This window comes from Phasianus colchicus, chromosome 6 (assembly GCF_987193195.1).
Source record: "Phasianus colchicus chromosome 6, bPhaCol1.hap1.1, whole genome shotgun sequence".
NCBI classification, from domain to species: domain Eukaryota; kingdom Metazoa; phylum Chordata; class Aves; order Galliformes; family Phasianidae; genus Phasianus; species Phasianus colchicus.
In genome coordinates this window covers 43,849,175-43,921,263 of record NC_143441.1, presented here as the reverse complement: position 1 = coordinate 43,921,263, position 72,089 = coordinate 43,849,175, and the positions used below count along the sequence as shown (strand labels likewise).

Genomic DNA, 72,089 nt, shown 5'->3' with positions numbered 1-72,089 from the left:
GTGGAGTTATGGGCCTGAGAAAACAAACAAATTATTTATTCATCTTCTTGCTCTGTCTCCAAGCCATAATTCTGGACAGCCCACTCCAACATGGCTGAAATGTTCACCTCCTGCCCTTGGTACAGCAGGAGTGTCCCTCACCCCATGTTTTGTCTGGACTGCCAAAGACCTATAAGGCCAAGAACAAAAGGTCTTCTATCTGTTCAATTTTCTGTGAGTGTATTTTATTCACTAGTTTCAAATCTCTACATTTTTTATAAACATTAACTGGATTTATTGCCTATGACTTCATACTTCTTCCAGGAATTAACTTTTTGAAGTGCTTTTCCACAGAATATTGCAACTAAGATATGTCTGTTCCAGTGTCAACTTACTAGCACTAATCTGTCTTTTCACACAGATAACATGACTTTTTCCCAGGCTGCTGGAATTTAGATTAGATTTAGTATGTACCAGATCAATATAGGGAATAGGTATCCCTCACCTCTTCCTATGCTTTGAAGCCTCCACAGTCAAAGGTTTCTAGAAGAGAATGTGTCAAGATAGTGTCTGCTCTAAACCCAGTGACTTGTTCCAGTCACTGGCTGTTCTATCCAACTGAGGATGTCATTGCTTAAGAACATGTTGGTCCTCAGTGTAGAAGAACCTAGTAGAACTGCATAATGGAGTAGTCCACTGATAAACACAGAATTTCTTTGAAGATCTGTATTCTACGAGAAAAAAGATGGGTCCATCTGTTTTCACGAGGACAACAAAAAAGAAACAGTACTAGTCATAATATTCTTGTCATTTGTGTCCCTGGTCAACTACAAAAGGAGCAGCAACTATGCATGTTATGGACCTATTTTGTATAATACTTGTGTTCATTATTTAGTCAATTCATTATACATATATACATAAACATTATCAGTCTCTTGCTTAAAAGTTAACCCAGACTACATTTTCAGGCAACCTTTCTGTCTTCCTAGTGAAGTTGAGCCAGTAGACTGAAATGGAAAGGCAGAATCAGTGTTCCTTATTGATGAATAACCTCTCAAAGGACCTTGGGACATGGTGACTATCAACCACCTAGTCAATTGTCATCAGAATGAAAAATGAGCAGTAGTGGGAACTGGAGCCCTGATAACTTCTAAGATAGTGATCTCCATCTTATTTTATTTATTAGCCTTTAGCCTTGAAAAATGAAATGATAAAATTCCTTTGTAGAGAGTGAGAAAAGGCAATTCTACCTGTCTCTAGTTGGCTCTTTGAAAGCAGTTGCTCAGAAGATGATTCTCAGTCTGTAATTTAGGTTAAGGCATGGGTGTCCAACTTTTTGACTTGCCTGGGCTGCACTCAATGAAGAGGAATTCTCTAGGGGATGCATTTACAAAGGTTGCTCTGAAAGTAATCCCTCCTAGTTATTTCTGTAGCCTCCATAAATGTTCAGCAAATACTGATGAATGTCACTGTGTGCAATGTTTTCTACATGGAGGAATTCAGTACCATATCTTTGCTTCAAATGCATTTCCATGACCATTGCCCCTGTGCTGCCATCTGTCACATGGCCACAAAGTGTAATGGAATATTAGTGGGAAGGTTCAACCCCTAATGCTGTACCACCAACATCCAGTTGTAAGTAATGGGCCAACATCATAAAACAGGAGGCATTACTTTCAGAGCAGCTCTCATAACATATAGTTAATAATATATAAGTAACAAAACTTATTTTATTCTTACATACACATAACCCCTTACCAACAATACACCAAACATTTTCAAATCGGCCATTAAACAAAACTTGGAGGAAATGAGCTTCTTATATATATATATAGGTCAGTGCTGCATTACCACAGACACTAAATGGCACAACTTCATCTCTACTGTCAAAAACCTCAAACATAAAAGCAGTGAGATGAGCAGACAAACAAAATCAATTTAGTTCAGTAGTGTAAGTGTGTGGGTTGCATTTCTTACCAAGATTAAAAACAGACAATTAAATGACTGCTGTGTGTGAAATGGCTTGGTTTGTTTCACGTGTATTCAGTATTGTGTTAGCAGTATATCCCTTATGAGGAGCAACAGAGGAAATAACTCTTGCATTTGTTGTTTAATTGTGGTAGGAGCATGATAGCACATTTACTGCTAGCAAAAAGCTCTAGATGTCACTCTGAAACTCTCTGATTCTTTTTCCATTTTGGGCTCCCCTGAGGTGACATTTTAAAACATCTTTGACCTTGAGTCATGTCAGCTATGCAAGTGGCTATTTGCTTATGTAAACTGTGCACTAGCATACACAAGCATGTACTGCAGCTATGAGTTGACTTTGTCTGCTTAAAAATTCCAGTTTGAGTGAAATATACACTGAACATTTCTGCCCAGAGAGCCCTTCACACAGTTCTTTAGTACTGCTCTTAGCATCATACCACGATCACAAAGAAGTAGAAAACATAATGAATAGAAGACAATATTTTTAACACTAGAATATATCACAGCACCAGGAAGTAATTAACACAATAACACTTAACCTTGCAAAGTGTTGTATGCCCTCCCTTCATTCTGTTGAATAATGTAGTGCTTGTAAAATAAAATAAAATTTCAGGATCAGTTAAGAGAGGGTTGTATAGAACTACAACACTGCAAACTGGGACTTGATCCAAAGTCCATTTAAATCTCATGAGAAGCAGGTGATGACTGGTCAAACTGCATCTCAGGAACATGCTTCATCTGTATGGGATTCTTAATTGAATATAAATGTTTTGCCAGAGAAGCAGGCAAAAGAGTGATTTGCTTAGTCAAGGTCTTTGAAAAAAAAAAAAGATTATCCTGTCAGCACAGAATGGTAAATATCATATGTGGTTTGGTTTCTAAGGTACTTCCTTGTAACTTAAACTAGTTTAATGCCAATTCACTGAGCTATAGATTAATATTAAATAGCTTTGTATCAAGCCAACAGCAATTCAGCTGGCATTGCATAGACTTGTCATCTTCAGATAGCACTGGTGGCCCTGCAGACTGGAATGTTTCACTTGGACTTTTATTTATGAGGATGCATCAGTTTGACATACTGAATATGAGATTAATAATCTAAATGTTTTCCTCAGGCATCTAATTAAATAATTTTGAAAAATTAATTACAGTTTTTCTTCCATTAATGTTTGAACTCACAGTAATCTTATTAATGCAGAGATACAATACAATCATAAAACTAGGCTTTGTTTGAAACTCACTGGGCAAATTTTGAGGCTCTTGAAGAAGTAATTAGATTACCTGCTCTACAAATGGTGCATGCATGCCAAGTAAATGAGAGACTGCAAGACACTGGACAAATGCAGGCTTTGTGTAAAAACTGTGTGAGCAGGCAGATTTGGATTTATCTGAATGGATTTATTTACTGTGACGATTTATGCCTGGACTCACTGAAGTACTTAGCAGATGAGGCATTTCATAGGTTTAGGAATAACCATGCACTAATGTCCATAGACAGACCTCTGCTGAGAAAAAGTTCCCAAGCTTGTTGCTTTTTGATAGAAACTTTCATCGAGCAAACATGCATGGGAACTCTGTGCATAATGAATGATTAGCAGGCAAGAAGAATGGACCTTGAATACTGTGAGTGGTTCTTAATGAATAAAGCTACAAATAATTGATATTAGGAAGGAAATTTATTATCTGACATCGTTCAAGAATAATCCTTCCTAAATCCTGTAAAACCAGGCTGTCATGGCCCTGAGGGCATCCTCATGCTGATGGTTTGACTGCTGCAGCCTGGTGCTGTGGAGGCCCTAACCCTGGTCTGATAACAGAACCCATTCCTGTCCCATCCTCAGGTAAGTGCTTGATGCTTGGGCTGAGGCTGCTCTTGGTGCCCCACAGTTGCCCTGCAGGCTGCCTCACAGCCTAGAGCCCTGCCAAGGGAGCTGCCATTCTGCAGTGCCCAGCACGGAGCACGGGCCTGCAGGAGCAGGTGGGAGCAGTATTTTTCAGTGAGGTTCTTCAAGTTTAAGGATCTTTTTTTAAGAACTAGACATAAATAAGACTGTTGAGATTGACAGAGATATTCTAGACCATCACATTTTATCTACAAAATCTGTACAATCAGATTTGTTTCTCAAATAACCACTGCTAAATCCCACAGAAATGGAAAGTCAAGTAACCAAAGGAGAAATTAAATCTGCCATTTGCTTTGAGGACTTTCTGTCACACTGGCAAAAGCAGAATAATGTCATCTAGGATAGAGAGATCAGAACTCTGCTTCATGTATAGCAGCCAGCTGCCTTGTGGGTGTTTACGTCCAGCTCAAGTTATTGTTGAGCTTTACCACTCATTAGCAATACAACAGCCTTCTTTATCCTACAGATTTCCACGAAAGTGGTGTGATATAATGTTAGATCCTTCTGGAAGGGCACGGAAAATGCACTGGCTGTGAGAGGTGCTGGCCTAAGTGCCATGCATATTGCTTTTAAGAAGCATATGAACTCTTTACTATACGTCATTTGTTTAATAAAAGTTTTATCCTGATTTCAGTCTTCCTCATAAGAAGCCATTACAAGCTGGTGAAGACACAGTAGAAATAGAGCAATGCAGCTGCTCACAATGCAGAGCAAATAACTTCTTCCCTCTCAAATTTGGGTAAATGTTTGACAAGCAAGGAATGCACTGAGTTAAAGATCTGAATTATAATGAAACTTGTAGAACAGATTAGACTGGGGAATGTGCATACGAAGCTTTTTTCTTAACGCTGGCAGGAAGACAAGATCTGTGAATGTACAGCATCTTACATGAATATGGCCTGGAGAATACTCTAGAGAAAAATAAACCATTATCTCCTTAAAATGTGGCTTTTGTAAGAAATATTTACTGTAGAAACACAGAAGATGGAATAGAATGTTTTATATTAAAGAATCTAGTCATTTCAGTATATGGTATTAAAATCCTGTCTTGTTAATGGTTGGATTGTCCTAGATGCAATGGCAAAATAAAGAGCAAAAATTTAAAGACAAGTGAAAAAAGGATGGAAATGCCTCCAAATATAATTCTATGAACAGTTAAACCAACTATATAGAAAGTGAAATTAACATTTGTATTCCCTCTCTCTTCAGTGCTACTGCAGAAAAATATGATTTCCATCCTTCCAGGTTTCTTTTTCATGAGTTCTGAAATTATGAAGTATCATGATTAGATGCATATAGCAAAAAAAAAGCCAAATTCAGAATAGCTAAATGAAGTGCATATTGAAATGACCATCAAATCAGTATTAGATATAGGGGGGAAAAAAAAAAAGGAAAGAATAACATGTAACATGGAAGAAAGGGCAAAAACAGTCTTCATAGAAACAGAATGGAAAGAGTAACTTTTCTATATGAAAGCAAACTTGGGGAGGACTTGGCAAGATGGATACTGGCTAGCAAAAATCTTGCTTGAAGAGATGTCTTCTTACTCACATCAGTGCAGTTCAGTGGCTCTGAAGGATACCCCAGAACTTGAAAGAGAAAGAAAGCAACCACACATGAGCTATAATATTTTGAAAGCTGAGCATGATAAGCTAAAATGGAGAAACCTTGACTGAGGCTCTCAGATCTTCCTGAAGATAAGGGAGATGTTAGCCTTGTATTGCTACCTATTGCTAATAATCAAATATTTGTAACGAGGAAAGTAGCAGTGCTTCTGTTAGGTTTTAAATACCTAAGCATTTATCTGCGTCCAGTCAGCAAATTCTTTCATTAGATTATTTTTAGTCATCTAATTTAATTTAATTCCATGATGTTATTTGCCTTTTCATTTTTTCTCATTTAAATAAGATTTTTGGTCAGTGCATGATAAACTAACAAGGAATTGCTTTTAAGTGAAATTCCTCTCAACGCCTCTCAACCATTTCTGTCTGATACTGATGGTGAAAAGAACGTATGGCTCATATTTAAGACTTTGTTTCTGTATGTTTTTATTTCTTAAGAGGAAAAACATTTCTATTGAACAAAGAAGCATTCTGTTACGAGCTTTTCAAATACAGCCATACCACAGATCTGTAGCCGAGGTAACTCTCAGTTACTGAGTTTCTTTTTTTTCCATTTCCCTAGGAATTAAATTAGGCTAATTAAAGGCTGCACTGATTTTCCTTGAGTGTAATTGTAGTATTTCTTAAGACAGGGTAAAATCATGCAGGAAAAAAAAGTGAGAAGCTTATCTTGGGATGAATGTGAGGAGAAATGGATATTCTGTTTCTTTATGTTCTCCTTTCCACTGATTACAAATTACTTTTCAATCAACTCAAAATATGCCTGTATTGCCATATGTGGAAAAGAGAGACTAAAAATTACAGGAAAGAAGGATCAGATTCGTGTCCAGCAATTTTTTTTTTTTTTCCTGTAATATTTCATGTAAAATCATAGGACTTCTGTGATAGGAAGCTTTCCCAGTAGAGCGTTCTGAAAAGAAGAAACTGAATACATTATGGATGGGATTCAGAAATTTCTTATGTATTCTTTTATGAGCTTCATTTTGTTTGAAGGCAGTTTTATTCAGGAAAGTTATTTTTGTCAGCTATGTCTGACAAAAGAATGCAGATGGGGGATAAAACCCCCACACGTGGCTGTCGCCACGTATAAGAATTATTTATAGCCTCTCAGGAAAGGCCCTTATATAGCTTTCTGGAAATGTTGGCTTGGTGCTCAAAGATGATCAAAAGTCAAAGACAATATTAAGTAAGGATCTTTAATTAAGGTCCACTTGTATGCATTTTTTAACAAATAGCACATTTGTAGAAATCAATGGTGCAGCTGTGTGTAGCAAAGAGAGGAGATAAAAAGAGAAGAAAAATGCAGTCAGAGGGGCAGAATATCTTTCCCATTAGGACAGATGAAATAGCCTAGCACATTCTGGTTTAGAAGATGTCTGTGGAGAGTTACCACAAAATTGACTCACAAGTTGAGCAACAGGGGAAATATTATTCACAATTTCTCAAACTTAGGGGACTCTGAATTAAATTACTAGGTTACAATAAGTAAATTATGAGGTTAAAATAAAACAAAATAAAAATTTCAGATATATAAAGAAATTTAGAACTCTGAGGATGCTGTGGAGATCAAAAGGGAATAATTTGGCTGAATCCAATTCATGGACAACAAATGTACCAATTAATATTCAGTTATGGCTCAGGAGATTCCCAGGCTATGAATGGCTGCAAACTGGGAGAACACAAGCAAGAGAGATTTTTTTTTTATCTATAGTTTTTTCCTACTACTTTTCCTTCTGCATCCACCAAAAATTCCTGCCAGAAACAGATTAATCAGCCAGGCTTATCTCTGGATTGAGAGAGTATGGCATTTATGTTCTTATTCTCAGAAAAGTTATTTCCAGATGAACACAGGCTAAGGCTGAGGAGATGAAAATCCCTGGGCCTGACATGAGCAGGTATGGCTGCAGCTACTTCTGAACATTGTGCTCCAGGATACTGGGAGGGATAGTTTACATTGCACATACATAACACCTTTCTGAATAAATTAAATGTATCTTTAAAAACAAAGCTCCTATGAGATGTGAATCAGGCAGTGCCACCTTGACAAACAAATACTTAAAAGAACAGGAAAAAAATTCTCAACTCTGTCCACACATTTATGTCAGCAGTAAATAGAATTTATGGGTGGATTTTGTCATAGTCTATACTTACAATCAGTTTGCCGTTTGCTGCAATTGCCAGGGCAAAACATCTCTGTAAGAACATAAAGATAATGGCACAGTTAAATTTAGTTGACTATTTTAATCTTAAAATTCAGCCTCTAAACACACGCAATTGATAATATGTCTATGAGTCACGGAAACTTGCTTTTTATGAAGAAAATTACTAATGTTTGGTTCTGACTTTTCTCATTACTTTTTATATCTCCAGTTTCCTTCCAGGATGCAGTGTAGTTATTATTGATCCATAACATTTATAGGAATTTAAATGTACTTCAGATGCTGGGTAGCCTGGCTCCTGCTATTTGAAACTGCTTGTGACTTTTCAAGCTCTTCTACTTTCTTTCTTTATGAATTGGTCATTATTGACCAAATATTTAATGATGAACTCCCACTTTCCCTAGGCTGTAAGGCATTGCTATCACAAACAGTCAAGTCTTCTGTGCTGTGCTTCCAGTGCAGCACGACTGGGAAGGTCAGCTGTGAGCAACAGTAAAAATGTACCAAGTCCAGAAGGATGAAGGAGGTTCATACTATCTGACATTGGGCTGTCCTGAAGTCATCCTGCAAAACATTTGAAAGTGCTTCCATATGAAAGAAAGCCCTATTGAACTGCCAGGAGGGCTGGTAGATAAATTGAGTGGCTTATGGATGGAAATGAACCTGCTGCAGCCAATAGGACTCAACCCGATGAGAGCATACAGACATACAGGTTTCTCAGAAACACGTTTGAACAACTGAATTAAATCAGTTGCCCAGTAGGCTTTCTTTCATATGTCTGGAGAGCAGTGGGGGTAGCAATTGTATATATGGAAGGAAAAGTAGCAGCTACAAGAGTAGTATAACATAAACAGGATGATAAGCTTTAAAACACTTAAAAATATTTCTATTTTATTTTAGTAAAAGAGAATGAAAGAGTGTACTAAACAGATAATACCAGGAAATCAAACATGGATTTGCCACAGTTAACTTTGTTGGAAAATCTCTTATCCTTGTTTGATAAGAGCTGATCTCCCAGGCAATCAGAGTGCTAGATATTCTTCAAATAGCGCAACACATTTGATGCATGACCCTCTAAAAATGTTAGTTAGGCGAGAAAAAGAGAAGGTGGGGATTAGTGTAAGCAGCGTAGAAAACATGCCAATTTCAGGAAATTCTGTTTGGAGTAGAGATAAATATCAGAGGAATTCACAGGAATCAGTCTTGAGACTGATCTTATTTAGCAGTAGCCATGCAAAAGTTTCATTAGAACTTGTTCCAAAATTACAGCTTTTTACTACTAAAAACTGCTGATGAGGTTACAGTTGCCCCTGCTGTACACACCTGTCACCTCTCTGCAGGAAATGTTGTAAGGTGTTCCTCTTCAGGAGCATGAAACACAAAAGCAAGGCTCTGTAGCAGATAAATGAATGCAACAAGGCATTCCAGCTTGAGTGGGCAAAGGAGGAGAAAATTGCTGCAGTGTTTTGTCCTTACAGATGGACAAAAGCAAGGGAAGGCATGAAGCAGGTGGTGCCTTGAATAGAAAGAGCAAGAAAAACTTATTAACATAATATGTTTTATTCCATTTTTGTTGAATGTGGGATGAAGGAAGCTAAGGAATGTTTTTATTATCGAATAACACCTACTTAAATGTAGATGTGAAGCTAGAAATTTGAATGGGTCTCAGATTAAGATCATTTGCAGGAATGAGGCATAAATCCCTTGCTGGTACCATACCATCACCTGTATGGCTCCAGCAAGTACAACAGAGCAGTTGTTCAAAATTTGAGCATTTAGAGTCCTAAAGCTTTATGGTAGGCAAATAACCAGATGCTTCTTGCTGGGTTGTTTTTTCTTTTTTTTTTTCTTTCATTCATTTATTTTCCCACAGAGAACTCCTAGGATATCAGAACATCTGTGTGTCTTACTTGTGGAAGGGATGAACATGAAGCATAGGTCTTTCTCAGACTGTGGTGAACCCACCCCTGCTGAGGCTTCTGCCCTGGGAAGGCTGTTTGTTGCCAAAGGATATGAAGAATAGATTAAATAAGACATAGTTGAGGATGGAGTAGGCAGTAAGTCACCTTGCAGGAATTTGACTCTGCCTATCTGAAATTCATGGCCCTAAAGAGGCAGAGAAGAAACTGAGCTGTTTTAGTAAAGAAACAACACTTTAACTATTCAAGAGTAAAAAAAATTATAGGGCAAATTAATGAGTTGTCATAGAATCTGGCATTTTGCTTAGCTGGTTTTGAGCAGTAGCCTGCTGACTACCAAAACTGTACCATTAGTGAACCACTTGCAACTAAACAGGTACAAACTGGAGTATCCTGAAAAAGCAAAGCCAAGATTATTGCTTTTTAGACTGGGAGGATGGTTAAAGTCATTGAAGGTCCAGACAAAACAAAACTCTTACGCAGTGGAAAGACCTCAAGCCACATGAAAGTCTTCAGAATTTTATTTTTTCATGAGTGATTTTGGCTTCAGAGTCAAATTGATTGTGATGAATGACAAGCTAGCCTGGGATCGGCCAGGCTTAAATTAGTAGGATTGGTAGCCATGGGGCTCATGTTCTTATGGTTCCATTCCAGTAGGTAACTTCTGTCAGAAAGTCTTTATGTTAGCCAAATTGACTGTAGGTGGGACTCACAGAAAACATAATCCTTCAGCTGCCATAGTTATGTCACAGTGTTTATGTTAGGTGATAAGACCAAGAGTTTATATGATATGCCTTCCAACTATCTTATCTTGTCTGATAATTGCTGTAAAAATGCTTTCTTGGTCTGCTGATGTGAAAGGCTTTTGCCTTTTTTATCTTAGTGTTCCCCAACTTCATTCTTCACTCAGAAAAGATCTTATTTCCTCATATGCAGAGAGCCAAAAAATGGCCTGTGCTAAAACATGTAACATTTCAATTTTGAAGGAGAGAAATACAGATGATCAGTTTATAGGTGGATTGTGCCTAAAAATCTGAACTATTCGGCCTGTATAACTCACTGTAAACTTGAGCAAAACTGTTCAGATTCTATATGCAGTGTACATTTGTGACAGTTTAGCTCCCAATTTAGCTTCATGCCATGTGCATGTGGAAAGTGCTCATTCAGAGTTCCACATGAAGATTGGCCCCAACACCGACTGACTCAAATGGCCTCTTCAGCAAAGCTAGCACACCCCTCTTTTTCCCACTTCCTGCTACATGTGATCCCCCAAACCAGCCTTCCCTTAGCTCTTCCATTTTCCTACCATAAAATCTTATTGCCTTAGGCCCTAGCTTTGAACCCATATATTCCCTAAATTCACATCCTTTTTTTCCTCCAAACTCTCAAAAATCATTCTGTATGTTTTTCCTGTAATTTACTGTTTTGAGTTGATCTGAATTTAAGAAAAATGCACTAAGGCAGTCAACTGTAAGTCAGTAAGGAATGTCAGAAGCCACTTTCCACCCTGTGAGCCAACCAAACACTTGAGTATCCAGATTATCCAAATAAATCACTATTTTTTTAAACCCGATGACACATTTATTGCATGAGGAAAGTTAAAAACCACTCAAAACTATTGCCAAATGGTGAGATGAATAATTATTAGTCAGATGAAACAAATCATTCATCAAAGACATTCTGGGGACATATATAGAAGTAGAATTGTATTATTCATGTACCAGTATATGAAAAGGTAATTGGAAGAATTTTTCTAGGCTAGTGTTGAATATAGAGCACAACAAAGGAGGAAGATAGCTAAGCTAACACTAAAGATCTCTTTATAGGACTTAAATTTTCTCCCATAGTATTTATGCTGCAAGTACTGTCTGTTCATTCAGGCACGATGGAGCCACATCAGACTGAATCTACAGCTGAAACAAGTGTCTGAAACAGCATTAATAGAGTACCTTGTAACAATTGGCAAAGTATCAAAATTCAAGGATTTTTGTGATTCACTTATGTTTAAAATTCTGATTTGGAAAAGTTTGTAAGTTTCTTCTAATCCCCACCATCCCCCCCCCAAAAAAAACCATCAGACACAATAATGCAGTTAAGATCGTGTAGTCACATAGGAGTGCAGAGATATGCAAGGGCCATGAGGTCTAATGCCCTGGTGTTTTAGACTTATACCGTATTACTTCCTCTAAGTCATATAAAGACGTTTTTTTTTTTAAGATGCCATTGGGCTTTTTCAAAACTTCAGTCCTCTGCTGAAATATCCTTCTAGTTTCCAGCCTCAATTCATGACATGCCAACCAATACCTGACTTTTCTGTGGGAATTGTTAAATACCTTGCTACCATATGTCACAGGATTGGAACCAAGTAGTAATTATTTAGTTTAAATTAAGTCACAGATAATGTGTGAGAAATATTGACTATAGATATGCTCAGGTTAAGGGGCAGTGGCACTGCAGGCCTTGCTGACCCAGCACAGGGACGTGGCCTTTCTTGCTGCAGCCCTTTCAGATCCCTAGTGCCCTGGCACAGGATGGGCTTTCCCAGAAGCAGCATCCCTGCTCAGGCTGGATTTCTGGCTTTGTAATCAGCCCAAAATGGGATTTATAAATAGGAGGCTTAACTGAGATGTTTAAAATTAGATAAAAGAAAATTGGGCCTGCATAATAAAGTCAGTATTGCCTTTGTCTTTCAAGATGGGGTCATCTCATCTTCAGGGCATCGGGCAAATAACCAGAGCTACAGACCGTGCCAGGTACATGCTGGGCTTTTAAAGGATTGTTTTAAACTCAGTAACAATATATTAATTCCACACGTTACAAGTCAAAATGGTCCTTCCAAGTATCTAGACTTATTAATTTCTGTCCTGTGGTCACAGGGCAAGGTATTATGGTTTTTATAGGCATAATCATTAAAATGATTCTTCAAAGATGATGTGTATGTGAGGGAAGCATTCTGTGCTTTCATCATGTTCTTATTGTGGAGTAAGGCCAAGTTAAGTGCTCTCCAGCAGAGGCAATATGGTTGGGATACTTCTCTGAATGACAGAAGCTAGAATCAGCAAGAATGAATTAATTGTTTAGTTCACCAACTGCTTAATATACAATCACTCTTTACAACACAATTTTCTATTTAGATTATTTTTCAATAATCTATTATTTAGTATTACATTTAGTATAATATAATTATTTAGTATAATATAATTAGATTATATTATACTAATTATAGTATTTAGATTATATTTCAATTTTCTTCTCATGAAAACAGTTCTGCATAACAAAATATTTCCCTGTAGTCAGGATCCATTATTAATTACATTGTTATAAACTTGCCTATTGATTCGTTCATTATTGCAAAGCATTTTTCGTATCCTACAGAGAAGCACCTTGGGCTTTTTCTGCCTAATTAGGAGCAGGTGAAGAATGTAAGTAGGAAACCAGGGATGAGCTGTGGCCGGTGGGCATTGCTAAATGAAGCCTTTCAGAACAGAGAATCTCACAGCTCAATAGGCTTGTATTGAAAAGCAGTCCCAATTACGAAGGCACTAGCTTAGAAATGAAGAACTTCAACATAGAGCTTGGCTCTTCGATTTCATTTTCCAAAGCTAATATTAATATTTAATTACATAACCCAGGACACTGACTGTATTTTGTAGCATATATCTAGAAAAATCTTTATTTTGACTGTTCAAAATATATGACTAGTTTGATTCAATATATATTTACTTATTAAATGCTTGGATACAGTATTTCAACCCAAACTTCATGTCAAATTGATCACTATTTATCCCAGCCTATGTTATTAGGAAAAGATGAAAATATTCAAATGCAGTCAGTTATAAATACTATTATGTTCTATTATTTATACTAAGAATTTTTATTTTCTTTGGTTGGACACGTGGGAACCTTCCCATTAACACCATAGCATGTGCAGCACAAGTTCACCCTGAAAGCCAGGATTTCCCTATTAAGTTACTGCCCAAACTCTACTAAAATTACAGCATTGTGGGGAGGCTGTACACAGACTCTGCCTTTACACAGCAACCTGCAGCTTTGGACTCAGGCTGCTGCCTTTCCTGAGCAAAAGTTGGGCTTGATTCCTCCCCAGTGTAGTTGAATGCAAATGGGTTCAGACTGATATGCTGACCACAGAGCTGGGAGAGGATGAGAGCTCAGCTGTCTCAAGGGTAAGAAGACCCTTCCCAGTGACGTTAACTGCTGTGATGCCACAGATAAGCAGACTCCCTGGACCATGAGGGATGGCAAAACAGCTCTCTATCATTTGTCCCTGTGGGATGTTGTTGCCTGCTGAGGACCATGCTTTGTTGGGGTGGCTGTTGTGCAAGCTCACCTCTTTCGCTGGCATCGAGTCCTGCTCCCATTTGTCCCTCTCCATGAGTCACTGCCATGGCAGGGGCAGCCTTGGTTTTTCCTGTGCAGTCAGGTTCAGTTTCAATCCTATTGCTGTGGAACTTCCAGCTGCCAAGGCCAGAGAACTATTCCTAGTTCTAACATCTAGTTTCTGAGTGCACTTGGTTTTCTAAAGAATACACACTGTAGATGTATGAATACATATGCATTTCTTCCCTTAAAGAGATAAGATATATAGTATTCCCTCTACATAATCTTTATTTTTGTTCTAGGTCCGTTATGTGGTGCTTCTCAAAGACACATAGACAACACAATTAAGCAAGACGTAGTAATTTGGAAAATAGCTGCCAGCCACACAGGTATTGACATATAGAAGTTCTGTGCAAAATCTTTAAAATTTTTATTCTGACTCCTCTTCAGTTCATCATGGTGTTATTAATTACTGTTATCACTGATAGCATAAAGATGTAAACGCTTGTTTGTTCACAGCTTTATATACAACATCACAGAGAAGGCTGTTAGGTATGTGACACTAAAACAAAAAAGAAGAGTAAAACCAGAGCAAATGTATAGTGAATTAAAGTATGAAAAGGAAATCTATTTACATGCATTAATCTATACATCATCATATTCTGTACATTTTGTAAAAAATAATCACATTCATTTACATCATCTTTAATTATTACTGTACTCAACAGATAAAAAGTTATAAAGACAACAAAAGAGAATTTCAAAACAATACCCATAATAATGCTCCAGGAAGGGGGAGGGAGGAAAGCTGCAGAAATTTACTACAGTGCTCTGGAGAATAAAGGATCTGGGGACATTTCAGCCACTGCTTTAGCTAGCAGTGGAAATGGTATGAACATACTGTCATCATTGGGCAGAACCAGATTAAAGAATGGTTAAATCATATCAAAAAATGCTTTTTTAAATAGCTGACATACTGGTTTACTGATATGTGTTGATATACTCTTATTACATAGATGTCAGAAATTAGAGTTTCAATACTCTTGAGCAGAATAGTACTGCTCAATACTACCTGCTGCTATTTGGTTACATCAAGGTGGCAGTACTGGTGGCCCACAGCTTATCTAGGCACTCATGGTAATGTGAAGGAACTTTTGCTTGTAAAAGTATTTCCTGTATTACTTTGCACACACAGCAATTGCTCAGACAACAACCCTAACACACAAAGTAGCTTTCTCTACAGGCTACTTTCTGGTTGTACTTTTTATCAGACATATTTAATGTTTAATTTTCATTAAAATTGCCTAAATAAAGAACTGCAGAAATGAGTTTGGACTTTAGGCACAATCACTTTGCTGAAATGGACAAATTCAGTGTCAACAGGATAAGTTTTTTACCACTCACAAGAATGGGAAACAAATAATGGCAATGACTCATCTCAGCCCTCATGCTTGGTGTGTGAGGTATGTGCACTTGGCAATGAATTGTTTCACACACCATCAGACAGACTGCAGTTTGCTGAGGCACTCAGCTTTCCCCCTTCATCATGTTAAAGGCAGAGGGAAACCTCTGTCTGGGGTGTGTCAGGATGTGAAGTGCTACACAGTGGGGCAAGCTGCCTCTGACTTGACTCTAGAAAGCTTTTTAAACTGTCACTTTTTGTGGCTAGCAAGTTATTAACGCTACGGTACAGTCCCAACATACGCTTAAACTGGGAAGTTCCTCAGCTGCTACTGCATCACCACTTTGTTTGATGCAGTCTGTTGGGCTCTAGTGCACTCCAGCATGGTATACATGGAGAAGCTACTTAAACACTTATCAATCACAGCATTTCATGGAAACCAGCACTGCTCTCAGTGGCTTAAAGGATGCCTTAATGCACCTGAGCCAGACACCAAGATCAACGTACTTTAACAATGTCACTAATTTACACGTTGAAAAATCAGCCAGTAGTATTAATCAGCTCCTGGTCAGCAGTTGAAATGACTGCACAAGTAATGGTATGTCCATGTCAACTCTTAGTGGGAGTGAGAAATGTGGTCAGTGTTGTACGCCTTCCTGAAGGGATATACTGCAATGTTCCATTTTCTGTGGATGAAAATATTCTAAATTTGAATGAGGCACAGAAGACAAACAGGAAAAATCATCTGAGTAAGTGTCTGACATGTTTAGTTTCTCAGGAAATTAAGATGGTTTTAAGTGTTAAGATTCTAAAGATTTCACTTAAAGAAAATTTCTCGTAGACACGAGCACTTTGTTTTATTGTATGACACATCTACAAAAGACAAAAAGGCAAACACCTAAAAAAAACAACTCCTGAAAGTTGAACCCAGGCAAATCAATACAGGTTGTAAGGCCATTGGGTTTATCATGGAGGACAGTCAACCACAGGGACATCCCATTGAATGGACTAAGTAGGGTTCCTTCATTACCTTCATGTTAACGTTTATGGGAGGATAAGTTTGGTCAATCAGCTTACGTGGCTTAAAAGAGAGTATTTAGTTATCTGTTAGCAACACAACTGAACAGACTCTTCTGGAGAGGCCTAATTGCAGACATAGGGTGAGTTTCTGTTCATTTCAGTTCTATTCTATTCTAGTTGACTCTAGTTGATTTCAGTTCTATTCTATTCTATACATTCTAGTTGAGGGGAATCAACTCTTTGGAAGGGTTGATAACTGCAGGACGAGGGGAAATGGTTTTAAGTTGAGGGAGGAAAGATTTAGATTTGGAGTCAGGGAGAAGTTCTTTACAGAGAAAGTGCTGAGGTACTGGAACAGGCTGCCCAGAGAGGCTGTGGATGCCCCGTCCCTAAAGGTGTTCAAGGCCAGGTTGGAGGCACTGGGCAGCCTGGTCTAATGGTCAGCATCAAATGGGGAGGTTGATGGCCCTGCATGTGGCAGGGGGATTGGAGATTCATGATCCTCGAGTCCCTTCCAACCCTGGCCATTCTGTGATTCTGTGAAAAAACCATGATTCAACTTATGTGCCCTGGATGCACAGCAGAACATGGGATGAATCATCTACAACAAGCACCTACTTCTTTCTGACTAATATGGAAGGCACTTAAAATGAGTCTTTAGCTCAGAAACAGGCATTTGGCTTTTTAGGGCATAAATTAGGGTAGATAAATTTCATCTAAATTTATCAAGCACCTAGCTAAAATCATCATCTCTGAAGGGGAAAATTTAAGTTAACTTTATAAATTTAGATATTCTGATCACCATCAGCAACTAGAAAGTAATCTGTCCATGTGTCCCTCAGGCAGTCTTGGGACATTCCTGTCTTTGATGTGACAGAACTATGTATCACTCCAGGGTAATCCCATTACACTAAATTGTGTTCAACCAATAAATAGCTAAATTAAATCAGAACAAGAGGTGTACAGACACTCTGATGACTGCCAACAGTATTCCCACTAATATTTTCAGGAGTGTACATGAAAGCCTGCCAAGACATGCCCTTGCCACTACTCTTCCCTTTCCCTGGCAATATTACCGACCTTGTTTTCTGCTGGCTTCATATGATCTATCATCTGAGATATCATGGCAATTGCTGTTATCAGTCAACAATGCTCATGCAAAACTTGTCATTTACAGTGGACGTGGTTAAACATAACATGAGAAATAAGCATCACTGGGTTTATTTCTTTTAAGACTGCAAATGTTCTATGTGTTTTTATAAGAACTTGTCAGTTCCATGTCTTTTTTTTACAAAGTGGCTGCACAGGAGGCTTGGAGTTGCTGAGAATTCCTTCCTTTATGCCTTTTATGGTCATTTTTAGGGATTGCGGTTTTTTGTTTTTTTTTTTTGGAATCGTGGCCACGACTGAATTTTAAATCATCTCAGATAGACACAGAATAGAATCAAACTAAGAGAACTTACATTATTTCTTAAATGGGAGTTCTAACATTATTGCAATATTTCTTGTTTCAGCTGCCAAGTATGTAGTTCTAGAGATATAATTCAATGAAAATATTAAATAAAAATGATATTTTCAATGGGTAATGCTCTCCAAGGCTGTTTATCTTATGATAGACTGCTCTAGCAATAAAGCACCTCTTCAGAAAATTGTTTAATAAAAGATCAACACAAATCTCTTTGATTTTAAACAGAAGAGTACAACTGGTGATTAGAACAGCACTACTGGCAAATGCTGATGTTTTAATCAAAACAATTACAATAGCCTTGGACTGCAAAGGCAGTCCTATGTTCTGCACCAAAACATAAAAAAACCTACACTTTCAAAGAGGACAACAGAATAGGAATCAAACTGTAGAAATTAGCCCCTGCAATTCATATGATTAGCTAATAAGCCTTACTTTTTTTTTTTTTTCCTCTCCGTGAAAAGTTAATGATTTCCTGGATTAGCACACTTAGCTCCCAGTGTGGTTAATTATAGCCTCAAATTCCTTTATTTTTGCTTTCTTTTCCATAATTAGGAAAGAATTTCCTAATCCTTAAGGAAAGAAGTATTACCTATAAATATAGTTTAAGAAATTTTCCTGCTTCCTGTCATAACCTTTTCATCAGGTAACAAAGCAGCCTACATTGAATAGGATCCCACACATCTGTTTCACAGACAGGCTGGGGGCAAGAGGGACCTTCATAAATGAGTAGATGAATTTTTGAATAGTTATGGCTAATCCATGGCAAGAGACCATAAAAACTAGCATGAATGTCACTAAAGAAAAGAACAGAAAGCATCCATGAGGCAGGTGTCTTTGTTATTACCTGCTTGACTGCACAAATCCATTTCCCAAGTACCAACATATAGAAAAGCCAAGCAATAAACTGTACATTTTAAAAAATACCACATCAAGCTGCATATAACAAATGTATCCCACAGTTTTTGCATGTTTTGGGAACCTAACTGATTTATATCATAGTGGTCTCTGTCTGCATGAATGACTGAGCCCTTGAATTCCGATGGAGCTGAGAAACACTTTCTGATCCATTTCGAGAGATCGAGCTGTGCAGTCTGTAGTCTCTGCCTGCTGTCTGCTTCCAGCATAAACTCCGCCATTTTCTTTTCAGCTCTCCTTGTACCTGCGTTAAAAAGAAAATGCACAAAATGAAAACATTCTTTTTACCTGAGAAACTTTTCCACATTTACTGGCTACTAAATGTGGACTTCTGGGAACAAATTCTAACCAGTTTTTACAAAGCTGAGGTGAAAACTGCACCTACAGTGTTTGTGAAGAGAAATCCCAAGGCCTCTTTTAAATTCAGATTTGTATCACTTGTATTGCCACGAGTGGCTTTTATTAAAATAGTTGCTAGCTATTAATCACTTGTACTTTGTGAAGTGATTAGCCTCAAATCAATCATCTTTGGAATATCAAAGACCAGTACAATAGTAGACAAGGATGTCAGTTCCCATTGCAAGCAGCTGTCTTCTTCAGACAGATTCTTCCTGACACACAGAATGCTATTTAACACGTATCATACCTTAAAAAGTAGCTGGTGTGCCAACATCATACCCTAAATATTTACTAAATTCTGTTCCAAGTTTTGCATGAATTGCTAAGCTTGTTGCACCTCACTTGGACAGTTCACAGAACTTCTACCAGGGTCAGAATCGGATCACATTAAGTAAAGATGCACTGCCATTTGCAAGGAATTAGATTTCAAAAGGCTCTTAACTCTTCACCCAAATACACTGATTTATCCTGCTGCACAGAAATGTGTATATTCTATCAGCAGGAATGCAAACATTTTCTAAAACAGCTACATGTTACACAGAGTGAAATTATAGCGGCACTTATTTATACATTTACTGAAAACAGCAATTAATATCCTCGATACAAAAACAAGACTTACCTCACTGTTCAAAAAACAATATAGGACTGCAACAATCAATCCCTAGAAACAGAAAATATTCATTACTTGGTATGCAGCACTAACCTAAGTCAATAAAACTTGAATGAAAACTTGAAAATTTACCTGAAAAGATCCCAAACACAACTCAAAAATTATTTTGTAATTGTTGGAACTGCGGTCAGGAAACAGAGCAAACACTGTGTAGTGAACTCCAAATAATGGAATAAGCAACAATGTGGATTTTGCAAGTCTCCTGGATAGACGAAGCAGAAAAAGCCAAAGTTTAATGATAAGCTCTCGCTTTACTAAGGTAAGAACCTAATGCAATTTCATTTAGATAAATGAATATGAACCCTTATATGACTTGCATTTTATGAAGAGTTAAAGGAGACATTTAATAAAAACTGTTTTCCTTTCAAGTTTGCTGTAAGATTATCCACACAATAACCTTTATAAATTAATGTGTGCAGCTCTACTTGATCTGGCTGACCCTCTGCTCTTCCAAAATCTGATGAAGGCTCCAGGGTCTTTCTAAATCAAAAGACATTTTTTCCATTGACCTCTGGACAACAGTAGGGCGTCGGACCTGTCCTCTGCTGTGCCTCTTTGACATACAACAAGTTCCCAGCCTGTCTCACAAGAGGCTATCAGGGCATTCAGGACATTTTTTACATTGCATGAATCGTAGAATCACTCAGGTTTGAAAAGACCGTAAAGATCATCAAGGCCAACCACAACCTAACCATACTACCCTAACTCTAACAACTAAATCATGTCCCCGAGCACCACCATGAATTGTTGAGAATGGGGAGGAATACTGACTTCCTGCAAAATTTTACAGTTCTTGTGTAAAGGTGAATTCTATGTCTTAAATTAGTATTTTCAGGTTTCTTTCTTTTAAATTGCCACCTGTAAGGATGCTCGTATAATTTATACGCAAAGTAGGCAAGGAAATGCAATCCAGAATAAACTCAGCTGTGATATTTAAATCAGAAATTTCAGATTTACCCCCAAATTCACTACTGTAGTGACAGTATGAAATATATACCCATGAAAAAATTTTAATGTTATAAATTACGTAATGCAATTTATCATGAGACACTACTGAAGTTAAGAATGTCAACTTTTCATTATTAAGCAGGACAGTTTTGACAAACTGCCCCTGAAACCAGTGAAATGATGAATTGCTAATTATCCCTCATCTGTCACCCATTTCACTCTAATGACATCACTTTTATGTATTATGGAGGACCAGTCATGCATGATTATGGATGTCTGGTATCAGATAATATTCAAAAAGCTGTAATGTTGAGTACCATAATTCATCACTCTCTTGGTGAATCTAACTGGATCCAACAATGAAAGGATGCTGCTGTGATTTCCCTACTTTATTAGAATAGTCAAGGTATTAAAAGCAGTTTTATTTTTTCTGTGTCAGTCTTCAAGGCCTTCCTTCACTCATAGTGTCCCAGAGGCTACATCTGTTTATGTGGAAATAATCAGTTCTGACAGCAAAATTTCTCGAGAATAGTAAAAAACCTCATATTTAAAAGTGATATCAGTAAGTGGTAGCAACAGGGTTTCTCTGGCAGAAGAAATTCATTTACAACTGAAGGAGATGATGAGGGCAGCAAATTTCCTGGTTTCTCAAGTGAAGTGGAAAACTGATTTTATTTCAACTTAACTTTTCCTACTGCAAAAGTAAAATGAGCATCAAAAAGGATGGAACCAGGTAAAGACACAAATGGGACAGAGGAAGGGAAAAAAAATGATGATTTGAAATGGGTAGTACTTGTTTTATACTTTCACTTCATTCCTGTAGCAATATTTTGTCCAGCTGATAGCACTTTCTGTTTTAGCGAAGGAAAGACACAGAAAAAAATAGCCTTATTCTTCATTGTATTTTAGAAAGCGCATTTGCATTTTGAAAAATGAGCCTTCCAGACCTTTAATTTGATCTGTAGAAACAGTATTTCTTGAGAAGGTTAATCTGCTGTTCCCATGAGTATCTGCTAAAGACTACCCAATCCAAACTTAATCAGGCAATCAATTGCTAAAAGCAAAGAATTCATATGGCTGAACAATGAAGGACAAGGTTGCTGTTACAGAACTAATAAGACTGCAGTAAACTATGGAAAATGATGGGAGAGACAGGAAGGGAATGCTTCGTTTTCACAAAATACATAAATACCACAGGGAAACAAAATTTTCTCTCTCAAGAAATAAACGTGCAGATTTCCTGCCTGTATAAATATATATGTATATATACATATAGATTTCCTGCCATATATACTTATGCATTTCAATGTGCTAGATAATACTATGGTGACTGTGTAATTTCATCTAGGTTGATTTAGTTCTCTCACATATTCAATTAATTCAATAACACAAAAACAAAAAGGAACTGAGTAGGTCTATGAAGCACATTATATTTCCTTTTAACAACTTATGGGAACAACTTCCTCTTAAAATATATTAAAATATTAAAACAAAAAGTGTTTTGTAAATGAAAAAAGAAGTTTTCAAACAGGTTGAAGCCATACACTTTGGTATTTCAATAACTTTTATGTCAAAATGAAATACCTATACATTAAAAGAAAAATACTATTTCTCATATTTTTTTGCATAAGCATATTCTTTCATGGAATTAAACTCAAATTCAAGAGTAGTTTGTTGGTCTTTATGAAATTGCCTGCTTTTTGTTGAATTTGGTGTGTGAAAAAACTATGTTAATCTCTATTTAAACATAATGTTACAACCTATATTAAATCACCTAAAATTAGGAGCTTTTGAACTAAACGTGATTATATTGTCACAGCAATTGCTAATAGCAGGTTTCAGCCAGTAAATCTTATAGAGATTAGTTTAATTCTATATATAATGCCTAAAAATATGACTCACTTGTACTGTGACTGGTCATTTCCTCCAACATCTGGTGATCTTAACTTCTGGAGTAAGATTCTTATAATACTGATGAAAAGTATAAAATTCACCTGCAAAGAAACAAATACAATGGTGATTTCAGACTTCTCCATTCAAGATGCAGCACCAAGAAATGCTCATCAAATCAGAGTAAGCAACTCAGCAGTCAGCACTGTGTACCTCCGACAGAACATGTTTAGCTCTACACAGTTAAATCTATTGTTTGTCTGTTATCTCCAGTGCACCTCTACATGGCTATTAGTCTTTGTCTGGAAGAGCCTCTGAATGCCCCAGTTGTCAGCAATGCTCTGCATCTGAAATCTCAACTCAAGACATTTTCTTGGCAGGATGGGACACTGGATAGAATCTACTGCAATCAATGATTGTCCTGAATTGTTGTTTGGATCTACGATTGGAAGCAAAAGGACAACCTAAGTCCTGTACACAATTTTGATCCTCTCTTGCCTCTCATCTTCACATTGATTATTTTCTGTCTGGATAAGGAGAATAGAAGATTGCTGAATGGGCAATCTGTTCACTTCCATCAAGACAGACATCTGTCTGTCCTGCGTACTGATGAATACATTATGACTGAAGAAATCAGACTCTTGCAGTATAACATTTTATCCTGGTAACAGCATTCTAGAATGGAACACTAGGACTGTCTCATTTCATGGAAGGAGAATGGAAGCACTTGGATACAAAAAAGTTACGATCAGACCTTGATCAGTCTAGAACATCCAAGACTAACACTCAGCAGAACTCTGAATCTCACTCACATAGTTTCTTCATTGGCTTCTGGCATCTTGCATTCCCTAGCTGTCTGTTCCTGGATATTTTGGTACATTAGAAAATACAGGCTTTTAATGAAGTAAACACATATTTTTCAGGCATGGTAAGTTTGAAGTTTGATTTGATTACTTATGTAAAAGTAATAGGTAGCAGACAGTATTCTTGCTGATTAAATCTGTGGAATTAAATACCACACTACTGCTTACAGATCAAAGGATACACCTTAAGTACACATGTATGGGAACTGCTGAGTCACGGCCTGAACCTCTGATTGATCACCTGAGGCGAGCAATGAGTCAGCCAGGGGAGCACAGGTGAAAGCAATTCACCTGTACTGCAGGAAGGGGTGGAGCCAGGCTGGCTCCACCCCTCCTAGACCCATTTAAGAGCTGACTACCAGTGGGGAAGGATCTCTCTTCTGAAGATCCACTCCATTGGAGTTTCCTGAGTGAGCCCACAATACAGGTAAGTGTTCTATCTATTCTTTTTGTCTTGCTTTGCCTATCTCTCTTGTTTATTTCATTATTAAAACATCTTAATATTATTTGATTATACAATATTCCTTTATACAATATTCCTTGATTATACACTATCTTAATATTCTTTGATTATACAACACACGTGTGCACTGGAGCTATTATTTGTGAACAAGGGGAGAGCCTCCATTTCTTTGTATATTTGATTTCTTTGTATATTTGTTATCCACAAAACAGGAGAAAATAAGAAAACTATTTACATTTGCACAAAAGCAGAATTACTTCTTTTTCTTGACAGACCTCACTAATTTCTGTCACAACAGAATAAACTGTCATCCTTTTGGTTCCTGAGGCATCAAATTATCTGCAAAACTAGAGAAAAGGGACTCACATTCTTGACTATCATACACATATTACCTTTAAATCTGTTTTCAAATGTGTCACTTTCATTCTGTAAGCACAATCTTGGATTAATGAAAAACATGCATTCTTGTTTAGGGTTTGTAACATTCCTTGACACTGCTGAGCCTGTAAACCCAGTCAGAGGGAACAAAGGGTCCTCCAGAGGTCCCTGCCAGCCTAACTGTTCTGAGATTCCACAAAAATCCTTTGTGTGATGTCTTTATATAGATATAATTAGTATATTGTTGAATGAATATCTAAGAACAGTAAAATGAGAATATAATATGATTGCAGACAAACTGTAAGACGAACAACTGATGCCTCTTTACTGGAGCAATAGCAAGATGCTGCTGATACCCTTTGTTACTGGCTGACTTGCTGTCAGTTTTTGAGTCTACACACATTGCCTGAGTGATCACTTAAACTGCCTTCATGTTGCTTCTTTCTGCTACTTAGTTTGCTACACTAGTTGCTATATGAGATAACATGATGAATGTTTTTCATCTGCACTGTAGTTGAAAGAAACTTCCACATGAAAACCACTCTTTCTTGAATGAAAGGAGTTCACTACAGTGGAAGTATGAAGAAGGCAGTTGTGGAAGCAATTTGCCAAATGCGTGGTACTCCAAATTATCTGTCTGGAATAGGAATCTCTAATTAAACAACTCTGAAATTGTGTACAGCATCAAGTATGGCAACCTGCCAGTTAACTTTTTTAAAGCTGAAATTGTCAGGAGGTGATGCCAGAGAAGGCTTCTGACATACTGCATTAATCACAGCTATTCTCACTTAGAGAAGTGGCTTCAGAATTTGCTTTCACAAAACTATTTAGTTCTGGATAATAAGAATATAGGTAATATAACTTTCTGACCAGTGAAATGTGTTTGGATATAGCACAGAAATCAATGGAAAACAGTGAAGATTTTCAGTATCACCTGTCATCTGCCCTTTTCCTCTATGCCATCATGTAAGACAGTCAATAACAGTTTTGAACTCTAATGTTTTACTGTCCTTTATTTTACCAAAATCTGGCTTCTTTCAGAATCTTCCCGTATCCATCTCATTAATTACACATATGTCTTTGTCATTCCTAATGCTGAAATCATTTGTTACTGCTGATCATCCTTTTAATCATTCTAGGTTTTGCAGTCCTCAAGAACAGACTGAAAACTGTGTGAGTATGATGCAGTAAATCATACCTTCATTCAGAAATGCCATAACTTTCACAACCCCTTTTCAAAGAATTTGTAGTGATCTATTTTCATTGATGAATGGCAGGCAGCCTTGAACTTGTTATTCAAAGACTTATGTCTTCAGTTTTTACTTTTTCTTGAAGGTAAATGGAAATATGTATGTATACTGAAAATGCTTTTCCATGAATGCAATAATTTTATGCATCAGTGACCAATTTTGCATGGCATTTCGTTAGCTACTTTTACTCTATGCATGCACTCTGTACAGCAGTAAACTTGAATAGCATTCTAGATGCTCCAACAACATGTGTTACTTATCTATGAAGAAAGGGTGAGTGTCACTGCCTTGAATAACTCCCTGTACTTCTGAAATCTCCTTTCACAGCTCCCCAGATGCAAAATGTGGTTGAACAAACTGGTAAAGAATCATCTAATCAGAGCAGGAAGGAAGTGGTTTTACACAGTACACAAAGAATCACTTGGTCATCTTTAGTTGCTCTCATCCCTAAAACACGCTGCCTAAGACAAGAGACATCTCTAGAAGGTGACAGTGGATTCTAAACATGCATGCCTGGCAAGCCAGAAAAGGTCATCAGCAAAATATGTCTATATGGCTTACAGTCCCACTTACCCTGCAAGCAACTGAACCAGTACAAAACAAGCATGGCTGTCCCTCTGCCTCCATGATTCTGGTCCACATGCTATGATAACTTGGGTTTTTTACTGACTAATCAGTACTCCATTTTCTTACCTCCCAATACATTTCCTACTCTGTGGTAAGATTCAGCTGGAATTCAAGTCTGCCAGTGAACACCTGGGTAACTTTCGTCTCCTCACCTAGGACTTCTTTGGAGAAGTACTGTTATCTGGCACATAAAGTCTTAGCTCAGACAGCTGTTTAAATAGAACCTCAGTAGGCTCCATAGGCTTTTTCATGTTTCTGGAAGCACCAAGTGGTTTGTTTTGCTTTCATCTTTCAGTGTATTTTGTTTACTCCGGACCATCTCCCATTCTCCAGCTCTTTTGAGGTCCATATTCTTCCTGTGTAGCTCTGTTGCACATATATTTCTTTGTATACTAAAAGATTTTTTTGGAGCCCTTACTTCATTTGATTTCACACTATGCTGCTTAGTCTTTAAACACTATAGAAATGATAGCAAGTTTTCTCAAAATGGTTTTCAGCAGCACAAACTGAAAGGAAAGCCCAATGTCAATTCTGGGCTAACTTAGGCTTTTCAGATTTTGTATAATCTAACAATGACTTAACTTCTCTGACTAAAATTTTAAAACTAAAGCATGTGTATCTGAAAGGAATTAATTTGCCTTGTGACTATTTTCAGAAATTGACATAAGCAATAAATTATAATGCACAAATTTAATTACACAGTCACCACAATGAACAGGAATTTTATTATGCTACTCCAGTAATTCTAATAAGCTCCACATAAAGCCCCATGAAGCATTCTCAAACAGTATTCTTTTGCATTAGGCTACCAATTAAAGAAAGATATACACAGCTATATTTTTTTATGGCTGCAATAATATTAGATTCTCAGTTGCAGAGCTATCTATTTACAAGCAAAATCAAATCTTCAATTCATTGAAAAGTATAATTAGATTTTTGCTTCCCCTAGGCTCATAAGGAGGAGGGATGTTAAAGAAAGAACGAAGCACAAATAAAAGCAACTGTTCATTTAATAGGAGGCAGCTAAATTTTGAAGGCAACAAATCTTAATGTGCTCAGTATCTGATGTTATAACATGTCTCCGACCATGAATTTCTTCTCATTAATACAGAGTTCTTGCTTGTCTGTAACTAGCAGCAAAGAATAATGGCTATATGTACTGCACAGTGCTGAACTGATATATAATTCATGCTTTAAAGTTTACTTACTATAATAGAAATTAAAATTGGTATTCGTATAACCCACCAAGGACCACCGTGCTCATTTGTATCCCAGCAACTATAAAAAAAAGAGGGAAAATTGTGTTGACACTAATACCATCTGGCAAGCAAGATCTATGAAGAGAAGTGTTTGCTATACGCAATTCCAAGAACATTAAAATCACAAATCCTAGAATTTGGAATTTAATCTTTTTCTGCTTTTTATTTTTGTTTCTCTGCTTTCAATACACATATTCAAATGAGCTCTAATACTAGGCACCAGACCATAACATTAGAAATTATGGAAGATGTTGACCTTTAGGAAAACCAAGTTAGTTTCACTTTGTGACAGGATACTTTTCCAGCACGCACTCAACAACAGCCTCTAGGTAGCAGGAAGATCTAACACAACTGACAGCTACAATTTAAATAACATAATTTCCCTGTGGGATATTTAGGTTATGGATGGCTAGAACTGGCTTAGGAAAATATGAGACTGAACCTGAAACTTTGTCTGAAAAACTGAAAAATTAATTTTCACTGTCAGCTCAGCAGTTCTGATATAAATACTCTGAGAATGAACGCTCTGAAAGAGTAATTTTAAGCATCAGTAATACCCTACAAAGTTCCTCTGAGATAGTAATGATGAAGGAGAAAGGAGCTACCCTTTAGTTTACAAGTTGGAGGCCTTGCAAAGAAAACAGAGTTTATGTGCAATATGATTTTTCAGTTTAAAAGCAGTACTGAACAAAAAATATCAGCCAGATCCAAAAAAGTGGAGCGTGATAACCGTTTGTCTTGCTAGCTAGAAATGATCTCTCATGCCTTAGGGACAGTGGAAGCAAGTCCAATCTTCCTAAAAAAATTTGAATCTCATCTTCCCTTTCCATGCCAAAAGTCAGGCCAAGCTCTAGTTACTCGTGGCTTTACCTACAGACATGTCTCTTACTTACGTTTACATTACACTGCATCTCTTCTGGGAATACAATTTTGATATACCGAAAGAATTCTAGATTTCAGTCTATTGTGTTGCTAGTTAGTAAGTTCACCTTCAGCTATCTAGATAAACAATTTTTATAATCTGTACCAAATATCAGCCCTATTTTCTCTTATGTTTTGTGTATTGCCCTCCATCCAGTATAGTGACTTGGTTAAAAAAAAAAAAAAAAAAAGGAAAAACTAAAATTATTATCAAAAAAGTACAGGCTGGGGACAAAGTTGCTGGTAAGCTTCATGGAGAAAAGATTTGGGAATGTTAACTGACAGCCAGCAGTGTGCCCAGTTGGCCAAGAAGGCTGGCTTCTATCAGAAACATTGTAGTCAGCAAGACCAGGGAGGTGATCACCCCTCTTCACTCAGCACTGGAGAGGCTACGTTGAGTATTGTGTTCAGTTTTACGTATTTCACTACAAGAAAGGCATTCAGGCTCTGGAGCGTGTCTAAAAAAGGGGAACAAAGCTGGTGAGGGGTCTGGAACACAAGTCTTCTGAAGAGCAGCTGAGGGACTGAGATTGTTTATTCTGGAGAAAAGGAGGCTCAAGAGAAACCTTATCTCTACCTGCAACTACCTGAAAGGAGGTTGTAGAAGTCAGCCTGTTCTCCTGTGTAACTAGCAACTGGACAAAAGGTAATGGCTTTAAGTTATGCCAGGGGATGTTCAGGTTGGAAAAATTTCTTCTTAGAAGTGGTGAAGTATTGGAACAAGCTGCCCAAAGAGATGGTGGAGTCACTGTTCCTGGAGATTTTCCAGAAAAAGGTAGATGTCACATCGAGTGACGTGGTTTGGTAACAGTGGTGATGGGTTGATGGTTGGACTAGATGATCTTAGTGGTCTTTCCAACCTTAATGAGTCTATGATTCTTTGAAATTAGGATGCCCAGTACTGCTTGGCAGCACACAATCCAAGGACCCCTACTGCTATTTTAAGTATTATTTTGAATCAGACAGCTCTATATTTAGGTCTCAAAGGCTAACATCAGTTATAATCTCTCTCTAACCATCCTGCACTTTGCATTTCAAAGTAAACTGGAAGCATAAGCTGCATTCTGAAGAGCTTCTAAACATCTTTACTGAATTTTTGTCTCCTTCAGAAAAGCAAACTACTTCTGTATGAATACCACCACGTACAAAACATGACCAGTATTGGCACATTTGTAGGCTTTAAGCTTTTCTCCCCAGCATACTTACCCAGTGTCCTCTAAAATAATCCGTGTCACTGTCCATGTAATAATGAATATGGTAGGAATTCCTGAAATTGAAGCAAAGAGAACAATAATCAGAAAATAAGTTCAGACTAGTAGTAACCATTTATTTCCCAAATATTCAGCATATACTAAACAGTTTAGTAAGGGTGTGAGACCCATCTGATGAGCTAGGATGTAAGCTCACATGTGTTACGAAGTCTGCAGAAAAGCAGTTATATTTCTTATATAGTTTTAATTGCTAATACACAAAGGCACAAGCCTTTCTTATGTGTCTTTCAAGCTGTCAGGGGGACACAGATACAACTTAAGCATTCCCAATGTATTTGCAAGGACTACAATATAAAAATGAAGAGTAAGTCATTTCATAAGGATCCAACTCTATACACTGGCTTATTGTAATTTCCAAGCAATACCTAATGTTTTATGATCACTTACTACTGAAAGCTTTATACTACTCTGTACTACTATCCCTCATTGCACTTTCTGTAATTTACAGGAACACGCGTATTTAGAAACAGATAGAAAACACTATTGGGCTTTTGAAAAATGCATGTAGAACAGCACAGTCTGTGGCTGTGCAGCTATATTTTCTCTCTCCTCCCAAATAGGGACAGACCCACATCATCCTCTTCCTCAAACAATACCTGGGCATCGTCAGGAGTGCAGACTGGCAAAGGTGAGAGCCAATAAGAATAAGTTACCACTTAGGGTTCTGAGGGATGAGCGTGGGGGCTCTGTGCTTATTCCCCCCACCGTGTCAAAACGGTTGCACCTATGCTGGAGCTGATGAGGGGAACTAAAGTTTCCAAGGAGTCATGCCCATGCATCAGTCATCCAACAGAAACTGTATCATTTCATCCATGTGAGATACTGAACCTAATACACAGATTAAAATATATTATTTAATTGGAAGGCATTTGCGTTCTTACCCCATCCAATCAGCAGATAGACTGTGAAGTGTCTGTTGGGAGAGAATATTAACACAAGGAGGATGTGGAGGTAAAGTCCTTCAACCAATAGCCAGTAAAAATTTGCCATAACACCGTACTGGAAAAACACCAAAATAGCTTTGCAGCCCACCTGAAATGTGAGAACAGGAGTCAGAGTTGTTGCAGGAAAGATGCTGTATTATTCTGCTACTACCTATTATGCATCTTAACTCTCTCGGGAGAAGCATCTTACATGTGCTACTCCCAAATTCAGTAGATTTTTTTTGCCTCTATCATAATCATAGCAAATGCACTCAGAAATTTTGAAAATATCGTAATATAAATGCTGTAAAAGAAGGTGGTTATCAACAAATGCATAAATTTTCAATAATTAATGAATGGCTATTAGATTAAGTGATCATCTACTAGGTGGCTAATAAATATATTCAAATTTCATCTGTCTTCCTAACACAGTAAAAGTTAATAATGAAATTGCTTTATGAGTTTTTAAAGGCTAAACTGGAAATTTATAACTGAAAATTACAACTTTATATGCTGAATCTTCTAAGCAGACATAGAAGAAAAAGCTGAATGGACTTCTAAAAAATGTTTTCTGTTTAGAAAACGTTATGGTTTCTTAATCAACAAGACACATAAAATGAAGTCACGATATACTTATAGTCTCTGTGCTAATCTTCTGAATTAATTTTCAGAGCTCTGCTCTGCTGATGTTTCACAGTGCTGGCTGCTGCTACTTCAGCCTTTCTCAGCAGGAATCTGGGATGTGTGAATTGAACATCAAAACATTCCTGCTGAGACTGAGCTGAGAAATGTGATGATATGGTGAATGTAACAGACTAAACAAAATGGACTAAACAAAGCGTTCTGCTTCTGTCTGCTTTATTTTTTTCCCTTCTTTAAATACTCTTCATACATCCACTGCTTTTGTTAAAATTCCAGGTACATCACATACCTAGGCAGGTTATTTATTTATTTATTGGTTGATACTCTGTCTACACAAGTGTCTGTTATGTGAAATACCCTAAGTTAACCTAGACTCCAGCTGGTGGTCCAGAACTATTTTAGTATTTATCAGCCCCACATGATGTCCTGGATAACTCACTGCATCCTAAGTAACACTGCCTGCCTGTATACATTCAGAAATCTAAATAGAAGCACAAAGTCTTGAATTAATTTCCCTTAACTCCAGATGTAAGAGTAAGGTTTTTGATGTGAGATAGACACTTATTTGATACTTCTACTGTTCATGAAGAGAGACAGGCATGTCCAGTGAAAACCTTGGATCAGATGAGATAGCTACCCAGTGAGAAAGATAGAATCCCTGAGAAACAGCTTAGTTCAGTGATCTTGTTTGGTAGAATTAATCTTACCTCTAGATTTTGTATCCATGGAAAGGATTTCCACTACAGACCAGTAATGGATCAGAACATTTAACATGAAGAACATTCAATATTTCAAAATGCAAGCTAAGATTTGCTTTGATGTTTATGGCTGCTCACAACCAAATTGACAGTCAATGTCTAAATATTTTCTCTCCTTAAAATTCCAATCCATATTTACCTGTGTAGTTGTATTCTTGACTTACATATCAGAAACTTACAACTAAATACTTTCCCTTCCTCCTGCAGCTAATCCTGTATTAGACATCTTTTCAGATGCTGAACAGTGAAGGCATCTATCACTAAAGAGTCAACCAAAATTATAGATCACAGAATGATAGAAAAACCTGAGTTGGGATTCCCAAGGATCATTGAGTCCAGTTCCTGTCTCCATGCAGGAACCACCCAAAATTCAAACCATATGTCTGAGAGCATTCTCCAAATGCCCCCTGAATTATGTATCAGTGTTATTCAGATCCAGGATCTAATTACACTGCATTTTGAATTTGTGGCTTTAAACGTGCATGTGGAACTGTGGAACATGACATGATAAATGTCAGTCAATGCAAGGCAAAACAGCCACAGCCACCATGTGGTGTCAGATCATCCACATATAATGCGAAAGAATTTATTCAGCAGCCCACAAAAAAATTCCAATAGGAAAATAAGAGGTTTTCCCACAAAGAATAACTGAAGAATTAAAGAAATTGCAGAAAACAAATAGCATTTCAGGGTCCACTTACCAATCTTTGAGGGATCTAACCTGACTATTTCTGGCAGTCTGCCTAACTACTTTTCCTAATTTCGTCCTGGATTGGGCCTACTAACCCAAAGCTGTTACATGTTCAGTAGAAAGGACCCAGATTACTAATTCATACATATAGCTTGATAGTCACTGCTAAGAATTTTACACTTTGGGATAATGCAGATTCATCAATATAAAAATACCTTCTTTCCATTTTATTTCTGCAAGCTTAAACTTCAGAAAATTAATATTGAAGGTATTCGGTTATATCTGTAGGGTTCTTTTCAGCACTTCTGGCTGAAACAAAGGAGGTAAAGAACAGGGAATATTACATAGTTGTTAGTATTTTTGCAGTAGGACAATATGTTTCTAAACTTTGTGTATGAAAATGCAGTAAACAGATTGTGGTTTAACACAAGCAGCTAAGCATCACACAGCTGTACAGGAGTCTCCCACTTTCCTCCTACCCCAGTTTGGTTTTTTTTTTGCTGAGCATGACAGCATAAATTAAGGAATGTTAATGCACTCTGGCCAGGTGAGATCAGCTGTCCCAGAGATGTTCCCTCCTGACCATACACAGCCTACTGGTCTTGTGAGATGGTTGCATAGAGACAGCCCTGATGCTGTGCCTGCACTGCCCTGTTACAGCCAAAATACTGGTGTGATATCAACACTATTCTAGCTACAAGTGTGAAGTATAGGACCTCGAGAGGGAAGTTAACTCTGCCACACCCAGACTGAGCACACTTGGCAAGAATTCAGGTAACAATGCTTCTGTCATATCCAGAAAATAAAATGATACAGACAACTCCTGCAAATGTCTACATCACTGACTCATTTCATTCCTGGACCCCTGACAGAGCTGCTGGAACACTTCCAAAGAAGGTGCCTTTCACCCTTCTTGGCTGATGGGACTCCTTTTTGCCTTAAAATCTCCCTGTATTAATGCAGTGGCTCTATTTAGCTATAACTGGCTGTAATTTGTTTTGGCAGGTGACCTGCTGTCTATCTGAACATGGACAAACAAACCAACAACATCTTCTCTTTCTTCTGCTTCTCTTCTGTCTACTTCTAACAGATCACTTGGCCAGTCATATTCTCTATACGCTTGCCTACATTGACAGCTTGGTATACCTAAATATTTATAAGCATCAGAAGGACAATTTAGTGACACAAGAGTATTACGTCAGCTTGTAAATGAGGTTTATTACCCATGAGGTTTGGTCCTCTGGACAGTGAGCTGTGTTGGAGCTGGAGTAGAGAATATCATCCTTGACTAAAACGGAGATTGCTCTTAGAATGAAGGAGAGGAACAGGTTCAGATGGATGTAGTTCCGAGTACAATGAAGTTTTCTAAGGAGAGATTTAAAAACAGTCATTTTTAATTTCAAGACAGAAAGCCTCTTGAACAGACTTCTACTCAACTCTGCTTGTCTCTTAGTAATAGGAGTCTTAAGTAAGACCTACCCTTTCTTCCTCCATCATATTTCAGTGCTGCCTCATGTTCCTTTAACATCATCTCAACATCATCATCATTATATGCTGTCCAAGATATATAAATAAATGGTCTCTTACATTATATGCTGTCCAAGATATATAAATAAATGATCTCTTACTCCTTTTCAGCAATGCAGACCTGAAAATGTTTCTCCCCCACTTTAATGTAAATTGACAGTAAACACTGATTATCATTCTGTCTGCACTCAGTTTTTATGCAAATAAAACTTTTTATTATTATTTTATTCTGCATAAATTTCAGATACACTCTCATTAATTTTTTTCCTGGTTTTATTTTTTAATTTCTCTATATAATGGCTTTTTATCTTATGTATGTCAATGCCAGAACAAATAAAAATGCATGTAAAGCATTAAATTGCCTTTCTGTCCAGTGAGATATAAAAATTCTCTTCTTTAGTCATGTTTAGCATTCTTTAGCAGCCATGGGAAAGACTCACATATGACAAATTAAATATTCCAACTAACTGAATGAGTGTTCAGGAGAAGTTAGTTCTAAGTTGAAGGCTTTTCAGTTAAGACACATTCTTTCCAAGATAACCCCATGTAACAGAAATTTGTTTTAGCAAATCCCCAGAAACCAAGCTACTGAAAGGGGCTTTTTTTGGTCAAAATCAGAACTGTGACCTGTATCTGAGTAATAGCCAGAAGCCAGGACATTTTAGCAAACTGAGCAATGAAAGAATGAAGATGAAATAGGATGTTACAGCTAGCACTTTGGTATGCAATGCCAGCTTCTAAGTGGTCTTCATGTTTTTATTTTTAAAGAACATTTCTACAGAACACCGAATAACATGTTCTGAAATGATTAGCACGAGCACAGTTAGAGAGAGCATTGGGAAATAAATGACAAATCCATCTCATTAGCCTGCAGTTTGGCAAAGGACATAATACCAGGCTGAACTTAGAGCAGTTGTTAGAAAAAAACACTAATTACTGTGGCTGTATGTGTCCTTCACTGAAAATAGTTCTGAGAAAAGCTGAAATGCTACTATTATTTTGGACAGCAACAGACTTTTCTATGGAACTCAATGCATGCGAAATACATACCAAGATGGGAGTGGAAGAAAATATTTTTCGTGACTAACTTAGATTACTAGCTTTTCATCCCCTTCAGTATATGAAATTATAATATTACATCTACAAAAGGCTGCCAAATCAACCTTTCAGAGGGGTGGTCAAACAATCTTTTTTATTTAGGGCTAGGTGCGATGATTCAGAATAAGAAAGAAATGCTGTTTTTTATCAGCGAAACAAAAGCTGCTACCCTATTCACCATGACTCATGATAGAAAACTATCTTGAATCTCGACAGACAGTTGATACACATGAAAACACATCTTATAAAAATGATTCAGATTCATACTTTTCTTCTTGGTAAGATACACATCTTAGTGTCAGTTAGAGAATCTGACGGTTTTTGGTTTTGCAATACAGGAGTTATCTTGAAGGCAGTATTCTAAGAGCTACATAGTAAGTAAATTGAACCTAAGTGTTACACAAAAACATGCTGTTCTACAATTCATTTTCACTCTGAGTTGGAAAAAAAAACATGTTTTAAAGTATGTGAAAAATATTATTTCTTTCAAATCAGTTTTCAACTTTCTAAAACTTCATAATATGCTAAAATTCAGACATTCAAAATGAAGGAATAGAAACTTACATTGTAAGTAGGGTAAAAATATTTCTTCTGACTAAGTCAAAATTATTACTTTCAATGTTTATAAAATGTTTACAGAAACAAGACTAGGCCTGACAATTTGGCAATGTCCAACAGAAAAGTATAATGCCAGAAAGTTTCCAATTAGGTTTGCTCATAGTAAGTACACAGAGAATTACGTGGGGAGTAACACCATAGTAAGTTGAAAAACGTTGCCATCTTAATATAGAATGATATTACAGACCTTCATATTCTATGCCTTTAGTCTGAGCTTAGAAGATTATCCAGAGATAAAATCCTTTTGTTTTGCAATGCTTCTAAACCTGTCCTTTGCATGTATTAACAATGGAAGAATATCTAACAGTTTTGTAAAATCAAGTAAAGTGGGAATCTTCTTTGGAAGAAACATAACAGAGATGCACAGAACTGCAACTGCATGGAAACTTTCAGGAAAAATCACCTTCTACTCATCTAACGGTCCTGCCTTTTTCGTGCTTATAGCTGATAATTTAAACAACTGGAAAGGCTTGAGGCTGTATCTGTTCTGCCAGATAGAATATACAATGGAGAGTGGAAGTTAAACAGTAGTACCTGAAAAAGAATTTCCACTTCTTTTTCATGTCTATGTTTTCTTTCATAAAGTAATACTGAATATATTCACGATTAAATGCAGTATAATTTGTAGCATACATATACAAATCCAGCAAGGCATAATTTTCATAATGTCTGGCTTTAGCAATATGCAAGTTTAAATCCTAATCCTGCTGGATGAAGTCAGAGTTTTCACAACCCTACTGCTTTAGTGACTCCAGTGATTTTTAACTATCTTCTTAACTACCCAATCTCCTTTAGTCAGTGTGATTTGAAAAGTTGTTTAATGTCCTTTTTAAATACAACAAAGACAGTTTGCTGCTTACATGCAAAGGTGAATGTATTTCAGGGCTGAGCGAACTATCTTCACAAACACTCTATTGAAATTGCCTATAAAGAACCACTGGACCTTTCAGGGCAAAGTATGCTTCTTGGACAGGAGGTGTAAACAGGTAAGTAGCAGAAAGTTAAACTTTACAGAATCTTATTTTCTGTCCTTAAAAACAGACCAAAATGCACAGGATGGCACACATGTCAGAGATATGCAGAGACATATAGCCCTTTACATTCACTTTTCTCACTGACACTTTACAATTGCATCAGCTGCAGTCTAACATAAGAAGTGTAAAATGCTGCATTCCGATGTCTATGATACAATGTCTGAAATGTGTTACTAGGCACTAGCAGTTTTGAAAATGCATGATCTGCCTACAGCGTTTGGTAGCAGATACATGATACCCATAAGCGACTCCATTTTTTTCAGAGATATTCCAAAATATTATCATGGGTCATGTACCCACTCTGAACTCTCTCAAAATATTTAAATATTGACAAAATCTTATTGTAGTGTATAAAATTTATAGCATAGCATAGTAATAAGCTAATCAGAGGACTGAAACTATGCAGCCCTCTACATCTAGTATTACATGTAATTTTTTTCTACTAATTTGAGAGATGTATTTTCTTCTTAGAGTGGAAATGGAAAGTTATGTAAGGTTAATACTGGAGAATATGAAAGCCATTCTATTAGACAGAAGTGAAGCATAAAATCATGAAGGTTGAGAAAATGAGGAAAGCCAGAATATCAATAATAAGATTTTGCTCTTTCTTTTGAACAGATGGGAATAGCTTTCTGTCTCAGAAAATGCCCAGAAATGAGCCAAAAACAGCAGTCAGTACTGCTTTTCCCAACACTGCCTAAGTAAAACACTGCACACCCAGTACTATCCTTCAGCACAGTCACCCACACCTTTACAAACCCTCTTGGATTACCTCTGACGCCTGGAGACCACTCAGAAGTTTCTGAAAAGCACCAATTGTCTGGTGTTGAGACCAGCATCCTACTAATTTTCAAGAACAATTCAATGTATCGATTTTTAAAATGAAACAAAAATTACTTTATAGATTCATTCCTAAATGATTATTCTTTACATAGGCTGCAATGTCTATACATTTGTAAAGTGCTTTGAATTCTTTTTAATGACTGGTGCTGGCAAAAATCCTGTTAGCATTATGTTACTGTCAGCTGTTTGAGAAAAATGTCAAAATGATACTTTTTTTTTTTTAAATCTGGGCACTCATTAATAAGACAGTGATTAAAACTGTTTCATTATTGTGCATATTTACTAGTGAAAAACACATACCTGAAAAGGCAAAGAATTATACTTCCTGTTGTGAGAGCAATCAGAGATACGCTGTGACCAAGGGTATAAATTGCCTTCACTCTTACATAGAAGTTGACCTGCAGAAAAACATATATATGCTGAAACCACTTACTGATATTTGAATTGACTGAAGTGATATAATTTTCCATTAAATAGTTCTCAAGACTAAATAAATAGCATTATTTTCATGCTTTGCTCTATAGAACATGATGAGAATGTGTTATACCTTTATTCCAACATATTTTTGCAATGCAGCCTATCAAACCAACAGACATCAGTAGAAAATTCAGCCTAAGAAATTCAATCAGACAAGTTGCAATTTTAGCTGATTATCCCATGTCTATGAGGTAAAAAAAAAAAGTATCTGGTTAAAAAATGTTCATAGACATCTGAAATATAAGAATGAGATGCAGTTTGAAAGAATGGATTATCACTGAAAGAGGCAATCTCTCAGTCCTTCTGCTCCACTGTACTTAGTCATGCATTTATACATGAACTTAATTTTAAGGGCATTTAAGTCCCATTAATTTTAAGGACATGTTTAAATTCCATTCATTTCCTAATCTGTGTGTTCAAATACTTGTCACCCAAACAACCCTTTCCCATTCCTTATTTTGTAAAGTTAGTTGCTGAAACTTGGAAAGGAATTATATCAGCAGAGGAAAAGCAGACTGAAGTGTGCAGTCTGATCATTAACTACAGTTATATGTAAATTTGCCAGAACATATTACATTAAAACCCATTCTGAACGACGATGATAATGCTCTCAGAATTAAACTGCTTGTTCATTTGTGCCTACAGCAAAGTGATTGCATTGATGCTATTTTCCACAAAGCTAGATAAAATACTAACATTATAGAATTTTTTGCTATGTGAAATAAAAGTTTTTAACAGCAATATAGAATATGTTAAATAAAACTGACAGAATTTCTATACATACTGCACATATTTATAGCACTCAGATCTTACAGCTGCATCTGAAAAGCAGTAATAAAGCAAGACCTTTGAGTAAACTGTTAGAAAAGGGAAAAGTAACTCACTCAAAATGCTGCAAATACACTGGGCACTCTTTTATTCAACCTGCCATGCCCTGCAAAATCATGGAAGAAGGATGCTCCAATAAATGACTTAACAATTTGGCAGCCTCATGATCTATCATCAGCATTCTAGGAGGTAAAGAATTTTATTCCCTGAACTTGTGCCCATCAAGTGTTGCAAAAACACACTCAAAGCCTGGAAACAATGCACAGCAGTTCCATAATATGTTGTTCTATCTGTTATCATCTTGTTGGCATTTGCAGGCCCTATTAAAAGAACATACAAACAGAAATCTGGAGGGTCTCTAAATCAAAGCTTCTTAACATCCACCATGTAAATATTGTAAATTTGAAGGAGATAAATGTCACTTGCAAAAGAAGTTGCAGTGACAGCAAATCTGCGTTGTCTAAATACTGAGTGGAAGTTTTCACATTCAGTTTCTCAGAAAAAAAAAAAAAAGATCAGCAGAGATGTCCTGTAACATCTGATGCTCAGCTAAACAGAAGTCAGCACACTGCATAAGAGCAGCAATGAGCTGTCTTCTAGTATGAGAAAGCCATACACATAAAACCTGGTAAGATTATGGGGACAACACAGGGAATACTTTACAATGCTCTCGTCTTCTTGTCTTGGGAACCACAAAATAACAAATCCTGCAATGTTAAAGCTAGCATCATCCCTTTGTAACTTGCATTTGCTAGTACTTTTCAAAAGGTAATCACATAAACCAGGACTTCTGATGCAAAGGTGTCCTTCACAGCCCCTGGTAGAAATGACTTCTTCCTTCTCACTTGGGTTTCTCACTGTTCTAGAAAACCTTAAAAAGCTGTATGGTCCCTTTCTGCTGCACAGCGGCAGAAATGTTTTATGAGTTGGTATACAATTCCCAAAGACAGTCTTCTTCTGCCAAGCAGCAGAAATAACTCCAGGATGTGTGTAAGTTTGGCACATGTAAGCTCATGAATCTGCTGTTAAACAGATGACTACACAGAGCAAACTGTACACATCTCTAAGTACCACGGTCACTACACTCCAGGCAGTTCCCTCTGCCTAGGTGAATCACCTCCCTTCTGCATTCAAAAATTCTCATGTTGGCATTTTTATTAGGCTTTGAAATACTTTTTCTGAGAATTCTGTAAACAACTCCGCACACATATGATACATTGGAAGTATTAGGAAGCTGAGAGTAATAGAAATATTGCTACACTGAAGTAAGAATCCATAAAAATATTTGAATTACTGAAATATGTTTGCTTATACTAGAGAAACTAGCAATTTTGTTTATGTAGTTCTGTTGCTAGTGACTACTTATCCCAGATTTACATGACAGATCAGAATCCAGTAGCTACAAGAAGTAATTTCAACTTGCACGTTTCCTTTCAACAATACACTAGCCATTCTTCAATGTTTGACACTTTTGAGAACTCGTTAATCTGGTATTTGGCTTTTACCTGACACTGAATTTAGTTTCACAAAAAAGAGTCATAATTTCCTTTACTATTACATCACCCAAAGGTTTTCCACTTCTTCTGCAGGGAGTAGATTTCAAATTCTATGAGTACGTGTCTTTATTCTTCTGACTGACTAATCCAAGCTGTGTAACACACACAAATGCAAGCATTACTACATGACTTACTATCACATACATCAAAGTAAATTCAGGTAAGCTATATTAGTACCTTCATGTTTATTGTCTTAAATCATAGTCAGTCAAAAGTGTGCTTTTTACTGATCAATGCAGAATACCTCAGTTAATTAATATAATCTCCTTTCTAATATACAAAGGAAAACCAAGCAGAGAATAACATTCTAGCTACAAAATAAGCAGTAAGAAACCTGCTATTAAATCACTTTTTTGCTGGCCAGGAAATATAAAGTGCAGCTACAAACTCATTACACTTCACTGAGCATGCCAAATTTAGCACCAGCTGGTTTCAGATCAGTACATGAGATAAGAACAACTTTGTTGGCAATCATGGATGATAATTTACCAAGTGAGACAGGATGAAGATGTTGTTTCATCCGCCACAATCCCACGTTTAGTATTTAACTTCACCCAACTTTTCTGACTCTCATGGCAACATATTAGCTCTCCTTCCACATCCAGAGATACCGATTGCAGAAAAAAGAACTGCAGTCAAGAGACATTCAGTTTTTAAAATATGTGATAAGTAAGTTTATGTAAATGACTTGAAGAATTCAATGTGGTTAACTGTGCTGGTATGGACAAATTCTAAGTCCAAGAAATTTGTTCTAGCTCTGGCTCTGACATTCTGAACTCAGTCAGATCCAATCATGTAAGAAAACTTACTCCATAATGTGAAAGTTTTCACATTTCTCTTCTATTCTGAATGAATAAGAAGAAATCTCTTATTTTTTTTATCACTTCTGATGCAATTACTTGCAATTCAACAAGTCCATTGCTTATAAAACATGCTACTTGTATCATCTTCTAATTCTCATCTATGTATTGTATTTTTATGGTGTTCCTATTCCTTTAAAAGGTCCAACTACACCATATCTATCTACAGAGAGACTGTATCTTCTCCTTAATTTATGTCTTGACTTGGAAGTATTTGTTTAGGAAATATGTAAATTGTTTGGTGCAAAGTATATAACATGTATAACTATGTTTAGTCTGCATTGCCTTTGCTCATTTTTTCCCTATCTTTGCCCGTCTTCATTCCAGAATGACTTGCTTTGGTCCTACATTTTTCCCCTCATTCCTACCCTAGACACACAGAACACACTGCATTTGCACAAATAAAGAACACAGACTGAACTGATTTACAGACTCTAATGACCCATGGTCACTGTACTTGTTAGATGGCATGCACCAATAAGATCATAAGAATGATTCTGGACCAGAATTCATTATTGGGAAACTGCAGCCAGAGAATGTTCCCACAGGAAAACCTCAATTCTGCTTACATGTTCTGCATTTCTCCATATCAAGAACAACTTGAACTCAATATATATTCTCCTTTCTCTTTTCTTGGAATCACAAGGGATTCCATTACACAGAGTAACAACTTTGAAATTTATCTGCTTGATGAAACTCATCTGCTATTTTTTTTTAATGGAACAAATTTTTGCAGAGCTGTATAAAATTGATCTTTGGATAACTAATTTTACTTTCCTGTAAGCATTCTTAATGTCCAGGAATGCATAGTTCCTGTTTTCTTCCTCAGAGTAAGTTAGAAACAAGTGCAGGACAGTACGATAAAGCAAGAGATGCACTAAGCCTTTGAATTTTGCAGTGGTGAATTCATCTGAGCAAATTTTCTTTATAACCGTGGAACAAAAGCAGCAGCGTTATTTATCTTGTCCTACAAGAAAAATCTAAAATAATTTAGAAGGATAATAAAGTAAAAAGACCTAGTTTATCTTCATTAAATACAAAGGAAACCAAGAAAGTCCAGAGCAGATGAAGATCGTGGGAGTCTAAAGTTGGGCAATATTCCTCTGTCTCAGGCTTTTCTCCACTGACTTGGTTAGCTTTCCATCAGGTAATAAAAGCATTACACATTCTTAGGTTTTATTTCTGTTAAGATTTTTTTTATTTTCAAACTAGTTTTAAAGGCCAGCATTTGAAGCTTAGCATTTTTTCTCGCTTTTGTTTGGAATTTTTTCAACTGAGGTCCAACTCCCACAGGATTTCAGATACCACAGTTCTGTTTCCTCAGTAATAATATCATGAAAAAAACAACCCTAATGTATTTGTAAAAAAAAAAAATTTCAAATAGCTACCAGAGATAAGGAGAAATGAGTAAGGCTTCCTTTAGCTTAATAATGTATAATATAATAATTAATATAATAATGGTATATAATCCTTCTAAAAGGTATGAAGCTCAACTGAACTAGTCATTCTCTCTCTCTCTCTCTCTCGGGAATCAATGGAAGAGAAGAGAATCTTCTATGCTATGATTCATGTGCTTCATTGTGCTTGTGATGATTCAAAGAAATTAGGATGACTTGCAGCCAGGCTCCAAAGACTACATCTCTTTTGATACTACAGAAGACAAGGGCTGTCTGCCTTAAATGCAGGGGAGTGCATTGCACAGTCTAGTCAGATAAAGTCTGTCTGAATTTTGATTGTTAGTCACATGAAAGTGCGTAGTTTTTACTTACTATTAGAAGATCTCAGTTTGTCAGTGTGTTTCATATTGTATATAAAGTGATGTATAGATTATGTATACTTTCTAAGTCAGTTAAATTCAGGTAATTCAAATAAACTTGTTTTAAATAAAACTGAAGACAAGTTAGCTCAGTTCAAAAACATACAGTTTAACTGGTGAAAGCTTTTGCATAGCCAGAGTTTGAGATTGTTTTCTTAATTCATTTTTTCCTATTGCTATTTACAGTCATTCCAAGTAAGACACTGGTAAAAGGACTCATCATTCTCATTAGATCTAAAATGAGCACAGAGCATGTTGTGAGCACAGCTCCAATTCTAGATGGTGTAATCTGCAGATGTTGTTTTTGTTTAAAATACCCTTTATTTTTCTCTTAAAAGATATCTTGCAGAAGACAGTACTGCAGAATGAATTTATAGCATTGTTAAAGAAGACCGAGATACATAGTTCCAGTTGTTGTTTTTTTTTCTTAATAGCACGTTGCATGTATTCAAGGAAAAGCTTTGATAAAAAAAAAACTTTAAGAGTTAAAAGCCGTTCTGTAACAACTTATAATCAATTCTATAACTTCTTATAACCAATGTTTTACAGCTACATTGCCTCTTAGAACCTCAGCCTACTTTGACGTTCAGACTTGTGCCCTCTACTTTCCAAGACGTGAGTGTAAAATTTAAATGAGTAGATAGTGAGAGAACAGTATCATAGAAAGGTATTTTTTATTTGGTGTACAGTTATATTTTACTTTTATTCCTTCCCTTAATAATAAAATTCTGTATTTTTTTTTTTTTTAAACCAATAAAATACTCTACATGGAGTTCTTGACTGAGCTGTCCACAATACTGCCTCCGTAATTTCCTCGAAATTTGGTATCTGATTCATAAGCTCTGGTTAAGAGGATAAATTTTTCCTTTCAGGTCTACTTTCAGCTGGCTACACCATCAAATAAACTTGTTCCTCAAATTACTGCAAGGCTAAATAAACACTATTAGATTTTGAATCCATAGCATCAAAAATTACGATTGTTTGAATGTGTGTGTTATGATCTGCAAAACTAAGTAAAATATTTAGATTATTAAAACTATGACACTCCTAATGATTCAGCCAAAAAACTGGCAAATGAAGTTTTGAAATTATGTATTTAATAACTACACAAAAAAAAGCAGACAGACAATGGACAAAATTCTGCATTGTGTTGTGGCAGTCAAAATCCAGAAAAAGAAATCAGATTATCATTGACCTAGATATAGTTACTATATTTTACACAGCACCACTTAGAGTCTTCATATTGGTCCTGCTGCAAAACTAACAGCAAAATAATCCAAAAATCAACAGCACGTGAAAACCAACCTCTTTCACGTAATTTGAGCACATTCTATTCCTTACTATTCTGTGTGAACTATCATCAGTCAGGTCTTAATTAACTAATTTAGCTTTTACCTCCAGATTAAATTAGGAAGAATAAGACCAACAAAAGTGTAAACAAGGTATGGAAACTCCAAAACAGAATTTAAAACTAAACCGCACTCAGATTTTTGAAAGATTTTCATAAAGGGAAAACATCAAACCCCCTTCAGATTTTGTAACTGTTTTCAAAGTATAAGTTGATTCAAGCTATGCATGTGAAGTTAAAATGATATTTGGAAACTGAAATGACATGAAAATTTCTGCAAAACAAAAGTAGTATTTTTGCCACAGGAGTAAAAATATGTGGCCTTGCAAAATACTCATGTGGTTGTCTGAGAAATACTTCTCAGACTTCAAAAGTGAAATTCAACAATTCATTTTTAATGTTTTAAGGCCAGTATTCAAATTGCAACCAATAGCCAAGTCCACTGGTGGTTGGGTACTACAAAAATCAGTAGGTTATGACTTGCACACTTCTTTGTAGACTATAAAGACCTAATGCTTTTTATGGCTAGCTAATTCCAATGGGTTATGAAATGGATATGAAAACACTACACATATGAAAAAGAAATCTGATTACCCCAAGTTTGTGTAATTAGTGTTATGCTCAGGAGACTTACAGTTTTGTTTTCTTAGAACAGACACCTTTTACTGCTAACATTTTCTCTACAGATAGTTTCACGCTTCTTTTACTAAGTTTAGGAGACTGAAGTCTTTTGTTTGTTTACAGAGCAGAAACGCCACAGAAGCTCCCTAGGAAAGGTGACAGTTACTCAGGGGATCTTTCAACCTCAGCCTTGGTTTGGAAGGGGTAGGAGGGTGATTCTGTGCTCAAGAACAAAACTGAATTGATTCTTTGTTCAAAAGAGTACCACTACTGACAAGATATTATCCTCCATGTAAAAGAAAAATAAACACCTCTTTATTTATTTAACCAAAAGATATAACTGATTACTTCTAAAATATGATCATTATCATCACGACTGACTACTCTGTTTATTCTAGGGCCTAGTGTATTTCTGGAATGCTATATGTAGATTTCATATTCACAGATGCAATTATTTACAATTATATTAAAATATAAGCTCTTAAATTTTTAGAATGCATGGTTCAGAATACATTCCATAATATCTAAATACTGATATGAAAGAACATATCAGAAAACTTTAAACTGCACAATGAATATATAGTTGTTTGGGCCTAGCAACTTGGTTGAGAGCGTTAGAAATACTGAAACCAGCAAATGTAGGTGGAAATATACTACAAACCCTAGTTCCTTCCTTTTACAGCATTAACTTCAACAAAGTGGCAGCTGTTTCTAAAGTCTTGTAAAAACTTAAATACGAACTGGCATAAAGAGATTGATTATTTGATGTGGACAATGCACTTATTTCTTAAGAGGCATTTCTTCATATTTTTGGATGGCACAGCGCACAACTGAATTTACAAAAATATACATCTCATAAAACATATATTCCTTGGTATTTAATAATCTATAAATAACAGATTAATGTAAACCCTTTTCCAATAGGGTTTCAGTTCACTTTAATTTGTGGACAATCTATATGAAATAAAAGAAATTCCCACTGTGCTCCCTAAGGAGAGTACATTAGCTTATACTCATGCCCCATCCTTCTCACTTGAGCATGACAGAAGAAGAATTTTGTATTCACTTTCAGAAATATTGGTCTCTAATCACATATTGTGAAAAACTAATGAAAAATGCAGAATGTAATGTAAACAAAAATAGCATGACTCATGGGCACACAGAAAAGCACTGGCAGACAGCAACTATGCATTACATTTTCTTGAAAGGGACACATTCAATTTAGACTCAGAACAAACGATCCATTAGTCCAAGGCAATGGTCCACTTCACAGATAGTAGTAATGCACCTATTTTCTAAAGGCAACTATAGATATTCAGGACAGTGATTGTCTGAGTCAGTCCTGACTTTGCTGCCTTACTTCCAACTGTTTTGGGAAGTGTAGCCAGGGTAGCACACTCAGGGTGTTATTTATGGCAGAAGCCTAAGAATGGATGCTTCAGGAAAGTTGCTAAACCAGAGATAATTCTTTCCCTGATGATGTTCCATCTAGGCACGTGTTGCAATAGTTTCATCATGTGTAATAGCACTGAGAATTTTCCTCTCCATGAATCTGTCTTTGTATTACTCAAGTGTTTGAATCATATAGCTTGTGATACAATAAATGTCAGGTCAATTCAAGCTAAGGTTAGAAGATTAGATAAAACTGTATTAGCTGACTTGTAGTTGTCACTCTCTCTTTTTTTTTTTTTAAATAAAGTGGCCACATTTCAGTCCTTTACATTCATGAGGCAGCTTGACTTGTGTTAGCAATGCTGATAAAGAGCGTGATACCCTCTGAGGACATCCTGGACTCGTGCGTCCAACTAAAAGGTCAGAATTGTTGACATGAAAGAAAAGGTTGCAGTGAAGTTTGTGTTGGGTTAACAGACCTTGACATGTTTTTCCTGTACGGTCAAATCAAGTCACCCACTTTGCCACTGTGATGCCACAAGCTCAACGGAAATATACAAGAAAAAAGAAGATACTTATTTGAATGAACAAGATGAATATAAAAGTTGCCCTTGAAGGTCAGCAGCAACCAATTTTCTTATAGGAAAGGGATTGGAAGTGTTTAATAAAGGTTTAAATACACAATTTGATGTGATGTGATGAAAACATAATTGTTTGTTCAGATTCGTACTCTTCAAGGTGGTTACCTATAAGTGCAGACCCATTATAGACTCTATAAGTAGGTCTACAATGGAATATAATTCAGGAGGGAAGATACAGGCATCAAGCTGTAACAAAGACAGTTTCTACCTCCTCTGCAAACATTTTCTTCAGGGAAAGAATATGGAAAAATATTTAAGACTTACCATAGGAAAAGTATTTTGTGACTTCTTCTAAAATATTATTTCTGTATTTACTCTAACTCTGAGAGTAACCTCATACATTACCTGAAAAATATACTGTCACATGTAATTTTTATGTTTTAAAGGGCTGGTTTAGCAGTAACATGGGATCGTTCCCAAGCAGTCAGATTGTACCAGTGTTTTGAAATGTGTCTGCAGAAAGGATAGGAAGGTAATATATTCTAAAAATTCTTTATTGCTCATGTTTAACTACTGGCAGGGCTTTAGAATACAGAAAGAAATGGCAAGAACCACATGTCTTAGCAAGAAAGCTAGCACATCTCTGCAATAGGCTGGAATAGGTCTGCTAGAGCTGTTCCACATATATAATACAATTCAGGAAAACCCAAACAGTTAACAATGTTTATCCTCAAGATTACTTCATGTGCTCACAATAACAAAACTACTGACACTGTGATCTCCAAACCATTTTTTGTAAACAAAATCTTGCACTGCTAGAGTGAGCAGAGAAGCTGGTAGAAAATAGGCAAAACATCATGGAAAGAGTATTTCTCTAAATAACAAAGAACAAGAAATAGTTTCTACAAACTGAACAAATTCATTTTTCCATTTGTGCTATGTTTATGATGTCTTGATAGCTTTTTGAATCATTTCTAATGGCTAATCCAATTTTAAGTCTAATATAAATCTGCAATAATTCCAATGACCTGTGTTAATTCAATTTTACTCGTGATAACTTAGACACATATCAGCAATCAAATGGTGCATATATTATTACCAGATTTATTACATTATTAGGATTTGTTATAATAGAAACATTTGGAAATAACACCGTGCAAAACAATTGCACAAGCTCAGTTTTAGAAATGTGGATGCATTACTGCACTTAAGAACTGATCATAGCCTTATGTTTGAAACAATTACAAAATTCTACATTTCTGTTTATGTCTTATATGACATTTGCAATCTAAGCACATGGCAAGCAATGCTACCAAAAATGTCTACAGTTTGTAACTAATTCTGATTGAATAAAATAGGATTATTTGGAAGCACATTATGTCTCATAGCTATTTTGAACATCAGCATTTAAATGAGTTGAAAAAATGTTCTTCCTACCTTATAATCATCTTCATAGTCATTATATCCACAAGTACTTAAGATGTCAGGAAAAATATCTGACCATCCATTACTGGTACAATTTTTGCTAATATTTCCTGTAAAGCAAAATTTGAGAGTTTAAATCAGAAGGATTCAAAAGGCTACTCAACAATGAATGTAGCCAATCTAATTTTGTTATCCTCTGGAAACATGCTGTTAATATACTCTATTTCCTAACTCTCCTGTTAAATCAACTCATCTGTTTCCCCTCATATGCTCTTCATTAACTTTACTTTGGCTTTTACTACGACGCTGAGTAGCCTTTGCCTAAAGAAATACTCCACGTTGTGATGGTAGGCTTCTGCTCTGGTACAACAGCTATTCCTGTTACATCTGCAAAAGCATGAATATTTTGTTGTACTGTCTAAAATGTTCTAGAAGGAGGCTTTCAGTTCACTTTATGAAGAGGATAACTTGTAGATAAGCTAATCTGACAGAAAAGTAATTTAAGTGAGAGTTATTCTGACCTGTTATTTAACTTTTTCCAAGAAGGCAATACCAAATGATCTCCTGAAGAGTTATTAAAGCTCTTAGATATTATGATGGTGAATTACTGCTACAGCAAACATCAGTAGAGTTTGTAATGCATTTTAAAGATTGAACTCTGTGAAAGGTTGAAGAATGATGACATAAATACACATGCTGAATCTTACCCTTTGAACCAGTCACTGATGTTCTTATGGAAGGTACAGAAAATGGGCGTGTATGGCTGGAAAGGAATTCTGAACAGTTTCAGAAAAGATTTTTTTATTGGAATTAAGAAAAGAAGTTGATTTCTTTCCCATGTGATGTTACTCAAATGAAATTGGGGCAATCTATAATACTACGCCTTGATGTAATGAATATGTACTAATATTCATCCAATATGGAACAGCTTCAGAAAGAGAAATCTGAATAGTCTGATGTTAGTTAGTTAGTTTTGCAATAAAATGATTCTATGTACTCAAGATGCTAAATTTTTTTCTTCTGTAAGTATAGTAAGGCTATCTAATTTAAAGACAGTTAGACAATGTTCTATGGAAAGCATTGGGTATTTCTACACCATCTTTCAATGCAATTAATATTTCAGATTATTCAGATTTGAAACATGTAACTTAATTTGACACATATTTTAATATGAAGCATCACTGAATAACTGTGTAAGTATGTGAATAAATGTGTAAGTATGACATTCATACTTAAATTGCCGTGTAATGCAGAAGCATTACAGGATAATACAAATGTTTTTACAATAAAAAGTCATTTAATATGAAGTAGAGAATTAATTATGTGGAATGCTTACACTATAATCTTGATCAATGCAGAAGAAATTAACAGCCAGTTCTCCTAAAGCTGTAAAGATGAGATCACAGAGTCACAGAACTGTAGGGGCTGAACTTATCTGGACTGGCTGGATATCATCCAGTCCAACTCCTCTGACAAAGCAAGTTCCCTATAGGAGGTCACACAGGCTGGTTCTGAATATCACCAGAAAAGGAGACTCCACAGCCTCTCTGAGCTACCTGTTCCAGTGCTCTGTAACCCTCAAAGTAAATATTTTTTCCTCATGTTTATACAGAACTTCCTATGTTCCAGCTTGTGTTGGTTACCCCTTATCCTTTTGCTGCACACCACTTAAAAGAGTCGGCCTCATCCACTCGACTTCTATCCATCAGACACTGATAAGCACTGATAAGATTTCCTCCATCTTTTCCAGGCTGAACAACCCCAGGTATCTCAGCCTTTCCTCATAAGGGAGATGCTCCAGGCCTCAATCATCTTTGTGGTGCTCCACTGGATTCTCTCTAGAAGTTTCCTGTCTTCTAGAGGAACACAGAACTGCACACAGCTCCAGATGTGGTCTCACCATAGCAGAGGGGAAGGATCACATCTCTCACTCTGCTGGCTATGCTCTTTTTCACGTAGCTCAGCATACTAATAGCCTTCTTGGCCACAGGGGTACACTGCTTGCTCATGGCCAACCTGTTGTCCACCAGAACACCCAGGTCCTTCTTTGCAGAGACCCCTTCCAGCAGGTCTCTAGCCTGTTGCTAGGGACTGATGCACATGAAACACAACTATTCTTTTAAAGTCAAAATTCAAGTTAAGAAACCTGTTATAGAACAGATATTTTAAAAGCCTACTTGGGATTTGGAAAACTTTCATGAAAAAGAAGGTAATCTAAATATTCTTGTAGAAAAATTTGAATTTCTTTTAAACCCTGAAAAAAATAAAAAATACATCTCACTAAGATGGCTAAATAAAGTTAGATTTCTCATTTGAAGATATTTTGATATTTCCTGCCAAAAGAATCAAACAAATTTGAAATGTGCTGTATATGAATTAAATAAATGATATATTGTTGAACAAAAATTATAATCATGCTGAGATGCTTATATCTTACTTGAACCAGTCATTGACGATGTTCATTATAGTTATCTGTTTTTCACTGTAAAAAGACTTCATTGGCAACTTTAAGAACAAAGATATTTTAGTCATATCTCAAATTATTCTTTATGTAAAAAGTTCTATTTTTATAAAGGTCTCCATAGAGACCTAAATCGCTATATCGGGTTTTGCATCTTTCACCACTTTTCCATGACAAAGATTTCCCACCTGAGCAACAAGGGTAAGAATTTTCCTGTTGCATTTTAAAATACATATGTGAAAAGCTATGTGTGCATCATCTATTTTTAAAACCCCACTGAAAAGGTAAAGAGCAAAATTAAACTGCAGTAATATATATCAACAAGATGGTGTAAAAGATGGTAGACTTAGAATAGGGCTGTTTAGTACAGGGAAGAGGCTGAGGGGAGACCTTATTGCTCTATTCCAATATCTGAAAGGTGCTTACAATGAAAGCGGGGTTGGTCTCTTCTCACTGGTGACAGGTGACAGGACGAGGGGAAATGGCCTCAAGTTACACCAGGGTAAGTTTCAGTTGGATATCAGGAAACACTTCTTTACAGAAAGGGTTGTTAAGCACTGGAATAGGCTCCCCAGGGAGGTGGTTGAGTCACCATCCCTGGATGTGTTTAAAAACCATTTGGATGTGGTGCTCAGGGCCATGATTTAGTGGTGGGTTGTTAGTTAGGGTAGTATGGTTAGATTGTGGTTGGACTTGATGATCTTGAATGTCTTTTCCAATCTGAGCAATTCTATGATTCTATGAATAGGTCTTAGGAATCTTAGTCACTGAGGAGTTCATTTCAACTTCCATTAAAAAGCAGCATAAAAGTTTTCATAATAATTCCCTTAAATTTTAATAGCGATAATTTTTTGCTATTATGGGTTAATGTTGGCTCGTAACTCTCATGAAGGCAGAGCGCCTCTCCTTAGAAGGAACAACCTGTATGTAATCTGATGGCAGCTGTTAGAAATGTCAGTCTGGTTCAGCTGCATTAATTATTAATGCAGACAGGCGCAGAAGAGTAAGCAACATCTACAGCTTTGATGAGCTGCACTGTATCAGAATTTACACTCATTCAGTACCTAAATCAAAGTATACCAGATGGACCACAAAGACAATTATTTGGTCCTTCCATGATGTATCATGAACAGCTCTGTTGAAAATCTGTTATTTCAGCTCTTAAAAAAACTAAAACCTTAAGCTCCAAGTCAATATTTTTAACACATTATTATATCAAACACTAAAAAGAAATGAGAAAAAAATACACTTTAAAGTGAAATACCTGGTTTTCCAGAAAAAAGGCTAAATATTTTTGGGCAAGGGACAGTGACAGTCTCTCCAATCTTTGCAGGACGCCAACAGGTGATATTATCCCAAACTCCAACACATCCTGAAAAAAAAACAACAGTAAGAGACATGAAAGCTCTGCCTGGTTCTAGCCATTCACTGTCTTTACCTCATTAATAAGTATCTAAGACTCGGTGGAAGCTTTGGATTAGTACTTCAAGACAGATTAAACTTGAAAGAAAGCCACAGTGATTATATTTTCTTTGAAAATATTTGGGGAATCACAAGAGTCTAATGATTAATCAGCTTCTTTTAAGTCAGTCAATAAACTTGTTTTCAAAATGTCTCATCAAAACTATGCGATGCTAAGGAATGATAAAGAATGTAATAAGTAACATTTGAGTATTAATATAATCTAGGAGCAACTCCAAAATTTTGAGAATCTCTTAATCACAGTTAAATGAAACTTCTAATGTGTAGTAATTAGCAAACTGAACATCACAAAGAAATATTTAAGTAATTCATTGTACTCAGCAATGCTAATAGAAGTACATCGTGACTGGAGAATTCTTGGAATAATAGGTATGGGCTTATAAAATCTTCTCTCCTAAATTAAGTAATGGAGATTCAAACAAAGAATGCTTCTGTATGTTGATTTCAGGAAGGAGGTCATAAAACTTCATAGGAACATTTTATGGTAATACTACTAACAACTTGTTACTGATAGGCAGTGTTCATTAAGGCTTTGCCCATGCTGATGTCTGCATAAATGTTCTCCAGAGGAATCACTTGTTCATGGGGACTGAGTCTTTCTTTATTCCTTTTAGAAGAACACAGCTCCAAATGAATCCAGAAAGATGATGTCAAAAGTAAGAGATTACTAAGAGGAATACTTCACAATATTTACTGTGTGAGTAGGTTACACGTAATGCCTTATCCTCCACTGCTTTGTATACTGCATCAACATTTCAATCCCAAAAGGTATGCAACAAATTTATTATATTCCCTACATTGCATACCTTCCCATACTCATTTCAATTAATAGGGTGCATAAAACAACGTAAAGTAGAACCTGGTCAAGAAACCCAAATAAATTTTCATCGTAAGCTAGATCCACTCCTACATCCTGTGCCATCACCACATACTATTTTATTTGTAATAAGGAACCTACTTTTTTTTTCCTGTTTTATAATGCTTGCCATGGCAACTCCCTTTATGCACTATGTCACTTTGTCTCTAATGGCAGCTGATGGGCAGGTAGGAAAAGGGCAAAGAAGTTATTTCCCAATTATTCCATCTCCCATCTTCTGTACTACCTTATAGATAATTTACCCACTGCTATAAATTGTTTGTGTGCATCTTCACAATATGTTTTTTTTCCTGCGAAGTAGGCTGCAAGGTGGCACTGAGTATCCAGGATGTCCTCCAGAAGTACATGGGTCTGAGAACAGAGGTTCATCCACTGTATTTAGTGCAAATCTGCCTGTAAATATTCTTGACTGGCCTTTAAGACTTCAAGCACCTCATCTCCACGGAATGCACTGCTCACTTGTTTAAATTCATATATTTCTAAAGCAGACTCCTAATAATGTTCAGAGGAATTTCACCCTCAAAACATGCATTTCTTCCCAAGAGATTAATTTAGTTGCAGAATCTAGACAGTAGGTGCTTGTATTCTAATCAATCCCGCTCTCATTTGCTTAATGTTGATAAACATTGGTTTGACAAGTTTTCCAATTACTTTGTAGGGGACTATTTACTTTGGTTCATTTAATAACTCTTGACTCCTAGATCAATATATCTGACTTCTTTCAGCTTTACTTTATGGTAAGGGAAACTTAGGACTAGGAACTATGAAAGTGGCACTCTTTCCAGCTGTACTCCACAACCAGCTGAGAAGTTCCTGTTGACAACTCTTTCTAGATTTCTGATCCTTACCTTTTGAATGAATGTTTTTAGCATCTGATGTAGAGTGTAAGGGCTCCTTGATCTTCATAATCACTCTTTCTTTTTCCTGATAATCCCACAGAGTTTGTCCTTTCTAGTGTATCTACCCCTACAGTTGGTTCACACATTTCTTTAAGAACTGGCTTGTGAGTTTTTCTAACCTTTGTTTTACCTGTTTAGCTTATACTCCCTCTGGCATTTGTGCCTTTTTTTAGCATTAGAAATGCTAAATAATAAATAAGGGTTTGTATCTTCTTACCCTTTGAAGTAAACAAAATTTAAACTGAGTTGCAATACTGGATTAAAATTAAGCCTTACTCCTGTGATCTAACACTAGCCTTATGCAAAACAGAAGAATGCAAACCCCAGCCAAATCAGGTCATGCTTCCTTTCCAATTGATTTAAAGCCAGAAAAAACATCAACAACATCACATACAAGTAATCAGAGAGACAAAGAAACTGTTTTCTTCATCTGCCACCACTCATAACTATAGTGGCAAAATGAAACTCTTTTGGCTTGGATAGATCTACTGCCTGAGCCAGCAAGAACAAGTTCTGGAGTACACAATAATAATAAGCAACTTGTGTGACTTCAGACCTTTTTATTTCACCCCAATTTTCACTAACAAGTGAGAGCTGAGATGAGACATCAAAGCATTCATGCACATCTATAAAAACTGACTACTTTCACAGATTTTCTCTTCTGTTTAATAAACGCTCTGTAAGATGGTGGATTTGCTACCATAATCTGCAACCAGCTCAGAAGCCTTTATCAATTTGTATCATGCTATTATATGGACTAAGCAAAGCTTTTGCTAAAAAGGCAGCTGAACAATGTAGACCTCGGAGTGTCATCAGTAACACACACAGACAAAAACAAAAACCCCAACAACCGAATCACTAAACTCCTAAATTCTTATTCAAGCTTCACTTAACATAAAATCTCACATAGAAATACAGTGGTCCAAGTAGTATTCCCATCACTGTCTATCAACACAATTTGCTTCCCATCTTGAAGATAGCTTGTTAAGAAGTAAAACAGTATGCAAATTTTTGATGTTCAAAACATTACAGGTCACAAACAATTTGCACAGAATATATTTTTTACCTCAGATTTTCCTTGGTATTTTAGGACTTTAGAGGCATTTACTGTAGAGAAAAGAATGATAGTTTTCTATACTCCTTCAATCAAACAGATGAAATAACACAAAAGATGCATTTCTACAGAAGAACACTTTCAAATGCATTAACAATCATCAGAGAGAAGTTTGAGTGTTTGTCATCAGAATTCTAAGAGCATTACGCCTCAATTTACATATACTTACAAGTGTATTTATTATTGTACAGGAAATCTGAGAAAACTGCTAAAATGTCCTAAAAGCATTTATATTCACTGAACAACTACAGTGTGATGCTGAAAACTGGTCTACAGCTGAAAGCTGAAATGTGCCTGTTATTGCACACCGTATTGCTAGAAGCTTCTAGAAGAGTAACTGTGAAACAATACTCACATTTCTGGGCTCTCAGCTCACACCTTTTCCCATTCCCATTCCAATTACTACATACTTTTAACAATATTGCAGTCATAAATCATTTTCTTACCAAAACTGTTTATGAACAAGTCCATAAACTTCCATAAGCCTGCCTTTTCCACGTCAGCTTTCCTTCATTGTACAGCATAAGCTTCATCATGCACAACTGAAAACTGCAATTAGTTTCCTGCCAACCTTGGAAATTCAAAACAGAGACCTAGATGGGATTTGTAGGACTAAAGAGCAGATACAGTCTCATTTTACAGTCAACACTGACATATGTGAAATATTGTCAGAGGGTGACAAAGCACTATTGACTTCATTCTAGAACATCTGAAAATTGGTCAGATTAATTGTTCCCTACAATTACCAGGCTTTGGCCTGTGACTGTCAAGCAGCCTGCAGTGCTGTAACAATTGGAAAATGAAGGTGAGGTATGGGGTATGTTTATGTGTCTCTGTGCACAGAGTATCTGCCTTGATGAGCTCCTTCTTTGACTATTTTCTGTCCAGCCATTAAGTCACTCAGTGTTAGGACTTCTGGAATATTATCCATCTCTGCCACACTGCAGAAAATCATTCAGTATCCTCATTTGCTGGAAGATGTGCCCATGTCCCACATACATAGCCTGATTCCTTTTGTCTCCAAAGGATATTAAGCAATTCTCATATAAAACATTTCTATGTGTATAATAAGGTTTTAAGTTTTAGTTTTACTAGTAGTTCCAGTAAAATTTTTAAAAGTTTATTAGAAACATTTCATATTAAAAAAAAAAATTAAGATACTCCAATGTTTATTTCATATAGTCCCTGCAATTTTTTATAGTTATATTTAATTATAAAAACTTGTAAGAATTCTAATTACTTAAAAACATTTTTAAGTTCACTTCTATAATTTTATGCTCACCATGGATTTAGTTTGTGTTTGTATCTAGCTTTAACAACTTCAAGGCTTGAATGTTTTTGTACTTTCACCCTGATATGCACATCTAAACATATAAAACCAGCCCAGGTTTTGCTTTGCCTTGGCGCCCTAACTTTTCTGAGCATATCTCTACTGCCATTCTCTTCATTCCCTTCTTTATCTATTATAAAACTAGCACAGGCAAAATGTGGTTCTTATTTTCATGATGTCTAGTAAAACTCTCTTGCACCCTAAATATAACAACCTCTTCATTTTGATCATTTACTTCCCTGGTGAGAAACTATCAGAATATCCAAGGAAATAACCAGTCTTCCCAGAAAACCTTTTCTCAACGGCTCATTGATCAGCGTGGGCAGAGTGTCACTACCCTAATGCTCTTCATTCCTTTTCCTCCAGATGATACCACTGACGATATTCTTACCTAGTGGTAAAGATATAATTTCCTTGATTTCAATGTTTGGTCTTTAATGCTTGTGATATATCTTCAGATACCTCATAATGAAAGGAATTTTAAAAGACTATAACCTAAATTTTGTTTCTCATTTTTTGCAGTTTCCATATAGGAATATTCATCATCCTTCTACCTGACACTCGGTCTCTCAGCAATTGCTTGTAAACATCTGCTTCTTCACCTCTTACAGTATAACACTGGGTTATCATTTGAAAACGCTGCATATATATATATATACACATACACATATAATAACCACTAGGTGGCACTTTGCATTTGGATTTTAAAATTGCCAATTCAGAGAGAGGTTTAATGTTTTTTTAAACTAAGTGTTCATGATACATGAAACAGAGTGAAAGTCCTTTGAAAATCCGCCAGAAAGTTGTCAACTAGTCTGTGGTTTATTTTTCAGGCAGAAAAACATTTTGATTTTTGTACTTAACTTGACAAAGCAAAACCAACCTCACCTCTTATGGGCAATGTTTTCCAGACTGTAGGTCTGAACGCCACAGCATGTAATTTAGGCTACATGAGAACTTATGAACATATACGGAATGAATTTTAATACGAATTCTAAGAAAGAAAGGAAAAGGAGGGGGTTAAAAAACAATGAGCTAGCAAATTGGAAGCAAAGAAAACACAGCAGAACAGCTTAAAGAGGTAGCAGGAAGAAGACAGTGGCAAAAGCCTTTACTGTTCAAGGTTACTTTGCTAAAATTATCTTCCATGTACTTTTGCCCAGAACCTGAATACATTACAGTGTCCCTGTGCAGCCTCAGCTGGGGATGTCCCAGTCTTTTGTCCATGGTCCCATCCAAGCTCAGGCCTGGGTTTTCAGCTGTGCTGCAGGTGCACATCTTCAGCCTCCCCACAGCCATGCCCATACCTGCCTCCACCTGGGCCCCAACTCACTGCTGTGGCCCTACCTGGCCATTCTAGGGCTTTCTAATCCCAGTTCCCTGCAGCAGGCTTGATCATTACTCCCACCCATGGCCTGATGCCTCCCAGGAGGTGCCTGATGCCTGCAGCCTGCTCTGCTCCATGACCATGGGTGGAAACGGCCCACAAGCTGGCAGAAACATGCTCCTGTATATGTGAGAAGACAGGCTGCAACGCTGTCCAGAAGCACCTCCAATATGCCTGTCTTCAACTAAAATACTCTTGTGAAACTGTGCACAGTGTATACAAGCTCTGATTAGTCAGAAACACAGAGGAAATAGAAATATAAACTTTAAATTACTGATCAACAGAAAGGAGTCACGCACAGCAAACAGAATTTTGGAAGTTTACACACACTACAGCAGACTGAACTAATAAACATCAAAACAATAGATTTTAATCTCCTATTGACCTAAGACATTTGCCATTTACAGATTTTTAAAAGCCAGTCTTATTAGTAGGAGCGTTAAAAATTGTGTTCTTGACGCTTCTTGGAGTATTACTCAAGTTTTCACTTAATGAAACATTTAGGAAGTACATTATTTCCTTTCTGAAGAACAGCTGCCCATCAGAAAACCAAAAACCTATAGGTCGATTTTATTTTTTAAGGTAATTCACATTTTCTTACAGTAATGTAATGAAATATGCATGTTTTTCCATTCAAACTTCCTACAAAGTAAATCTCACTTTCCAATTACTTACAACATATATACAGCGTATGTTTTGTGTGAGTAGACAGCATTCCCACCTCACTACATGAAAATAATTTTTTAATATACTGGAAAAACAATTATTATATAGTCAATTATAGTATATATAGTCAAAGCTGCTAATACCATTAAATATCCATCTCTTTTTCATAGAAAATTCACCAGAACATATTAAAATTAAAGTTTGGATTTGTAAAGATTGGAGCTATACATTTGTGTACATTATTCTCATCTATGAGCTATTTGTTGTACTAACTGGTAATTTTTTAGAGCTGTGGTATTCAGAATTGCTTCTTCATGATATGTGGATGTCATGGAGAGTAGCCTGCCAGAGAGGCAAAGATGTCTTTACCAGGACTCAAATTCAAAACTATATAGGGCAGATTCTGTAAGAATCTTCCAAAAACAAAATTAATTCTCTTACAGCTGTACAACTTATTTTTTCAGGGCTCCAATTATTAATATCCATTGCTCACTTTCTATTTCTATTTCTACTGTGTCTTTTGGGGACACAGGGATTTTAGACCTTCAAAATTGCAGAATATACCTGTGGCCACTCGATGCCTCCTTTCTTTGAAAAATACATTTCTTATTGTCTTAACTCTTACTAACTTCATGATGTGGGATCTGGAATGAGGCTGACCAGGATATTTTCTTGATCTTTGCCATTTATTACACATTAGTTAGTTTTCAGTAGGAAGCTACACTTCCCATACCTGCTTTCATTCAAAGTGCTTTCTCACCTATGGTCTGGCTCCTCATAAGAGTAGCCAGCTATTTTCTGCTCTGAAATAATTAAGTATAACTTTCACCATAGAAAGTTTTACATGGTTCCATTAACAGGGACAGTTCAACATGTAATTAAAACCACGAGTAACTAAGCATTCACAGCAGACCCCTCAGCTCCTTAAATATTATAAAAAAGTGTGAACCAAAAAGCAGCATGCTTGTACTACAAGCAAGAAAGGCAACAATTCAGATCTGAAAAAGTGTTCCTTAACAACCAACTGGTGCTGCATGAAAGAAGTTCCATGGTCCAATTATCATTAAATTCTACATTTAATGCTACCTCAGATAAATCTGAGCAATGCTGCAGTCTAACCAAAACATAACCCTAACTACTGAGCTGACAATCTTGCCCACAGCAGTGGGTTTGGAGCTTGAGGATCCTTAAGGTCCATTCCCACCTAAGCCAGTCCATGATTCTACTGAACACACCTTACAGAGCAAACAGCTGCAAAAACAAACACAAACTGACAGAGGACCCTGAAAAGACTGGGAAGACCCAGCAAGAGAAAGACCTCATCCAGTTTTGTGTAAGTCTCCAACATAAACAAGAGAAGAGAGTGATCTTCAGGTTGGCATAGTTACGCTCACAGTCAGTCCTTCATTTGTGCAATACAGAGATATATACATGTGCGTGAGTCTGGAATGCAAGACAGACACCTTCCTTACTGGAGAAATAACCTTAATAGCAGAGGTTAGTTAGACAAACTAGCTTTTGGTCCACTAGAATATTTACCCCACCATTCTGAAGAGCTTTCAGAGAAATTCGGTGTTGGAATCACTGAAATTCTACCGGTTGTGTAATTCCAATGATTAGATTAGGGTTTAACTTCTTTTTCCAAAGCCATTTCTATTTCCACCTGTATTCTTTCCTCAGTGTTAAGATGTCATATTTAAAATAAATATGTTTTCTGGCAGTCAGGTCTCACAAAAATGCATTTGGAAAGCAAGATCCAAAAAGACTCATTTAACTGCATAGCCATTCAGTCCAAAATGAATTAAAAAAAAAAAAAAATTCTGTCTTTCTGTTGTAGAATCCTGTTACAAAGTCTATGGATTTAGTTTTAGCATTTTGATTGTAAGAATTCACTTTTCACTTAAAGGAACAGAAATGAATCAATTGTTCTGTAAGGTAAAATTCTAAATACAGAGGAAATACCAAAATTTGCAGTCAGCCAATTTTTACGTGTGTGCAATTTATATAACAGGAGCTTTCTATTTTATTATAAAAACACAAGGCATGGGTAGAAGGTAAAAGATGAAATAGTGTTTTCTCATAGATCTCAAGGTCCATAACTTGTAAGCAATTTAGAATGGAAATCACCTGCCCTCCAGAAACAAGATGACAAAAAACCTCACCCCACTTCTCAGGCTTCCAGCTTAGGTGCATCTATACCTTGGGAATAAACAGATGAGGATGGAGGCTGTCTTTATTGAATAAACAACTAGATTTGCTAGAGATCACCACACAGGCAAAGGCCCTAACACAGACCTCTGGAGAGTGGCTTTTTTCCCCTCCATGGAGTGCAATGCTCTCCACTAACAGAAGAGAGGCTAATGCCTGAAATTACCCCAAAGGGTGCAAAGTAGAAAGTTATGTACTTTTAATATATCATTAACATTGTTCAAAGAAGCATTTATACAGTGTTTCCATGCAAAACCCTTATTAAACCTTGAAGTTGTTGCCTTATTAAACCATGAAGTAAGCGAGGTCTTTGTGGACTTCATAGCCAATGATTTTAACTCAGTGAAATTCTACAGCATGTTATGAGGCAGATGACTATAACATCATTTTATGACGTAAAAAAAAATACCCACTATCATTAAATCCTTCTTCTATGTATCCCTATCACACAGCTGAGAATAGTCAGTATACATACAGTATTCCTAATGTAATTACTGTCCAGACCAAAGAAAAAACTGCCTGTCCCATAAAACTCAGCAGTTCCAAAATTCATTAGTGGTGTTTACTGGTCAGATTCTGGAGCATATTACACACAGATGTGAAGGCCACACAGCTGCTCCAAAAATTAAGAGAAAAATTTTAATATCTGCTTATTTGATAACTGGGGCCCAAGCCTCCCAGTGAACCTTCGTTTCCAAATCCTAGACAGAACCTTGGGTTTCACTGCAACTTTTGTGAGGCAGGTAGCATTTGCTGAAGTCAGAAAAGCGTGACAAGGATATATATAACTACCTTTCTCATTCAGGAAAAACTGAAGTGGGTTTTGTGGATTTATTGTAATGAATTGTGTTTCAAGTGCAATACAAGTTTTGGGTGAAGAGCTAGGGCTTGGACTAGTTCCAGCTTGCCAATTTTCATTAGTAATTCTTCTTTATCAGCAGTCAGAACATCGCTGCAACAATCTGCACGTCCCTGCTTTAATACTCCTTACATCTCTGTATGAATACAGAGTTTATTAGGAAAATAGGAACACAGAGAGAATTAATATTTTAGGAAGTGGATGCTTCTGACATAGACTCTTCTGGACAAGTTCTTAATAAAGGTATCTATAACACAAAGCATAGGATATGTTCTATTATATCAAGCATACAGTTTCTAAGGGTTCATTGCAATAGGGGCTGCATTCCAATCTTCTCTGAAGTGGAATATTCCATTTGTTTAAGCCAGGCATTCAATTAAATATATAAACCCTTCCACTGCTGTATTTTCTCTACCTGCAGGGCTGAATCAACAGCATCAGACATACAGTCTTCCAAGATACAAAGTCCTTACACAGCAGTTTGCCGTCAGGAAGCCCCCATCTTTCCCACTCTGGCAATATTTCTGCCAGAAAAGCCTTCTTCCCCAAGGAAACCCAAAATAAAACTGTTGTGTATGGCAAGGATTCCCTTGGAGCAGCCTAGTATCTGGATCACAAAAACAGATCATCAAGAAAGCCTGACTTTCAAAGCCTTATAATAGCTAATAATGTGTTTATTAATTCATCATTTAATTCATTAAGCAGGCCAATAATTATTTATCCATCTGGCTTCACACTGATATTATTTGTGTAACAGCCATCTATCTTATCACTCATACAAATAAAATGTAAATGATCCATTTTTATTACAATAGTTTTAATTACTGATCTGGATTAATCAAAAATAGCTTGTATTAAAACACAAACTACTGATGATCCTTTTAATTACTTTATTGTGTATGAATTGGTATTAGAATATACACTGAGGAATTTACACTCTCAAATCAAGAAGTGGTGTTGAGAAGGGATCTTGATTTGAGATTGGTGTTTATGCTCATAGGACATTGCTGGTGGCAGATCCTTGAGGTACCGTCTTCAGACAGAATTCAAAACAGATTATGGAAAAACAAATACACCACATATCATCTAACAGAACCAAGGGAAAACTACTGCACTACAAGAGCTGCAATCTTCCAAGGAGCCCAGTTATTCTGAGATGACATATACCTGGACTACAAGAGAAAAAAGGCAGGACATCAATGATCAATTTAATCAAACTAATTTGAAACAACATACTTACAACCACCTGAAAACTGTTTGACAACAGAAATCTAATGATGTGTCATTACTTTGCAAAAATCAAGATCTTCTTTTGGACTTAAAAACATGTAATTGCTCATAGACCTAAGATCTCCCACTTCTTTTCCGGCACCTTGCTGAAAACTCACCCTTCCCTTCAATATTTTACATGTTACCAGAAGAGCACTGGGCACGTAATGCATGCAAATAAAGCATTCCAAGAACAACTTTACCCTGCTCACACGTTCTGGAATACTGTTTACAAAAGATAACTAATTATAAAACACTTATACTTTTGCTAGTTTAAAAAACAAAACAAGCAAACAAAAGCAACACAGAAATTCAATACTGACTTCCAACTTTCCTAAAAAGCCCAAACTTTTAACAAAGTTCTGCCTCTTCTTCAAATAAAATGCAATATAAATACATAAAATAAAAGATAAATTCTTCCTTTCCATTTCAAATTACCATTGGTTACATTTGCAAAGAAAGTAAAAACACTACAGTAACATAGTAAATTAATTTTCTGAATGTAACACTACTGTCCAATTTTTCCTTTGCATGACTGTGGTCTTCTTGGGGTGAATGTTATCTTTTGCCTACATCATCTTCTGCCTGCTAAACCCAGTGATTCTGCCACTAGTATTTTACTTTCAATAAGTTCTGGAGAGAGAGACATTTGGAACAAGGCTTTTAGCTTTTCCTCAGACTTGTTCTTCCCTGTCACCACCAGCACGCAGCTCCTCTGCCCGTGCAAAATACTATCAGCAACATAGCATGAGCATACACTTTCTCTCATTTAGCATCACACCCAGTGCATGCCCAGCCTGGCACAATTCTCACCTTTGCTCAGCTGCAACTGAGCGAGCAAAGAAGGTAAAGGGAGAAAAATCTGATACTCTAGTTTTCTCTACATTATTGTTCATCTTTTCTTACCTTTGTAGTCCACTGGTTTTGAGTGCTTTAAAAGTTCCATGCACTTTGTTTCCTCCTTGTGAATCTCCAGCAGAAATCTGCATTCTGGATGGACACCAATCACCTGTGTCAAATTAACAAAGAGGCCAGGGTCTTGAAACACAAATCAAAATGCTTTATGAAGGATGCAACTACTGATAATGAAAACCACAACTTGAACTGATGCTATTTTTACCCAAGTATGTGCTGGACATTTCACACACACAATCAGTGCCCATTTTGGCTTCTCACAGAAGGACTTCTCAGAACAAAATATTAAAGTAATGCACCAGAGCATTTAATGACTTCTTCATGTCGCGTTCCAAGGCCAACTGTCATTTACACAAACACACTTAACTATCTAGTGAATTCACTAATGCTTCCCTTTCTCCAGAAAAGCAATTAATTAAACGGAAGCAGGAAAATAAACATAATTACTGCTTTTTTTTTTTTTTTTTTTTTTAACTTTATTTGAACATGTGCTCTTTTATTAAGTCAGGAAACTGAAAGTTTAATATGAGTGACAGAGCATGAAATTGGTCAGCCTGTATTATCTTTGACATGGTAAATCTTGATTTTCTTTCTTTTTCCACCATGTATACTTTATCTCCTGAAGGTCTCAGAGCATGATTGTTTGATTCAAGCAAGCACTACATGGAAAAAAAGCCTTCCTTTTAAAATCCTATTTTTAAAGTTTTATTCACTTCATTCACTTATAGATCTGGCTCTGCTTATTTATGTTGATGGGAAGAGACAGGGATGGAGATGGGAGACAGAAACAAGGCACCAGAAACTGTACTGATATCAGCTGGATTCTCAGAGATCATAATGAAATAAAACATCAATATGTGTACCTCAGTCATCCAGTCAAAAGACACATATCCCCACAGTAGAAAGAAAAGAGAGGTATCTTTCCTCCTTTTTCTAGGAGACAGTAGCAGAGTCTGGTAATAGTCTATGATTCATCAGACACAACTTTTTATAATGACAGTAATTGATTAATTAATATGTGACTGTAGATCCAAGAACCTTGGACCCAGAGTTAGGACTGAGAACCTGTTGTCCTACAGGCTCCTGGTAACCAGGTGTGCAGCTGTTTAAAATGCAATGTGGTGACCATAAGCACAGCAGGGGCTGCTACAAAACTCACACTAATGTCTTTTCCCCTCCAAACTAATCATTTCACCACCTACAACACCAGAGCCTTACCTCCTTTTACCATATTATGACTATTTTCATTCTATACTTTCAAGCAGATTTCTTCAAGGGAGTTTGTCCGGATCCTTAAATTAGGATTTCTAGCAGTTATTATAGAAAGCTAAGAGTTAAACTGAAGATATCATTTTGCTACGTACTGTCTGCTCTCCAGATAGCTCCTATTTCTAATGAAGGCTTTAGTAAACGTAGTAACTTATCTACATTTTCCTTTCACGTAACAGATTTTGGAAAGAAAAAAAAAAATGCTTTCCCAATTGCAAACATTCAGTAGATCTCTTACTCATCAAAAAGTGTTATAATTAGCAAGTCTGAGGAGAGCGGGTTCCACTGCACAGAAACGTTAAATAATTGACGAGCAAATCAAATCAGCTACTGAGATGAAGAAAACTTGCAATCCGTGACTTCGACCTCTGGCACTTGAGGAGTAAGTGCAGCTTCCCGCTATCAGTGATCTATAGCAAAGATTACTTGGACAACATCAATTTGCTCACGCTCAAAGGCAATGCAACATCACTTTTCAAACACAGAACGTATGCCAAACCGTAGCACTGCCCAGCACAGAGCCCAGCTGCCCCCAAAGTACCTCTCCAGGCTAAGGAGATGGGTGTTCCAGCCTGACAGCGCCCTGTTACCCGGGATCCCAGCAGGAACGCCGAGGGCACTCGCTCACGGCCGGTCAGATACGCGCATCGCCCTGCTTTCCCAAGAGCAGGTTATTTGTAAGCAGGGATTAGACGCAGACGTGAACGGAAGGCATCTTAAAGGTTTTCATACTCGGGCTGATTTTTACAGCAGCGCCCGTGAAACACCTCGGTCCCGGCGGGGCAGAGCAGCGCCTTCTGCTCCAGCCCCGTCCGCGGCTCCCCTCGCAATTCCCGCACTCCCTGTCACGACGCACCCTCCCGCACCTGCTCCGCCTGAGCGCCCGCCGACTTACCCGCCGCAGGTTCCAGCTGAGGGAGAGGAGGAGGAGGATCGGCAGGTTCCTCATGCCAGCCGAGTGCCGGCGGGCCGCGCTGCCCCGCGCCGCTCCGCGGGCCCCCTCGGAAGGCGGCGAGCAGCAGCCGGGTCCCGCCGCCGCACCATAGGGCCCGCGGGGCGCCCAGCCGAGCCCCTGCCCCGCGGGCGGCCGCCGCCCTGCGGCTGTAGGCGGCTCGCGCACCTGCCCCCGCCGGCCGCCCGCTCCGCCTGGCAGCTCCCGGCCCGACTGAGCCCTGCCCGCAGCCTCGCCGCGTTCAGCTCCTCCTCTGCGCTCCGGCTCTCTTACTCCCGCTTACTTCTCAACCCCTCTCCTCCGCTTTTCTCCTCCTCCCTCTTCTCGCCGCTCCCGCTCCCTCCCAGAAGAAGCTCGAGCCTCTGCCCTTCGACGGGACGTCCCCCCGGCGCCCTTCAGGTGCTCCCTGGGGCTCCTGGCAGCGGTCCCGCTCTGTGCCAGCCTCCTGCTGCCGGAGGAGCCCCTCTACTCGTACAGAGCAGCCCTCGTGGCCGTCGCAGACGCACGGAGTGCCGGCTGCGGGCACAAGCAAAAGCACAAACCCGCGTACGGGTGTAGGATGTGCCAAGAAGAGACCGGGCAGGGCAGCCTTACTGCCTCACAAGACATGTAAAATATTTAATTTAGTGGGATTCGTGTGAGCCCATGCATGCTGCCTCAGAAAAAGCAGAGTTCGTGAGCTGGCTTTGAGCTGCGAATGAGAATAAATTAGATTTGTTTTTCTGCTGTCTTTATATGTGCTGTAATTTCAGTGGTATATATTGAGAGGGACTGAGCAGGCTACGTAAAACTCCTGCACAGTCTTTTGCCACCCAAAATAATCAGCTATAAGCAGAACCAAGGACACTTCTGAGGCAAAGCTGAAGAGAATATTCATATTTTTAAAATCGATTTGCAAAAATGTTCTTCATATATTAATAACAAAGATCTGATTATCACCTCTGTGATGCCATTAAGATGAAACACTACGTGTTGTACAGAGCAGTGTTATGACCTGTGTGCTGAGAGTAGAGGGAAATATTAATGTAGAAATAAAGACTTTTTGTAGGACGGCGTATCAGCAAGTAATGAAAATATTTTCACTGTAAAAGAAAATTGTACCCCCTTTGGATTGAATTTGATCTGTACATGACAGGTGAACTGAAATGTCAGATTGCATCCACTCCTAAAACAGCTGCTCTGGAGGGGAACCAACCTATGCCAATACCTCTCAGCCTTCGGGGCAGATCCACAGATCAAACCTCTTGGAAATGAGGAACTACACATTGCAAGGGCCGGGAACTAGAAGATCTTTGAGGTCTCTTTCAACCCAAGCCATTCTGTAATTCTGTGATTCCTGAGACTAGTCTGAGGTTCCTCTTTGTTTTTCTAGTTGTTGACACATGCTAACTAGGGGTGCTCTTTCTTCTGAACCATCAGGTTCTGCATTCTCAAAACCTTTTACCCCGTATTACAGGAATTTGATGTCTTACTATTATTTCAAGTCTTTGGAAAATCCTTATTTCTTTAGAAGTTACTGTGCTTCGTGATGAATGGCTCCCTGCTAAGAAAATAGTCATTAAATACAGTTTCTGAGTGAAATTTCAAAATCTAAAGGCTCTTCAGGTACTTCAGCAGTAAACCAGACAGCAGACCCTTATATAGAGGAGCTGTCATGCAGACTGTCCACCAGCAGAACTGCCTCAGCAGCTGATACAAGAGATGCCAAACACCAAAACCCAGTGTTTGATTCTTTCAGCAAATGATTCATGAGTCTGCTGCAGCTGAGAGTCCTGGGGAAACCAATTAACAAATCAGTGTTAACATTTTGAGTAGAAACATTTTTGGAAACTGTCATTGTTATTCCTTTTGTGGAATGACAGAAACTTATATCTTGGGTATAAGGCAACCCACATATAGCAGAGAAGTTTTGAAAGTTGTGTCTGTTCCATCAGAAGATTGTCCAGAGTCAGATTTTTGTGGTATTCTGTTTTCAAAGAGTCAACATTTTGAGACAAAAATTAAAATTATCAGACATTTCCAAGACATTGCTTCTGTCACTATTCCCAATGACTCTTTGACATGAAAGAGACAACAGATGAAAAAAAGATGAATCATACTAATATTTTCATTTAGATATAGCTAAGTATTTTTGTTTTTCTTTTTTGTCCGAAGAGGACAAAACGTATTCACAGATGAAGTCTGGAGAATGTAATTCAAGTTATTTTTGCTTAAACATAGCACAGTTCAGTGCACTGTTCCAGCAGCTGAAGAGAAAAAAAATGAAACAAAAAAAAAAGAACTAAAACAGCTGTATGTATGGAGATATACAGAAATTAGACTGATACTCTTAGGCAACTGAGAGTGGACGGTGTTAGGAAGGAAGCAAAACATATAAACGTAGGCAGTCAGTGTAGACTTGTCATTTCCAGGAATGTCCTGGTAAATTTGTAGGATAGATTAGAGAGATTTCATGGAGGTCATGGAGGTGCCCTCTTGGCACAGACTGCACTGACATGTAGGAAGAGCATGAAGTCCAAGAAAGAGAGAGAAATTCCTCCTCTTCTCAAAGCAGATGGTGAAAAAGTTTGGTTGAATTGGATACTGCTTTGTATCAGCAGTGCCCCGGTGTATAGAAACGGCAATAACATGATCATGGAAATTTTAGCAACAGATAATGGTCCCATCAATTAATGTCAAGGTCCCATGAGCTCTCTGTTCCCATAACACTTGGAAAAGACAAAAAGTTTTCTCACATTCCAGATGTTGGAAGAGTCTGCCTACAAAGAAAGATTTGTAGTAGTTACTGTACCAATAACAAGTACTTCCTTTTCTGTACTCTCGCTTCAGAAACCTCTGTTACATGGTGTAGGCAATCAGTAGTCAGATTTTTGCAGGCACATAGAGAAGCTGACAGCTTTCTGTACTGAAGTGATTACATCGATCCCTTTTGAGCTGAAGCCTTATTTATGTTGTTTGTGGAGTTCAAGATGTTTTGAAAATGTCTATATACAAATCATGCTCTTGTCTTTGCTGTCACTGCTTGAAAGTTTTCCTTTTCTTCAACCATCTAAAAAGTATTGTTTACAGAATTCATACCATACATTTTCCCCAAATACCCAATCAGCATAAAGAAACCTAGGATTTTCCTCAAAATGTGTACAAGGTGTCTTGGACCACGTGACTCTTTCAGGACTGGTGACCTTAAGTTATTGTACATGTTTCTAGTTCTACTTTCTAGAACTCGGAGGGACCTTTGTCTCAGTATAGAACATAGACCTAGGTCAAAGTCCAAAAGGAGTGCTCTTCACAGTAAGTCTTTGTGAGATGTTCTTAAATGCCCCAAGGTGCACTATTCTGTCGTCTTGTATTTCATTAGGCCTCGTTTTCTGCAGTGCATATGTGTAAGGGAAGATTTCATCAGCAGTGGAAATGGTATTTAGAGAGGGTTTCCATGAAAAAGGCAAAATTTGCTTGTGCCTTTCAGGTACTATTGGTAGGAGCTTTTATTTTGTAGAAAATGAAAAAAAAAAATCACATCAGTATTTTTTTCTGAACTGGTAAAATGTGATATTATTGAGCCTGTTTCAATTAACCGATTGAAGCACAATACAGAAGCTGCCTTTTCTTTGTATGGACTTCCATGCCTGAGTGGAGCCAACAATTTGTGTCCTGCTCATGCCTGTGGGAATTCAAACCTTGCCCAGGCTTCAAGGGGCTGATGACCCTATGAAGAGCATCATATTTGTTGCTACTGTGCAACAGGTGACCATCTGTACCAAATGCAGTAGTTGCTGTCAGAGGTGAATGTGATATGCAGATTCTCTGAATAAACAAAAGGAGTTTTAATTGTTGTCTCTCATCTACCACTCCCATCAGATGTTCACATTCGAAAAGTCCTCCTAATTATTTTGAACTTTTGCAGTCGTTGTTGGTCATTGTCTGTCTACATTACTTGTTGAATCCTATGGTTGTTTCATAAACAAAGAAGCAGTGCTATACAGAAGGGAAAGTTTTCTTAGGAAAGGCTGTACTTCAGCATCAACAGGCATGCCCTGCTGTCTCTAGACATGAATAGTAGTTCATACTATAGCTTCAGGCTGTAGTTGAGATCATGTCTGTTAGTGGTAATGCTTGAACTGCTCCATGAACTGCTTTTTGTTTGTTTTCACACTGGCCTGCAAAATGGCAGTTTACCAATAACAGCCTAACAGATATATCCGAACAGTACACTCACATAAGCAACAAAATAATGACATGAAGAAGTCTTCAAAGTCTCCAGAGAGATCTTTCTATAATTTGCAAGTAGCTTGGCTACTAAAAAAGAAAAAAAAAAAAGCGTTTCTACAGATTAGAAGTACAAAGAAGTTCTTTAAATATAAAAAAAAGGGGGAAAAAAAGGAAGACTTCATTTTGCTATGCTGATTTCAGGACTCCAAATTGTATAAGCAGGTGTCTGTAACAATGAAGTCTTCAGTCTGAATGTAGCACAGGGATGCTGTTTGTGGAAGATTTAGTGTGTAGTCTATAATAGACTTAGTGTAAATTATGCTATTTCATACTTTCTCCCTAAAATTGGTAAGACTCTCAAGTCCTCTTTGATTTCAAAAGTGTCTTTTCAGTGCAAGACAACTTTTCAATTTTTGTGACCAGGGGATTCTGTTTTTCCTATTTCCATTGTAAGCAGATTCTTCTATTAATATCTATTGAACATGCTAAATTGATGGGTATTCTGTTGTATTAACATGGCTAGAGGGAGTAGAATCTGGTATTTAAATTGTATAAATTAAATGTAAAAAAATAAATTGGGGTAGTGGACATTCTGGAAAATACTTGGCTAATACCATGTCACATATGATTTACTACAAAGTTCTAGGTTTGATTGGTGATTTTTGACTACTGCTGAACATAAAGAAATATTTTCATTTCTGAAAATTAGAAGTAATTTTTATTCTACTACAACAAAGGACAAATTGTCCCTGTTAGTTTAGAGTTAGTTATTATTACTTTTTTTTTTTTTTTTTTTTAAGAGGGATACAATTTAAAGTAAATGATCAATTTTGCCACAAAACTCTAAAGCCAAACCCAGCAAAACTCAAAAACTACAGAAAAATTGAATTGACTGAATAGCAGACCTGTCTTTAGGAAAGCAGAGTATAAGGGAAGGCAAATAAAAAGTAGAATCTGATAGTTTACTAAAACATACATCTAAACAAAGAAAATGCATCAAACTTATTCTAGATAGCTGTTAGTAAAGCATTTGATACGTGTCATAGAAATTGCTAGTTAAAAGTGAAATGATGGAGCTTAATGAGAGGAAAAAAAAAAGCTATTTGGCTAAAATGGGATTAAACTGACGTGACAAATAATGTAGATGTGTAAATAGGTGGATAAAAGGAAATAACAGTGAAGTTCTTTGGTGGTCAAAGAGGTCCTACTTCATTAATTTCAATAATATTTTTAATTTTTGACAAAACAAAATCATCTTGTGATTCAAGATGTCAGGATCTGGATATCTTATGAAACTGTATCACCTGGAAATGAATTATGACAAAAAAGATGAAAATATAAGGGAGCAAAATGGAAGGTCATGCTAGAGAACAATGAATAAGTTTTTCAACCATAAGCTAAAGGATAATAGCAGGAACTCCAGTGTGTACAAGTCAGTGTTTGATAAATGTGAGTATTAATGTGAAATGGCTGTGATAAATAAGTGTGATCTTAGGACAT

General features: G+C 37.0%; 2 protein-coding genes across 24 annotated transcripts; one reads left to right on the top strand and one right to left on the bottom strand.

Moving 5' to 3' along the window:
* Positions 1-13,166: 13,166 nt before the first annotated feature.
* Positions 13,167-66,479, bottom strand: VIPR2 (vasoactive intestinal peptide receptor 2). 2 transcript variants are annotated; one of them, XM_090143124.1, is made up of 14 exons: positions 66,324-66,479; positions 64,151-64,253; positions 52,418-52,525; positions 48,705-48,802; positions 38,089-38,186; positions 33,892-34,033; positions 30,536-30,686; positions 29,590-29,650; positions 27,412-27,481; positions 22,635-22,726; positions 19,857-19,986; positions 19,734-19,775; positions 18,785-18,959; positions 13,167-15,998 (listed from the first exon to the last, which is right to left on the bottom strand). In XM_090143124.1, exons 1-13 carry the CDS (start codon positions 66,375-66,377, stop codon positions 18,789-18,791), a joined length of 1,320 nt encoding a protein of 439 aa, XP_089999250.1. In that variant the 5' UTR covers positions 66,378-66,479; the 3' UTR covers positions 13,167-15,998; positions 18,785-18,788. The 2 variants fall into 2 exon arrangements, with proteins under 2 accessions (XP_089999250.1, XP_031471834.1); XM_031615974.2 differs by lacking the exon at positions 13,167-15,998 and having other exon boundaries at positions 16,136-18,959.
* Positions 22,733-63,146, top strand: LOC116244367 (uncharacterized). Of its 22 annotated transcripts, XM_090143128.1 has the most exons (10): positions 22,749-23,912; positions 25,466-25,499; positions 25,904-26,106; positions 30,215-30,282; positions 36,795-36,897; positions 43,875-43,940; positions 46,994-47,106; positions 53,250-53,332; positions 57,378-60,241; positions 62,397-63,146. In XM_090143128.1, exons 3-7 carry the CDS (start codon positions 26,086-26,088, stop codon positions 47,021-47,023), a joined length of 288 nt encoding a protein of 95 aa, XP_089999254.1. In that variant the 5' UTR covers positions 22,749-23,912; positions 25,466-25,499; positions 25,904-26,085; the 3' UTR covers positions 47,024-47,106; positions 53,250-53,332; positions 57,378-60,241; positions 62,397-63,146. The 22 variants fall into 22 exon arrangements, 6 of the variants coding, with proteins under 6 accessions (XP_089999254.1, XP_089999256.1, XP_089999251.1 ...); XR_016467885.1 differs by lacking the exons at positions 43,875-43,940; positions 46,994-47,106 and having other exon boundaries at positions 22,733-23,912; positions 57,378-62,218; positions 62,976-63,146; XR_016467884.1 differs by lacking the exons at positions 43,875-43,940; positions 46,994-47,106 and having other exon boundaries at positions 22,740-23,912.
* Positions 66,480-72,089: the final 5,610 nt, after the last annotated feature.

Bases quoted from the DNA above. Each gene is read 5' to 3' on its own strand.
- LOC116244367 (XM_090143125.1), top strand. From the start codon at position 26,086: ATGCCTGGCAAGCCAGAAAAG. The intron at 30,283-36,794 runs GTGAGAGCCAAT...AATGTATTTCAG, and splicing joins AGGAGTGCAGACTGGCAAAG to GGCTGAGCGAACTATCTTCA. The intron at 43,941-50,442 runs GTGAGTGTAAAA...CATCTTTTCCAG, and splicing joins TGCCCTCTACTTTCCAAGAC to GCTGAACAACCCCAGGTATC.
- VIPR2 (XM_090143124.1), bottom strand. From the start codon at position 66,377: ATGAGGAACCTGCCGATCCTCCTCCTCCTCTCCCTCAGCTGGAACCTG. The intron at 27,482-29,589 runs GTAAGTATGCTG...TTTTTTTTATAG, and splicing joins ATTATTTTAGAGGACACTGG to TTGCTGGGATACAAATGAGC. The intron at 18,960-19,733 runs GTAAGTCTTGTT...TTTTTAACGCAG, and splicing joins ATTGTTTTTTGAACAGTGAG to GTACAAGGAGAGCTGAAAAG.